Source organism: Mixophyes fleayi, chromosome 6 (assembly GCF_038048845.1).
Source record: "Mixophyes fleayi isolate aMixFle1 chromosome 6, aMixFle1.hap1, whole genome shotgun sequence".
NCBI lineage: Eukaryota > Metazoa > Chordata > Amphibia > Anura > Limnodynastidae > Mixophyes > Mixophyes fleayi.
In genome coordinates, this window is record NC_134407.1 from 173,739,300 (window position 1) to 173,811,388 (window position 72,089).

The 72,089-nt window shown below is 40.8% G+C and overlaps 2 protein-coding genes across 10 annotated transcripts; one reads left to right on the forward strand and one right to left on the reverse strand.

Annotated features, from left to right (window-relative positions):
• Window positions 1-271: 271 nt before the first annotated feature.
• On the reverse strand, window positions 272-37,473 carry GPATCH8 (G-patch domain containing 8). Of its 9 annotated transcripts, XM_075177308.1 has the most exons (11): window positions 37,368-37,386; window positions 26,020-26,094; window positions 24,787-24,824; window positions 22,073-22,090; window positions 19,141-19,213; window positions 11,698-11,742; window positions 8,518-8,585; window positions 7,967-8,053; window positions 7,606-7,749; window positions 6,592-6,722; window positions 272-4,592 (listed from the first exon to the last, which is right to left on the reverse strand). In XM_075177308.1, exons 7-11 carry the CDS (start codon window positions 8,542-8,544, stop codon window positions 1,037-1,039), a joined length of 3,945 nt encoding a protein of 1,314 aa, XP_075033409.1. In that variant the 5' UTR covers window positions 8,545-8,585; window positions 11,698-11,742; window positions 19,141-19,213; window positions 22,073-22,090; window positions 24,787-24,824; window positions 26,020-26,094; window positions 37,368-37,386; the 3' UTR covers window positions 272-1,036. The 9 variants fall into 9 exon arrangements, with proteins under 9 accessions (XP_075033409.1, XP_075033408.1, XP_075033406.1 ...); XM_075177307.1 differs by lacking the exon at window positions 11,698-11,742; XM_075177305.1 differs by lacking the exon at window positions 11,698-11,742 and having other exon boundaries at window positions 19,141-22,090.
• Window positions 37,474-55,830: 18,357 nt separating this feature from the next.
• On the forward strand, window positions 55,831-61,091 carry LOC142095404 (uncharacterized). Its single transcript, XM_075178352.1, has 4 exons — window positions 55,831-55,965; window positions 56,071-56,161; window positions 57,915-59,108; window positions 59,494-61,091. Exons 1-4 carry the CDS (start codon window positions 55,831-55,833, stop codon window positions 59,706-59,708), a joined length of 1,635 nt encoding a protein of 544 aa, XP_075034453.1. The 3' UTR covers window positions 59,709-61,091.
• The last annotated feature ends 10,998 nt before the right edge of the window (window positions 61,092-72,089 follow it).

The window sequence follows — 72,089 nt, forward strand, 5'->3', positions numbered from 1 at the left end:
AAAGATTGGGGAAGAGCAAGCTCCAATAAAATAGTGCAGGTTATGTTTAAACATAAATTTAAATAATATAATTTCAAGGATAGTGGCCCACTATTCACGCACTTGAGAATTAATCAATTTAAGCCAGTAATTAGCCTTCTTGTTTCTACATAACGAATTCCTGAAAAAAAATTACCTGTTAGGAATATCTGAGAACCAGAGTTAGAAAATTCTGGTGTAATCAAGGACATTATATTCCATTATGTTACATACTCATACACAATTCTACAACTATTGTAACACAAACCATTTGTTCTTTTATTACTCCTTATAATATTACATTTTTCTGCAATCCTGCAGGGTTTTATCTTTATTATTTTTTGTACATTTGTATCATACATAGAAACTTCAACAAAAATGAGTCTGATAAAATATACATGCCACAGCAGCAGAAATACATTTTGTTGCAAACTAGCTGAAAACTATAGTTTTGCCCCTCAGATTATTATACAACTACAGCAGGGAAAAAAATATACAGAGTGCAGATGTCTGAATAAACCTCCATTTCGAAATGAGTGGCTTGTCCCACAAGACATCCTCAACATCATACTTGCATTGACATGTTTGTATTGTACGGATGTGGGAAAGGAGCAGACAGTCCATGACCTCTGGTAGTAGTGTGGGGTTGATTTTATAGATATTATAATATGGAATTTGGGGAGGTAAAAGAGTTGAAGCCCACCTTCAGGTATTTTTGCTATACAAATGGAGAGCTTAGTCAATAACGAAAGTCCAGGCGCCCAACAGAAAATGTATAATTTAAACAAAAAAGGAACAGAAAGGGTGGGTAAACAGAGTAAAGATAGGGACTGTCAGAATTATGAAATGACCTATAAATGCTGGCCAAAGTGTCTTCATCCAAAAAATGAGAGGGTGAAGAGGGCTTGACTTTATACTGCTTTCATTGCCCTCACCAGGGTTTGTCCAGGCAGACTTCAATACCTTTCTCTTGTGCCATGATATGGCGGGGTAAAAGTGTATATATCATCTCATCACCTCATGTTCCATGGCTAGGTGGGTGTTGCAGGTCTTGACCTGAGAAGATAGGGTGAAGAAGAGGGTGGAGGTGCAAAGCTGTTGCTGCAGCGCTTGCTTGCCGAGGAGCAAAGAGAGTTGGATAAAGGCCATGAGGGATATGGTGAAGTGTAAGAGGCCCAGCATGGTGGAGAGCGGAGGCTGGGATTATATGTATGGGATGGCTAGATAAGAAAGCAGCAGGGTGGGCTGGTATAAGAGAATGAGTAAGGTGGGATAGGGAGATGGGAGCCAGATGTGGCTGAGGGATGTGGTGCACTTGAGCTAACTGTTGTGGGTGGGGTTGGATACCAATGGCTGCAGCTGCTGCAGCATGCTGGAGGATGGCATGTTGTACAGTAGTTATAGAGGCAGCAGACACAGGGGGTGGTGCTTGCTGAATGTGAATGGGGTGCAGGGCAGGTGTTACAGGCTGCAAAGCTTGTGGGATAGCCCCTGCAGGGAAACTTTTTACCTGCTTGGCTAAAAGCTGTTGCTGTATATGCTGTTGAGCTGCCTGCTGTAGTTTGCTGTACTTCTCCATTTCCTCAGGGGTAAAAGTGATAGGCTGGCTTTCCAGAGGCGCCAGGGAACCTTCATCTTCTTCATCCTCCTCCTCCTCTTCCTCATCTTCTCCTTCTGGGCGGGAAGAATTTGGATCAACTGTGATAGGTGGGTAAGCTGAAGGCTGAAAAAATTCAGCATCAGGTGGTGGAGGCATTAATCTACCTGGGAGCGGTGGAAAGGGAAGACTTCCATTACCCAAAGGAAGCGATGTAGCTCCCTCTTCAAACCCTGGAGAGGGTGGTTCAAAACAAACTGCACCCTCTGGAGCCAGATGTTCTGCAGCAGGTGTAGGTGGTTCAGGTACAGGTGTATTGTCCACCAAGGATGATGCTTTTCCTTCTTTATCTTGCTCCCCTTCTATAGTAACCGATGTTTCCCCTAAGTCATTCTCTCCTCTAGGAGGTGCTGTGCCTTTAGATCCTACTGGCAGCTTGCCTATTATGGGCAACTGAACCGGTTTAATGCCAAGAGCAGGTGGCAACTTTGGGCCAAAGTATCCCTGAGGTGGATCTTTCACTTTTGACTTTGAGCTGCCATCTGCAGTGCCTGCCACCTTTTCCAAGCGTCGTGACTGGATCTTTTCAAGGAGCTGTTTTGCTGTTAAGGAACATCTCCCTGCATCTTTCTCCGTGCTCCTGCGGGGCAAGTTAATGCCACCTGTTCTTCTTGATTCTGATCCCCGACTCCCCTCTCTTCGACTCCCAGAGCGAGTATAATGCGGGGACTGTGAACGGTAAATCTTAGAGCGGTTGAAGTCCCGTCTACCACCTCTACGGCTATCAACACTATCCCGCCCATGTGACCCTTTCCCAGAGTGACTGCGAACGCTTGTGCTCCGGTCCCTACTATAACTACGGCTGCGCTTCCAGCTGTGACCAGTCAAGCTGCGGCTCCTCTTACTTCTACTTCGGCTACTACTACTAGACCTTCCTCTGCCCCGGCTCCTACTTCTCCTTGAGCGACTTCTGCTTCTAGAACGACTACGGCTGTAATCAGAAGAGGAGTATTTATGTCTAGTGGAATGTCTCTTGGAAGCCACAGAATCTGAATCTGAACCTGGTGACCGCCGCTTTGATCGCCTCCTTGATCCACTGCTATAATCACTGTAGTCACTATCTGAATAACTTTGATTTCGACTATATCGACTTCTATCAGTAGATCCTCCTGAACTGGACGAGTAGGACCGCTGCCGCTTTCCAGACCTTGATCGACTTCTGGAGCGGTCACTTGTTGAGTCATACTCATCACTGTATCTAGAGGTGGATTTTTTCCTACTGGCATCATCCTCACTATCATAATCACCACTACTTTGTCTGCTTCTGGCCTTTGTGGGAGTGTTTCTGTGAGAAGAGGATGAAGAGGATGATGGAGCAGCAGGAAGGGGAAGGGATGGTTTAGGATCAGTTTTAGGCTTTTTGCTCTCTGGCTCTTTAGAAGTGGTGTGAAGGTCCTGTTTAGAATTGGCATTCCCCCCACTGTCTTCTTTTGTCAGTGGCTTCCCTGTAGTACAGTCACCACTACGGCTTACCACAGCAGGAGCCATACTTGCATCAGATTCTTCAGCTTTCAACACTGTTTTGGAAGCACCTTTTGACTTCTTGTGCTTATGCTTCTTACGTTTCTTTGTTTTCTGTTCTGCCCCCTCATCTCCTTCTTTGTATTTCCGCTTTCGCTTGCTGTTCTTCTTGTGCTTTTTCTTCTTGTGCTTGTGAGACTTTCCAGTAACCTCTCCTTTGCTCTCTTCAAGGGATTCAGGTTTTACATCAGGAGAAGGTGCAGCAGAAGCTTTTGGTTGGGTCCCACATGTATGCACCACTGGGATAACTTCCTTTTTAACTGTGATATTTGGGTCCTTGCCAAGTTCAGCAGCAGTTACATTATCTTTGCTTGTCCCTGGGTTATTCTTCGGCTTCTCCAATCCCTTGGCTTTTACATCTTTGTTTCGAGAGAGTTTGAAGTCAAAGTATAATGGGTTACAGCTGTAGGAGATGGATGGTTCAGCCTGGGTGAATATCAGGAGCTCAGAGGGCCACTGCAGCGTTGTACTCTCATCCTTGCTCAGGACTGGAAAAAACGGACCAGTTGGGTGCTTTGGCCGATCTGGCTGTTCTTTTCCAGCAATGGTAGCAACCTTGGATGGCTCTTCACTTGAAGTAGGGTTAGGCTTTTCTTTGTCTTTCACATCTTCTTTTTTGTCCATCTTGGGTAAGCTAGGAGAACTATTGCTTTCCATTGGTTGATGTCCAACTGTCTTGCCATCACCACTCGCACTCTTTTCTCCTTTGCTTTCTGTCTGTTTTACAGACTTGGCCTTGCTTTGTTTCTGGTCTTCCTTCAGAGGCACAATCTCAGCCTGTGTTTGCTCTGTGGATCTCATGAAGAGCAGGAACTGGAAATTAGGTTTCACCCTACAATGGGCAGGTGGCATGTAGTGATAATACTCTGGTTCTCCAGGCTGACTACCCCTTTCCTCTTGTTTCATCTTCTTCAGTTTTGATAAGGTGCTTGCAAGGGAGGCACCATCATCTCCTTGGCTTTCCTCCTCTTCCACCTTACTTTCGCTTTCTCTGCTGTTCTCACCCTCTAATGCTTTAAGGGGGCCTATGACATCATCCGGTGCTTTGTCCTCCTCTTTCTCCTCCTCAGGTGACCCCATCTCCTCACCGACATCCTTGAAGACAGCCGCTGATGACTCCAACTTCAATGGTGTCTTTTTAGCGAAAGAAAAGGAAAAGCCTACTTTCTGAAGAGATGACGAGCTAGCTGAGCTTTTAAAGCCAAAAGTAATAGCCGGAGTAGCAGGTTGCATAATAACAGAGTTTGTTTGGGGTGATTTTTCTTCCTGAACATGTTTTGGGCTATCTTGCGCTGTTGAGCTTGTACTAATTGGCGCAGCATCTTCCTCTTCAACTCCTTCCTTGTCCACAGCAACTGTAGTTGGTTTGAACATGGGACCACTGCCAAGAGCACTGCTGAAAAAAAAAAAAAAAGAGAAATAAAAAAAAATGACCTAATTAATAATATAAATACAAACCACAATGGATTCTCTAAATATTGCTGTCAAATAAAGTGAATATAGTCTACAGGCATCAGTAAGCCAGGTATTCAGATTATATTGGCTTATATACCTGTAGATCAATCCTTGGACAAGCAATTTTGATACAAGGAGCACTCAGCACAAAAGGGATTTTAAAATTTACACAGTCCTCAATTAAAGTGCATTGTCAAATCATTGTTAATTTTTATGCAGTGTTATGGCTGAAAAAGTTTTTTTTCAAACATGACATTGTCCAAAGCCAGATCCACCTGACCTTTGTATAAACTTTGGCATAAAGTGGTGTTAAAAAGTGTAAAAACCAAACAAGCTGCTGAATATCAATATGAAAAAAAACCAAGGTATGATGAGTGCTAGTGATGGCAGACTTATATTGATTAGGCTGATAAAATCTTGCGTTTATTAATATGATATTTGACAATACACATGCATACAAATAATCTTATGACCAAATATAACCGTATAAAATTCAGCTCCCATAACAATCTAAAACTTCTAAAAAGACAATACTAATAAAAAGTCTCTCTCTATACATATCTACAAATACATATATACACTCTCTCAAATTAGCAAATATAAATATCTATAATATTACATATAAAATCATACATTCTGTAATAAATACAATACATATAGCATAGTAATGAAATCCATTAATCATCAACTGACAGATAATTGGTCACAAATAATTCAAGTGTCTGTTTTATAAAATATATTCAGAGCATCCACCTTGGTAAAACTCAATTCACCATAAAAAAAAAAAACTTGCTCTGGAGCAAATTAGACAACGTGTATTATATGAATATCATCAAGTTTGTCTATAACAATGTTCACCGCTATAGATGTAGTGGAACCTAGAGGGATTATAAATGGCTCCCTGTATACACTCCTCTAACCAACGGACCCTGGCCCTACCCACAGTAAGATGAAACCATGCACAGAGATAAGCAGTAGGTCTTATCAGCAGGTTTTCTATGAATTTGCCAAAAGCATTCACCACTGCCTCCCTACCACTAGGTATTAACCAAATTGTAAGAATCTTTAAAAGATTTATAAAAAAAAAAAAAAGGACTGGTAGAGAATCCCTTTCCTACATCTGACAAAACAAGAATAATATTGCTTGCGATGAACTTGTTTAGTGATGTGTACAATTCTTAGCATTTCAGCTGTTCTCCCCCTTCTCCTGTTTTGACAACAGAGTAAGAACTGCGCTAAAAGCGAGTGGCTACAGTATGTTTAAAATTTGATAATGTATTCAAAACTTACTACAAACTAGAACAGGTTCTTGTAACTAACTTAAATTACAACTGTGAAGCAAAATATTCAATGCACACCAAACTACTGAGTGAAGCGGCTTCAAAGTAGTTTGCACGAATGTGATACATATGTTTGACAGTGACATGGTTGATATTTAAATGGTCCACATCATAATGTAGACAGGGTTGGAAAGTCAACATTGCAAATGTAAACCGTGTAATTAGGTCGACAATTATATCCCTAACCCAATCATACTGTCTACATTTGAATTATAAACCTAGTACTACTGTCTACATTCTAATTGTTGAACTATTAATACTGTTGACCATGTGAATGGTCAATGAAAACTGTCGATTTCTGAATGTTCACCAAATAAAAGTCTAGCCCTCAACCTTATATCGTTTGACAGCTAGTGATAGTATAGAACGTTTTTAGCATGGCCATGTGCTTTACTTTTTGCAGATGCTATTTCATTTTCAGGTAAATTTGCATTTTAAAAATATAGTGATCCTTTAAAAATCATACAGGTTCAAGTTTTGGTAAGTGCACATGATTCTTTATATATAAAATAAAAGAATTGAACAAAAATTAAAAGCTAGTAAGAAAAAGAAAGCAGAGAATGTGCCTGATGCAAACTACAGCTGCTTATTTCCATTCACCTTTCCAATTGCTTCCGCTGCTCCGCCAGCTCAAGTAGACGTCGCAGAGCCTTCTCCTGCTTGCGCTCATCCTTACGGGAACGAGATGAAATGTTGCGGGCAAACTCTCGCTGCTTGAGATCCTTCAGTCTCTGCAGGTAAATATTTGACATATTGAAACAGCTATAAAGGCCAGCCCTGCCACGGTTACAAGCTAGAGGATTCAACCAACTATAGTAGATGAGTAACATCAAACAAGTTTTTTCTTCTTTATTCATCTTTTCTCCTTCTATCCAAATTTAAAAATGCAGGCAAACAGCACACACTGCCCAGAAAGCATTTCACACCAACCCAAGTCTGACATTGTGGAGGTCCTAGGTCCAGAGTTGTCTTCAATTACTTGTAACTGACATCCTGCATTCAGAGAGTCAATAACTTTTAGCTGGTCCAGGTGTCAATGGTGGTTAGACGGATTGTGGGTAAACAACTCCATTGATATTGCAAATAAAATAATCTTACACATGTAAAGGATGCTGTGTTTTAATACACCTGAGGTACAATGTCACTAGTAACTTCATGGGCTGCATTCTCAGAAATATCGACCGACCCACAAAATGGCTCAGTGATGTCACTGGTTGCCATTGTAGAAGGGTTTAGGTTTAAAAAAAAACAAAAAAAAAAAAAAAAAAAACTATATTATAGCTATACCTCCTTAGAAAAGCCTTAGGGGCCCATTCAATTCGGCCACGTTATTGTAGGAATAACGCGGCCTGTGCACTATTACCGTTACTATAGTAAAAGGCCGAAGAGTTACCGTTACTACGGTAATTTTAATGCTGAGTTTTTGCTTCAAATCCAGGTTTAAATTACCGTATTAATGGTAATACAATTAGCGCCACGTTATTCCTAGATTAACATGGAAGAATTGAATCGGCCCCTTAGGTGTCAAACAAAAACATTACTCTCCCTTTTGAAATGGGCTTCACCAAAACAAAAGGTTTAGACTTTTGAATTAAAATGTGTATCTTTCATCACCTGCTTGTGTGCATGGTCATAGGAGTTAATATGGTTATCAAACTCCTGGTGCTTCTGATACTGTTTGTCGCACAACTCGCAGTAAAAGTTGGCTCGCAGCTCCTCCAGGGCTTTCGCAATGGCCTTCTCCTTGTCCACAAAATCCTGCACAAGTTAAAGAATGTCTACAGTAAAATTTGCGACTGACTTAATATCATGGATGCAAGTTTCCACAAACCCTAGCAATATTTAAGTTCTGTGCACAGCCATCTGTTGACCCCATTAAAAGGCGCTACACATATGATCTGTCTAATATGCCCATACGCCAGAATTCCCAGAACTTAAAATATATATCTTAAATAGGAAAACAATAAATAATCACCTTGTATTTTTGCCTCAGCTCCTCTGTGTCTTCTTTCTCCACCTCCAAAGCGCGTCTACGCTCTGTAGCATCCTCTGCATAGTCCAGCTGAAGAAAATATTGTCAAAAATACGTACATTTTAAAATGGAAAATAACATGCAATGGGCTTAAGAGGGACAGGGGATTGTACCTCAATTGCTCATCACATTGGATTTAAGTGCCTTAGTACAGCGTGATGGTCAAAGCATGATGGGCACATGGGCTAGTTTGGCAAATTGAGCCCTGCTGGTATGATATTCTGACCACTGCAGCTGATATAATATATGCTGGGCACCACAATCTTACATTCAATGTGTGCAACATGTCTGCAACAAATTTATATATTCATTTTTGTTGGGCGAGGGAGAAGTGCGTCTTAAGAAGCTCTACATTTTACAGCAGCAAAACCGCAGATTAGAGACTAGTATAATGTCTTTCAAATGTAAAATTTCATGCCAATATGTACCAGACAGTATTGGCTATTCAATAAAACAGGTTTTGATAACTTTGAAAGGCAAACTAAAATTCTCACCTCCATTTCCATACGTCCCATTCCCATGACATCATATTTGACCACGATCGGGATAGGGTCTGTCCTTCCTGCAGAAGAAACAGACATGGCTGGAGGTTAGTAACAGGAGACTAGGAGTGAGAAATTAAGTTACACAATGGGTTTGAGTGGTTAGAAAATGTTGCCTTGGAGTGCAGAGACCAGAAAGCTACAGTGGACCAAACAGGAGTCATTCTCACAGCTTACCCCTTTCACCAACCATGACAGTCCACAGTTCAAGCTGCGGATGATCTTATTTTCCATGAAGCCCTATTGGCTTAACACTGCTTGATAGCAATTAGAAAATACTCAAAAATAACACCTTAACTATACCCATATTACATTCATAAAGAAGGGGAAGGAGTAACAGATACGGAAGAAAAAAACCTTCAGGGATGGTAAACCCATCTAATCAGCTCACGGCGTGCTCAGTAAGCTGTGAAAAAGACTAGATGCAAATAAAGAATTGACTCAACTAAATCAAACTAGCAGCAGATTGAATTGTATTTGTTTGTTTTTTTGCTTTGAGGAGTTATCCGAAATCCACTCAGAACCAGCCAAAGCAGGATTGGGAATGTAGAAGGGGGGGTGGGATAAAATCTAAGGAGGAGCGGACAGGCAATTCACTCCTGCTGATGTCAGACTAGTGCAGATACCAAATTAGGTTACATCACAATGGGATGTAAGTCCAGGGCACAGGAAGGGAAGGGGGAACTTACCTTTGTGTCACTCACCTTTAGTAAAAAGACAATGTTAATATGAGGTTGCCCAGCTACCAGGTGTGTATGTGGCACACAGCTCTGAACATTATACCATTGTGCTTATTCATTTAGCCAATCGTTAAAGTTCCAGTTCTACTTAGTATCCCATACCAATGATCAACAACTTGGAATCATAATATCCTATGTCTAGAGAGCATCCCCCAACTTCTATGGTGCAGTGTCGCTATAATTTTAAATGTATCCTCACCATGCAGATATGTTAAATGGTAAGACACAAGGGCAACTAGGGTGATTGAATGCAATTAAATTTATAGATTTATCATCAAAAGACATATACTAGGCAGGAAACACCCAGTTTGGGCCTACAAGATTTTGGCCACAAATCCAAACTGTAAAATAGCCATTACTATTGATTACTTTTATTGTGACTGGCTTAAGATCAGCAAATTATTTTCCTTTAAACAGTTGATTGCAGATGATGCACAGTATACACAGTACATTCTGCACAAAAATCAATAGCTATTAAAACAATGATTACTGGCTACAGTGACCATTGACTGATGGTCTTTGTCTCTAGCATTTCAATGAATTAGGAACATGTCTTCTACCATTCAGAACACGGCTGAAGGCAATATCAAACAAATACTATGTCAACAAATTGAATGGCGCTAATATGAGATGGGCAAACTATGTGTACTGCACCATAAAAGCCAACAGAGACTGCTAAACAATGCTGAATTGACTTTGAGAACTTTTAAAAGGACTTTTATCGCCTCACGTTTTCTATAAAAGGTGATCAGGAGTCACATTACTAGAATGACAAGGATCCCCATGAAACTAACAACCAAATCAAGATTAGGATTTCAGGAACTAAGCAGTACTGAGACCTTATTTGAAAAAAATTAAGTGAATAAAATATTTATTTTGCGTTTAACCCCCATAGATGCCCTCCGTAGGGCCGTCATGCAAGCATATGACCAACAGTTGGTATAGGGTATTACATACAAGATTGACACAACATTACAGCATGGTTATGATGTCTGCTCTTTTAAAGCCCAATGGTATGATATTACAATGCAGTGGCCACACAACAACGGAAAGGACTGAAGAGTATATAAAGTCTGAAAATGGTTTCTGGTGTAATACCATTTTTAGATGGAGGTTGCAGGCTTTACTATTATCTCACATCCAATTTCTTGCTAGAATCAATTTCTATAAATATATATATAGCCAAATTTCGGCAATAGGCGCCCAACTACTGGAACGTTACAATTACATTTTAAAAGAGGATGTTCAGTTTCTGTTTATTTTTAATATTAGGGGAGTGTGGGTTAAGTATATTTTGTTAATATGACAACACACACTTAAGTCATCATCACATGTCAGCCTGGAGCAACATGCTCCAGATATCAACCACCACAGGGCTTAACAGTGATCAACAGAAGAACTATTGTTTCTCATGGTTTCAGAAATGTGTGTTCTTTTTATCTATATTTTAGCATATATATATATGCTCTAGTAAGAGAAATGGACAGGGCTTTTCAAACGAGTCGGCACGCTGCAAATTCACTTTATTTAATGAAAAGTCTTATTGTTTATGCATTATTTAAATGTATATTGCATAAGACTAGAAAATGTGTTTTCTTTTGTTATCAATTATAAAGCTGTACCAGATGATCACATATTGTAATCATTTAACTCCATTTTAATTTTTATTTGTACAATTTCGAATACATACCTTGCCAGGGGGCGTTAAGCTGCCATATCTAAAGATCGGAGGATGAGCGGTCATATTAATAAACTTCCCCCACACTCTAATAATATTTAAAAATGAAATAAAGCTGGACATTTCTTTCAAGAGTCACTGTATACGTTCATCTTTATGCAGTTGCTGGCTTGCCATGTAAGCATGCGCAGAAGTGGCTTGTTGCCCCTTATTTTTTGTTAATGGATTCAATTTGCAAGCCTGCTTTCCGAACACCTTAAGTCCTTTTCCTCTTCCGAGCCACAGCCTGCATCCTATCATTACCCAGTTATTGCAAATGCTAGTATTCAATCGTGTGGCACAAACAAAATAATCAAAATTCACATTTGAACAGGGTTAGAAATTTTTCAGATTCATTTGTCATTTTTAATTTTCCAGAGGTCTCCGGCTAATGTTGAGAAAACGGAAGGGAGAAGGGAGGAAGAGGATAGGTCAGGAATGGGGAGGGCAGGCTGCAATTTATTTATTTTAATGAAAACATAAAATAAAAAAACAAAAATGCCCCCTTCAACATGTCCCTTGTAATGGACGAGGATCAGATACGTGTGCATGGAAAGAGACAGTGGAAGAAAGGAGGGTCCAAGCAATATATGAACGCTACGACAGAACAGAAAGAGAGGAAGCCTAACATTGGTGCACTGATGACAGTCAGTCTTAACAGAAAGTTTCAATTACCACGGCTAAGTTTACCATCACCACAACAAGTCCAGGGGTATTATGCTGTAAAAAAGAAACACGGTTGGTTAGGCAGCGATCACGAGGTGAGAGGGTGGAGGTGGCTAGCAGGTATAAAAGGCTTCTTCAGGGAGGGGAAGGGGAGGAAGCAAGAGGTCTCTAGAGCTTGTACTCTCACCAGAGGGGGAAGAAAGCCAGAGAATGTTCAGATGGAAAGATGAGAAATAGAAGTACTATCATGAATTGCTGCACCCAGAGGAAACATTACAAACATACACGGGCTCTCTATAAAGGGTCCAATACTTTCCAACTGGCCACTAACTATTCAAAAATTGCCGTCGCCTATACTATTTCAGAAGTTGGTCACAACTGCTAAAAAGTTACTCAAGGCACCCAAGATTTAGAGGTAATGGATGTATTTCTAAGCTTCAACATGGCCTAGATTTGTCTAACTGGGACCTGGAGAACTGCAAAATGGGTTTCAATAAAAAAAATATTATTCAGAAATTCAAAATGTATACACATTTCAAATAATACCAATAGTTAATATTAATATAATAATAATAGTCTGCCAGCAATATTCTGCAATAAGGCTTTCATGTGCTCCAATCTGGAAAACTCCCCTATTTTCTGTGTTATAATGGTATGATTTACTAGAGAAACTTGCAGCATAAAAACAGTCTTGGTATACCAACTAAAAAAATTAAATAGAAAAAAAAAAAAGGTCAACACCTGACCCTTGAACAGGAAACACCATAAAAAACCCCAAAAAACTGGATTATGTCGGATAAGCAGCAATAAAATGGTGAGCCAGTTAATACTGTCAACATTGAGGACGTGACAGTTAGCAGGATGATATCATTTTATTGTACTGCTCAAGGCAGCATCAACAGGAACAACCACAGGGCTTAAACAACAACTGGCTGCTGTAAGCTAGTATGAGTGTTTCCCAAACCTGGTCCTCAAGGACCCTTAACAACGCATGTTTTCCAACTCTCTGTTGGAGCACAGGTGTATTCATTACTGAGGGGCACATTTTGAAAGATCCACAGATGGTATAATTATTTCACTTGTCACCTGGAAAACCTGCACTGTTAGGGGTCCCTGAGGACTGTGTTCAGGAAACACCGAGCTAGTAGAAGGATTGCTGTTCCTCGGTTTAACATCAACGCAAAGCCCCCCCCCCCCCTTCCCGTGGATTTCCAAAGACACACTGCACTTAATTGCACCTCCCCATTGATTTTAACAGCTTACTACCTTTATAAATAGCACAATCGTCTGCCCTTCAGTGGGAGTGTCCCTCCAATGCCTTCTGTAACCCAGGGAGAGGGCAGTGAAATGTAACGGGGGGGTGGACGAACAAACTTTATATTCATTTTAAATAGTAACTGTAAAGTTCACTTGTCACCTAGTCACAGAGGAGGCAGCCAAATGACACTAGTTGCTATTACACAGATATCGAATCTCGGATCATTCAACAAAATGGCTACCACTAGTGGCAACAGTGTAGGCAATATGTACAATTTAAACATTTACACATAGACCAGAAATATTTCATCATGAAGCATTTGCAAAGCACACCACAAATATGCATATTTACCTAGAGCTTCATCAGAACTAGCCAAGTGACAACTCTTACAATGAGATATATAGTTTAATTTTAATTATAAACTTTAGCCTTAACATGGCAAATGCTCAAGTGTCATCACATTAAATCATCACGTAAAAAACCTTAAACTGACTAAACTGCCGTCACAAGATTACTGGTGGCAAAATCTGAAGTCCAGTAATACAAAGTAATTTAACCCTGGGGTGGACTTAGAAAAGAATGAAGCCTTAAATATCCAGAAGAAGTGTTGAGTTACTTGCAGCTCATGAATATTCCACACAGGTCAGACAGGGCTGCATGAAGGAAGAGATATGTTACAAGGCAATACACACCAAGCTGAAAACTAGTAACTACTGTATTAACATATGCCTTGTCTGCCTACTAGTATAGGGACATCAACGCTCACAATCTAGAAGCTGTAGATAAATCCCAAAGCATAAAGTGATGTGAAAAACAGTTCAGCGCAAGATATATATGGCGAATATTACACTAACCAGGGTGGTCAACATTAGGCAAGGAATCATTTATACACATCTAGGAAATAGAACTTTGTATCGCTTTGCATCAAAAGAACTGAAAATGTTACACAACACTATATTTAAGCTGGAATGACACCAGTCACATGGTATCATACAGGGCTGGACAAATCCTAAGATCCAGACAGACACTGTGCCAAACAAAAAACACAACACAATTAAATTAAAACTATAAAAGGTCTGTTCAGCTGGAGAATTTGACAACCTATGCCATTTATCAGGGTCTGCCTGCCAACACATACAAGCTTATTTAAGAACATGAAGTGTGTACAAATATGGAATACCCTTAGCAAACAAACAATTATAGCTAGCACAGTTTAGAACCCTAATAGACACTTGCACTCTCATAACAACTAATGCCATTTTTTTTACATTTTGGCAACTTGTCAAGATTTCTCATGAAGCTACCTCTAATGTTCGTGGCTCTGTGGCTACCTGTCGTAGAGAGTTATACTATAAGCTCCTCTCTGGCACCGCCTGCATTAATAAACATGATTGTAAAGCTCAACACATCTTATATATAAAAATCATTCATTTGTCTGTCTGGTTATGCATTCGGACATCCCTGCAACGTTTGGAATGAAACCAATGTGAGGTGGTCCAGATTGACCCTGGCCAGGTTTTAGGGTGTTTTAGGTTGGGCAGAACTTTGACCATGAGAGCCTGTTCTGGGCCTTTCACTGGATGGATTTGGATGACATTTATTATAAAAACAAAAACAATATTGGGCAGCCAACTCATGGGTGTGTTGGAAGTGCTCATAAGCTGCTATTTTTAAAAAGGTTGACAGTTCTATCCAACTCACTGATAACTTTATAATTTGAAGATTTATACCTGGGCAACACTGGGTACTTCAGCTAGTTATAGGTGTTCTGTCTGTATAGGTGTCCAATACATCGTCAAGAGTATGTGGACACCCCTTCTAATTAGTGTGTTTCAGCTACACTCACTGCTAACCGGTGTATACAATCAGAAATACAGCCATGCAATCTCCATAGTCAAATACTAGCAGTTGTCTACTGAAGAGCTCCGTGCCTTTCAAAATGACACCATCATAGGATGCCACCATTCCAACAAGTCAGTTTATCCAAAGTTTTGCCCTGCTAGAGGTGCCCAGGTCAACTGTAAGTGTTGTTATTGCAAATGGAAATGAGCAACAACAGCTCAGCTGCAAAGAGGTAGGCCACGTTAGCTCACATAACTGAACTGTAGAGTGCTGAAGTGCATAACAATAGCCTTTTCAATGTAGCAACATTAACTCAGAGTTCCACACTGCCTCTGGTTAGCACATGAACTGTCTGGAACTTCATGGATTGGGATTTCAAAGCCGAGCAGCAGCTCAGATCACCATGCACAATACCAAACGTCAACTGGAGTGGTGTAAAACACATGACCATTGGACTACAGACCTCTGTAGAGTGACTAATCATGCTTCACCACCTGGTAGTCTGAAAAATGCAACAAGAAAGTTTCCTACTAAGATGTGAATAATGGTCTGGGTTTGATTTTCAAGTTTTGCTTGCTTAAATAGAGTAAAGGGAAATTGTAAAACTACAGCATACAATGACATTATAGAGAATTGTGTGCTTCCAAATTTGCAAGAACAGTTTTGGAAAGGCCCTTTCCTGTTTCAACTTGACAATGACCCATGCACAAAGCAAAGTCCTTTAAAAAAAAAAAAATGGCTTTCAGAGGTTAGTGTGGAAGAACTTGACTGGCCTGCACAATGCCGTGACATCAACCCCATCAAACATTTCAGATGAATCTGTGCCCTGCCTCCAGGGCTGGATTAACCCGAGGTCTAACTGGGCCGCAGCCCAAGGGCCTCGGGCATCCAGGGGGCCCCTTGACACTGCTCAGCGGCATTATTGATCGGAGCGGGGGTGGGGCGCCCCCGGCCCAATCAATGCTGCTGAGCCTGTCACTGTAATCCTTTCACAGCGCTCAGTAATCTCCTTACTGAGGAGATCTCGTGAGTCTCAATCTCACGAGATCTCCTCAGTAAGGAGCTTACAGCGCGCCGCGGAAGGACTACAGTGACTGGACACCAGAAAGAGGTAAGCGCTTGGGGTGGGGGGAGGCCCCCTTAATTCAGGTGCCTCCATTCCTATAATCCGGCTCTGCCTGCCTCACTACTGCTTTTGTGAATGGATGGATGCTAACCCCTGCAGCCATGTTCCACAATCTAGTGGAACTCCTTGAGAGAAGAGTGGAGGCTGTTATAACAGCAAAGGGGGGGGGGGGGGGGGCAACTGTGTAGTGTATTTATCTGGAATGCTTAGGATATGAAGTTTTCAAAAGAAAGTTTTGTTGAAAAGTTATCCATAACTCTCCGCACATTTCAGTGACAGAAAACTAAGAGGTGAATATTACCTTCAATGTACCGAGTTCAATTTCTTAAAACCAATCACCACACTAAGGGGTATATTTACTATGCGGCATTTCCCTAGAACCACTGATTCCTGCCATTTAAGTTATTTTCTTCAAATGGCAATTTTATTAAAAACAAAACTCAATGCACTTTGTCTTTAATAAATGTGTTGTTTTAAAAAATGGACTTCAAAGCGCCAGGAATCTGCCACATAGTAAATATACCCTCAAGTGTTTAAAAACTCCACATGTAAAAACTGTTTTTCTGAAATCCGTACATAATAAGTAACACGACTAATGGCTTAATGGCTTTTTCTTTTCAAAATACTGGCTTAAAATGAGAATGTCTATGGGATCGTTGATCTCTATGACAACTGTTCGAACTCGTTCACAGCAAGCTTTGAGTCGATAAGACACACCACGGTAGTGTTTATGTGGTCAGCATTCCAATATTAAACAGACCACAAGAACAATCTTCCAGATTGCAAGGGAAAGGAGAGCTCTGTTCCTTCCAACTAGAACTTGACATCTTTTAAGAACATGAGGGAAGACGTGTCAATCATAACTACCAAGTGCTTCAGTTGATGTTGAGGAACAAATTTTTACTCAGAGTACAGGGTCCACCTTAACAAACCTATCTGACGCTTAAGAAAGATGCATTCTCAGAACAAACCCAAGAGTGTCAAAAATAGACGGCATAAAAAAAACAAACCGCTAGAAATTTAACAATACTTAATGGTCTTCCTACATATTTAGGTTGTGTTATTTTACAGTTTACTATTTTGTTCCTCACTGTAAGCATAGTACACCAAATGTAGTGCTCAAACTACTGAAACCTTTTCCACCTGTAATTTAGTAGCCCTCTAAACACTAATCTGTCATGGTAGGGAGTATGTCAAATTATTAGTGAGTTTGAGAGTAAGAGTAAATAGGGTTTTTAATTTCCTTTCCAATGACTGGAATAACTTTGCTGAATTTCATAGTCCATTCAAGAGTCTACTTTAAGGCAACCACTTAGATCTCCTGTTTACTGCCTGCTCTTCCGTGGCTCAACTACTTATAATTACATACTGACGTGGTTTTTTCTTGCTTAAAGGCTAATTCAACCCAAAAGTCAGTTTTAGGTACAATATCCTACATTAAAACCAATCCCAGAAGACAGGTGCCCTTCTGTACTCTGCTTGCTTTTTTTTTTTTAATCAAGGCAACATTATGGAACACCAATTACATGCCGACAGCAGAATTAGTGTCAGGAAGGCATGAGACATCTAGATACCAGATGGACCGGAAGGAAGCAGAATCCCAGGTAAGTAATCCTCTGGGATGGGTTTCAATTTAGGATTTTGCAACTAAAACGGAATTTTCAGTCATCATTTAAAGTCCTTTTTAGATGTTGCTCCATATCTCTGGAACTTCCCTTGCCTATCATCTTCCCTTGGCAGCTCCAAGCAACACTAGTGGAGCAACGTAAAGAAAACCTATGGACCACGTTGTATACGTATTTAACCCTTGTCGTTCAGGTTGAATATTCACTAAACCATGACCTAATAGTTTGTTTTCTTATCAACCTAAGGCTAGGTACACACTGTAGGTTTTTCAGCCAATCATTGGACCAATCAGCTGACATACGACTGTTTGGTCAGATATCGTGTTAGTGTGTATACTTATACGATGAACGACAGTCATCCGAAAGTATTCCTTGGCATGTTTTATAATCTCGTTACAATCACCTTCCGATCCTGCAGTGTGGAAGCACTCATGTTCACGATCTGCATAGAGATTACAGAGTCATAATTTTTTTAGCCAATACCGGCAATGAACATTTCCCGGTGACTAAATGTAGAGAGTACTGTAGATGGAATAATTTGTTTCTTCTGAGGCTGAATATTTTGTTTCAGAGTCACAGAAGCTAACGAAATTTGTTATGACAAGTGGATAATTACAACAAGGTTAGTCACTGCAACAGGAATTAATGCATATTGTTCTCTAAACGACTATAGGACTAGATGAAGAGCACAGATCTGAAGGTAAATCATGTGTAGTGTGTATGCATGAATTGTCCGACCAGTCGGACCTTCAGCCATAGGTACGATCATTGTAGATAACAGATTAGTCAGAAAATTCTCCAGTGTGTACCCAGCCTAAGAAGGTGAAGTTCCTCAAGGCATGGACCTCTTCCTTATGTGTCTCCAGTATCAGCCAATTCATTTCCTCCTGATATGGTATATTCCCCTCAGTATTGTATTCTTATCTGAAAGATGTGTGTTGTACATTGCAGGCGAATGTCTTCACATTCATATGTCACATATTCGGATTTGAATTAATACAGCTGGTTATAGGACAGACACCTCAGGTTAACCATTAGCCAAGTCATTTTTATAATATCTTCATGTTTCTGAAATTGCCATGTCATACATAGATGAAAAGTGCTTTGATATCATGAGCCAAAAAAAAGTCCAAACTAAAGAGTATACTTTGAAAATGGCTGTTCAACTTGAAACCCGAAGTGAATACTAACTTAAATAATTTTTATTTATTTTAGCATACGTAAGCTAAAATATCCAGAAAACTAGCGATAGACAAAATTCACCCATAGCTAAATATTTTAATTAAAATATCATCAATGTTTGAATTCAAATTCCTCAATGTATTACTGATGGTAACTCTGCCAACCCAGTCAAATCTCCAGCATCGAAGTATAAACGTATAAGGCATACAGGACTATCAAGAATCAATCTCTGTATTAAAAAAAACAGGAGACTTTCCAACACATCACTTGTCCCTTATGAATGGGTCTTCTAGCAGTTACAAAACAGAAAGGGGTAGGGAAAGAGCAAGGGGCGAGGAGAGGAGAGATAGGGAAGCACATGTAGGCTGAATGTTAAACATTTCAGAAGACACTGAAAACAGGATTAGCAATTTACTTACCCTGAAGGGTTTTTCCCAGGCCCTGGCCAAGTTTCCAGCCATGCTTCTGCAGCAAGCGATGTCCTATGTTGTCCTGATGGATAGGGGAGAGAAGGATTGGGGAGAAAAAAAAAAACACGAAAATATTCCAGTAATAAAATCTGCCCCCCCTCCATTTTTTCATTTATTTTTCACCAGTGACTGAATTTTGTGAGAACCGAGTCATGCGTAAAAAATTGTGTATGTATGTGCATATAAAATACATACATATATATATATAAAATATATAAATTAAAAGGAAAAAAATCTAGTGTATGGTGACATAACACTGTGCTCCCTAAACTAAGGACTGAACAAAAAAAGTGGCACTCCTACTGGCTCTCCAGTTCTCTCAGATTGAGTGCAAGTATTCTAGAGAAACAAGTCGTAAAATGCTGTGGTGTGACATACGTGGATATGAGTTCAATATGAAACACAGAGCATAAGACAAACACCTGTCCATCACCTGGACCACAAGGAAGGTGCTGTCCCACAGAGAGCCAAAGAGAATTGCTGAAATTGCATGTGTTTATTATTTTGAAATCTATTAATGAAACGACATTTGTGGTGAATCGTATACATTCATACATACATAAAATAAGAGCAGTGGTAGGCAACCTGTGACCTCTCCAACTGTGGAACTACAAGTGCCAGTATTTACTACCAACCCATCTGCCTACCTCAGCACTACAGGAAGCATTTTAGTAGATAACATTATAAAGTTTCAGCCTAGTCATTAGTGTATCCATTCCTTAATCACCCAGAATATTTTATTTTTTTTAAAAAAAAAAGTTAGCCAAGTCATTTGTTTTTTCCCCTGCATAGTTTACAACTAACTCTCGTTAACTCTGGATAGGACAGCACACTTCATTACCTGGGGAAAATGTCAAATAAACAGATTGTGGGGAAACCAGAAGCCAACAATGTAGCAAGACTGAGAAAGATACCAGTTGGCTTCATACTAACTTTCTCAATTACATTTCTGTTCAACTCAGACGTAACTAAAAGCATGCAGCAAAATGTTATATTTCGGAAGAAACCATTGGTGTTAGTGTTATCCAGACAGAGTAATCATGGGGGAGAAGTAAACAGAAGAGGTACACCTGCAAGTCTGGCTTAATGAAATTGGGATCATGAATGATTGCATAGCATCTAATGCATTGAGTGAGACAGGACTAGAACAGGGTTAACAGCCAAGGATGTTTAAGTGCAAATGATAAAGCAAAACAGAGGCAAGAGGAAAGGGGTCCCAGCAGAGTGTCTCATCTCCCCTTTATGCATTTAGGTTTAATCGCTATACCCCTTGAAGATGAACGACCTTGAAGTGACTTTAAAGGTATAAGGCACGAGGGGCAGTGTTTGCACAAAGGTCATAAAAGGCCTTCTTAAATTTGGCCTTTGTGATATTTAAAAACCAAAAAGAAGTATAGGAACTAGAAAAAAAAGGAGAGGGTCTAAATTACATACCCATTTCCTCTTAATGTATTTCAGTGAATTGGCTAATTTGCTTACCACATAACTACTTAAAGGCTGTATTCAGAAACTGCAGATTGAAATTTGTACTAAATTTCCCAGCAATGATGAAGGGGAGGCACAACAAGGCACCAAGAAGGGAGGGGGGAACAATAGAGAAAGGCAGGGGGTAGGGGAGGGGGAGATGGGTGACTCATACTGCAGGGTGGAACGTTGCAGGACATAGAAGGGAGTCTTGTTCTGCATTCCTATGCACAAAGGCGCACTGCAGACTAGCAGAGAAGGGAGGTTTTGATAAGTGTCCACTAATGACAGCCACGGGATAAGAGCGTAGCTGGGGGTTTGAACCATCTTAATGCTTAAAATGCATCACAACATTTACGGAATTTAAAAAGGGTGATGCAAAATTACATATCATTCAATAGCTTCCATATAACACAGTAAGATGCAACACAGCTGCAGAGATGGAATCATTACACGGTGCCAGAAATTATTCTGAAAAACACCAAGTCTGCCAGCAGACTTAACAAAAACATAATTTAAACAGCATTTAATATGATCAAAAAGTGACTGAACTGGGGAATCCAATGTTACAGCAATGGAGAAAGCCTTTGTAAATAATTATTGCCTTTATAGGGGGATTTGTAATCATTAAGGCTAAATTAACATTTATTCTCTTTGCTTGTTATAGAGCATCAAGTATAAGGTAACTATATGTGCCACCCAGGTGAATAGTCATTATTTAAAAGGGTAGTATACAGCAAAGTATTTTAAAACCGGACTATAAAAATCAACAGAACTGACAGTAATGAGAAAGGTCAGTACTGTTTAAGTGTTTGCACTTTGGTTTTAGCCAACTGGTCTAGGTATTTGTCCAGCCATAGTAGACAAAGGTCCAGTTTTAAGCTGTGAAATTAGTATTTTAATGTGGCACTAAGCAGTTAATATTTAGACATTTTATAAATCAACATAGCTGCACAACAAATATTTTGCTTTAATGTACTTTATTTTCTGACATGCAGACTACATAACTTCAAACTCAGTGCTAACATTCGCAGTCCAAAAAACACAATATAACACGTTGCAGTCTAAATTAGCTTTGGACAAAATAGTCTATGCAGTTGTACTGCAAGCCTTAGGACCATAAGTGTATGGGATGCCAGTTGAACTGCCCTGACCCAAATTCTAAAATTATACAGAAATTAAGCATTTTTGTCACTGGTTACGAGCAAATATCCCAAGTGCAGCCTAGCACATGAACACACAACCCTGACAAAGAAGGAATAGGAATAGCCTGCTCAGAGGAGGGGAGGCACTCTGCTTGGGTAAAGAGGGAAAGGTCACTAGGAATTTTCTACAAGAAAGGTTAAAGAAGACAGACAAAATGGGGGAAGCGTTGCTAGTTTCCAAAAGATAATACAAGTGGAGTGGAAATACGAACCTGGCTTTAAAAACAGGGCTGTCAAAGGAACAATTAAATGTAACACAGTAAGAAACACAGTTTTGTATATTTTTTTATGTATTTTTGTTGCAGTCACCAAGCCACTGCTTGCAAGTTAAGGCTTAATATAGGTTGGAGAAAGCAGGAATATGAAATGAAAAAGGCAGACAAAATAATTAAAAAAAGATTGTAAATTGGAGGGATGAGTTGGGTAGTGGGGGGGGGGGTAACAGAGGAGAGAGGTTGAGGGTAAAGAAACAGGAAGAAATTGAGAAGTTAAAAGAAAAAGGAGTAAGATGGCACAGAGGGGTGATGGATTCACTGGGCAGACATTTGCATCACTTACAGAGCCAGTCAAGAGCAATGCCTGCTGGGTAAAGTCATCCAGCCATTAACATCCCTTGCTAACAGTCAGTACATCTCATCCCACCCCTCCTTTAGTGATGTTGTAAGCAACACAGCTGGAGAGCTTGTGTGAAGTCTGTAACAGTAAACTGAATGTGCAGAGAACAGACAGGGGTGTAGTCCCTGAGATTTGGCCACCAGTGTTCTAGGGTATTGCAGAAATGGCAGAGATGACTTCATTGTAGGATAAAGATGCAGTTGTGTGTTAAGTACATGGAGTAGTAGTAATAACAAAACAAATAGTATAAAGTGTGTATATAGAATGTTGGTGTGTGAGATGGAAAGGACAGCAGGTAAGGAATAATGGAAACTGTGAATAAGTGAAGATGACTAGAGAAATCGGACTGACACAGATTCAACAGAAGAACGGCAGTGAAGGACAGGGGTCCAGTGACAGCTGTGTGGACGTGTCGAGATTTCCAGTGAACAGATGTCATTTCATGCCAACAATATTTTGCACTCTTCACTCTACCCCACCAGCTCTTGAGTGGGTGATAAGATCAGCTTAGCGTGCTCTGTAGTAAGAATTGAATGCTCACGGTGTGAATCTCATGCATATTTCAGGGCTGAGAGTCCCTGCCCAGCCCCTCAAAACAAATCCCTGCAGCTCACTACAAGTTGACACCACCAAGGCCGGACAGAGAGGAAGCAGCTGAGTTAGGCTATGCCAAATGGCACCCAACTTGGTGCCAGTAACCCTTCTCACAACCGGCTGGCTCCCCTAATAGCAAGCACTGGTTAAAACCCCTGGCAGTGGAAGGGTTAAAGCTGGTCAAGTTGAGTGCAGGCGGTCTCAGAGTCCACAGATCCTGCCAGCTGCACTCTGAAGTGTATTGCTGACATCCATTTATTATCTTCAGCTGAACAGACAATTCCACTTTGATGCTATACACGCTTAGTAGCTTAATGCATTTTCAGGCATCCCATTGTGGGGCATTTTACCAGCCCTCTGCACTAATCAAGAACAGACCTCTTTATGATTTTAAAGTACACATAGTAAGCTTATCACACTCCTCAAAGTTTGCCAGGGAAAATGTTTGCCCTGCAGAAACACAATGACTTGCTCTACAAGTCTTTACATCCAGAATTTCATTTACCCAGCTAGGCAAAGTAACTCTCCCAATTATAGTAGGGACTGGCATGATTTTTTCTTGCCTGTATGACTCACAATATGGCACTAAACCTCTTCTGTGTGTTTGAGAGCACAAGACTAGGATCTGTAGACTCCTGGAACAGAACAGCCATAGCCCAACACCGTACTCTTCCCCACAGGTATTGCTGCAGAAGCCGGCATACACTCCCGCAGGAACCTTATCTACCTCATCAACTTAGAGCTGTTGCTAAACACTCTACAACTGCCTCTCCTAAGCTCCTGAAAAAAACCCCAATCTAAATGCCTCTTCATTTTACTGCTGCATAGAACTCCACTAGAAGACATAGGTCTGTAATTTTGGCTTTTCGATCAGTCTGATATATATATATATAATATAAAAAGCCAGGGAAAGATGAGAGCATAAGGTCTTGAGAATATTGCAACTAGAGTGTCCTTTGAGAAGCAGACCTTGCATGTAAAAGTCATAACTAATATTAAAGTGTGAGGCAAGATGCAAACCTTGTTAGCAGGTAGGTGGGAATATTTCTAATACTGTCCAATAAGCACATTTTCATATTTGTTTTGTTTATTTATTCTTTGTACCTCACTAAATACACAGGCTTTGTCTGAGCTATTGATTCCCATTTCTATACAGCACATTCTTGGCTTATTAGACCCTATTCAAAAGCACATAAGGGTGCATGAATGCCATAGAGATATGAGATGTGAGCTATCCAAAATCCTTTCCCTCATTAATTTCTACTAAAATACCTGCTGCCAAATACACAGCAGGGACAGGAAAAATTCGGCATGTCGGAGTAATAATCCGGCAATGGCTGGTATACCGAATGTTGCCCATCCCTGCCTTAGACCTGTGTGTGAAGTGGTGTCCTCCTCTGCAGCATTACCTTGTGCGCACTTTAGCTAGCTACATGCCAGCACATAGCAGAAAAGGGAATATATACACACAAATAAATAGAAGTGGTGTTCACTGGACCAGAACAGAAAGGAGAAGGGCAGGGGAAAGAAGAGGAAAGTCTTCCTATAGTCTTAACCCTTTCACTGTTGGGTGGATGAGCAGAAATACCACTCATTGCCGGGCCCTCCAGCAGTGAATGGTTTAAAGGAAAAATGAGAGGAAAAATGTATAAGTAAAAAAAAAACAAAAAAAAAACTAAAAATGAAAATTAAAAAAGGCAGAGCGTGCAATACAAACCAGGTCATGAGCAGCTTAGCTAATATTGGGATCAACTGCTGTGGAAGAGAAAGGCCAGATAGGGCCAAAGTTGTGTAAAGTTCTGTATACCGTCTACACACAGACACACACACACAGACACACACACACAAACACAACACAGACCTACACTTCAGCAGAGAGATGCACATTGTTCCTTAGTCGGCTTTACAGAGCACAGGGAACCTCTTTGGTGATTATGGTATATGCTGCCCCATCCTCATTCGGGCCTGAAAGTGCATTTTTGATACAGACGGGTTATATGTGAAAACCTGTCCACATGAAAAACACATAAGTGGGAATAATCCCTTGTACAATGCTAGTGTTACAGACAAAGCACAGTGGGGTATCTTTAACAAGTTAGGAATCAGAAATTCAAAAACTCCTCTTAAAATCATAACGTTTGTTTTAAGAGGCACAACATATCTGTATGCCTGTAAAGAAGCTGGAATTTAAGACATTGTTCAAGGGCTTATTCATAAGTCACGGCCCCCTATATAACAGATTAGACTGCATGTTCCAGCTGAGGCTCAATGCGCATTTCACGTAAAGTGGACTTGTCAACTACACAGAGTATGCAGTCATTTTGTGGTCTGAGCCAATATTTGGCCTTCAGTTCACTAGCAACTAGTGACCTAGAGACATAGAACTACAGTCATCAAAGAGGAAGGGACAGCTATGGGGTCCAGTGATGTTTCTCTATCTGCTACACCGGCACCCACTCTGCTCGTTTTTCCCATTTTGCCATGAGGCACGCCAATTGGAGGAGGTTAGACCACTCGTTCCTAGTGAACTGACTTGTTCAACACTGTTTAAGACAATATGCTGATAGGAAGAATACTAGTTAAGCCCACAAAATAGCTGCCTCCACTGCATGTAGGTGATTGGCCCATTTTAAATAAAAAGGTGGATTTTGCCACACTTGGCTAAACATAACCACCTATTATTGCACTATCCTTAATAAAAAATTAGGCCAATTCTAACCTCTCCATCGATTGTCCTTCCATAAGCAATCATGATAATGCAGTGCTCTTTCAATATTTAATGAGCTCAACCAGATTGCAAGGCAAACAAACAAAAAAAAAAAAAAAAAAAACACCAATGATTGCTTTAAGCTGAATTCCTATGTCTTCTACACTCTAGCTACCTTACTGGGCAAAGAAACAAAAAGGGATGTACAGGAATATAAAGCCTGTCCAAAATGCATCATCTTACCGATTCAATGGGCTTGTCCAGAGAGGCCTGTTCGATTTCCAGATGTCCATCCTCATACTGGTCAAAATGGTTACCCTAAAAACAGAAGTTAGAAAGTTAAAAGAAAATCCATACGTGTTATGGCAATCTCCCCAAGTCGACTAAAGGGTGGAGGTATCTTTACAAAATGGTGCAGAGTAGAGGGGAATGCATGTGCTTGGTTGTTTAATGCTACTCCTCTATACGGATTATTAGTAAAACAAGAGGTTTATAGATCCCTGCCTTTTTCCTGTTCTTTCATTATACTACGGACCTAGACATGCCCTTGACTATATAAGACCAACACCTATCAATGGGCCACACAACGTCCCAAACCTATGTATTGTGACATGATTATCAGACAAATAAAAGTGGCAGTATAGCTTTGGGAGGATATGAGGCATTATATGCCACAGAGGCAAGTACAAAGGCTATGTACGCAAGCTAAACGCTGAGCTGGCAGTCATCGTGACCATTTTCAGCATTCAGACTTTAGAAACTTGCAAACACTTTTCTACCGAATGCTAACATCCATACTCGACCACATGGTGACTCGAGGCAGATAAAATAGGAGAAAAAAATAAAGCAAAATGAAATCATTTTGAAATATCATGCCAGATGATTTGAGTTGTACAAATAAAAGGGATAACAAGGTAAATAAACAAACACAATACACTTTTCACATAGGGTGAACAATATCAGTGTTTGACTGTGTTCTGCCACACTGTCACTCAAAATAGGTTGTACAGGCAAATTTGAACATGTAATAAATATGTCTTACATGTTTTGTTTTTTTAAACAGAAGTGTTGTAAACGGGTAAAAAAAACAAATCTGCTATATCATGCAATATTGTGAATACAGCAATTTACTTAAACGTGGGAGGGTTTTTTAGAACAATTATGACATTCAAGTTGCAACATATATATGATTCGGGCAATGATTTTCTACATAAACAAAATTAATCTAACATTTAAAAAAAATGTAAAATATACTGTCTCTGCTATTTCCACATGTATGTCCCAATGCTACCAAAAGCTCAACATGCACCAAATAGATGATCAGCTTCCCTCCTACTACCACCTAATAGTCACCACCTCCACTCAAATCACCCTCAATATTCACCACAATTTCCTCAGTCTCACAAGCTCACTTGCCTTGGTGTCCTCGACTCAGGCCTTCTGCTTTACTTCTCACATCCATACCATTGTTCTCGTACCATCATCTTTGAAATATTGCTAGAAACCCCACTTTTCCTTTCTTACCCAAGAGGCAAACAGAACTCTTACCCATTCTCTTCTACCTCCCCATTCCTCTGTCCCCTATTCAAATTGTACTAAATGCCACAAGACTGGTGATCTCTCTCTCTCTCAACTCCAATTCTGCAATTCTGTGCTCTTGCTCCCCATATCCTCCAGAATCCAATTTATACTCCCATGACCTACATACATCTGAAATCTCATCTCAAAATACTTCCTCACATCCTCTTAGAACCATCTATGCAAGTCCCTCCCTACCATTTTGTTCACATCTGCATTTATTTTGTTTACTTTGTACTTCACTGTTTTACGTATGCACTGCTTTCCCCACTGTCCGGTGCCGCATAACATTGAACTTACAAATTAATGACAACAATAACTCTACCACCATCTGCAGTAGAGGCAATGTGTGACTCACTAGCTACTCTGGGGCTTGGAGATTTCAAACACTTGGGAAAAATCGCATGTTGTTTACACCTGCAGCATATTCGCATTAGCAATTTTTGTTTATGTTTGCATTATTTAACAGATTTTAAGGGTACATCTCTACATAAAGTTAAAGCAGTCAGATTCAATATTGGAGTAGGCATCCTATCAGTTCACTAAGAGCTAGAGATAACACTGCATGAGGCTACCTCTATAGTGTGCAGGTAATTATATTTACTTTAAAAACACCTCAAGTGGGATCACTGAGGACAAGGGAGCTGTGAGGATTCCTTGCATACATATCGTTTGTGTACAGCATATGATCTCAGCCTCCCACTCTGCAATAAAACACAAAAGACGTCTTTTTCCAAAAGACTTTCGGGGACAGCTTCTGAAGATTGCTTCAACATGTTTGCAAATCTGGATTCTCTTTGGATACCAGGAAGAAAAAAAAAACAAAACAAAAAAAAAACCCACAAGAGATATGCTCAAATACTTTCATATCAAAAAAGCTACACTATGTCATTATAGGAACCCCAAGATTTCACTAAATAATGGGCTTTTCATAACATTTATAACTAAAAATAATGTGGTTACAAACTGTATATGATATTAATGTTCTGAGCTGCTAACAGCTCTCAATCTGGAAAGCAGCTAGGTTAGATTTTAAAGAGGTGATGAGGAGCGATTTAAAGGAAGTCACACACACAAATTACAGCAGATACCAACCATTGCCCCCGGCAAGCAGGACAGGTACAGTGGAACCAATTTTTTTTTTTACAGTAGTATTTCTGCACTGGCATCCCGGATACCCCTGTACTTGTCTTATACAGAGTATTATTGTGACTGTGAGGGCTCTTCCGGTATCCACCCCACAGCAGCAGTGAGGTCTGGCAGTGAATCAGAATGTATGAGCAGCACTATGATTCGATGCCAAACTGTCACTGTACTGCAGAGCTTAAGCTTGAATCAAAGACTCATGAATAACCATCTTACAAATGATGAACAGCCAATAACTTGGGAGACATCCCAACTAACAGAATACGGTGTGTCAATTGTTTTAATGCGCATGCCATACTTAGGGTTACTATGGCGGTGGAATGCGTTACAGGGGAGGGATGAGGAAGAAATATGTTACTGCAGAAGTCAGTAAAGGGGATGGGTATTGGGGTGTTACAGAGGTGAGGGGACCATGCCTCTCTACGTGGCGTGGTGGTGCACACAAATCTATTCCTTACAGGTTATTTATAATGATTATTAATAAGTATGTCATGAATGCAGAGATGTTCCTCTTTGCCTGTAGAACATAAAACATATTTTACATTTTTTAGGCAAGGTCAGTAAACACAGCTTTGTTTTATCTCCAGATATGTACGTACAGTGTTCCATCTAACAAAGTTCTGATTTTAAGTGCTCACTGATCTCGCATGTATCTTCTGTTGCATAGCTCCCTTGTTAAACAGTTATTGGTATTACTACACAAAACCATGAATAGCACAAAGACTTCAACAGCCAACAGAGAATCCAACTACAATGATTTGGTGAGATCCAACTGAAGTTAATTGTTTTAACGTGCATGTCCTAGGTAGGGTTGTTCTGTCTGCTGTGACTCGGCAGAATTTCAGCTCTCAGCTCTGATTTGCAATGCCCACGTTCTTTCAGCCACCTACCATCTCAGTTAAAGCAGTAGGCAGAACAACAGAGTTAAAGATACAACGACCTATGCAGGTCTGAACAAGCCATCAGCTCCCAAAATTATGTCAACAAAGATTTAGAAGTAGAAGCTTTGCAAAGGGTGTGTTTAGGGAGAGTGCTCTAGGATGTGACCTGATGTACTTTTTTAATCACTAATACTTCCAGCAGTGATGGTTGGCAGCAATAACCATTGGTTAATTTGCAATAATTGCTGATGCTAACAGAGAATTTGCAATTGTCATCAGGTACAGCTTTAATCCCAGAACAATCAACATAATCACCAGCAAGGACAACAATGCTAGATGTACAGTTACCATGTTAATTTGTCAGGTCTTTCATGTTCAATGCGTTTCCATATGTTGGATAAGGGCTAACATTCCAAACTTTATTCCCTGGTGACCTCAACCGACCCTTTATGCACATACTGTGCATATGACCATTGTTATCCATGTCACTAAGAAAGTCAAAAATCGTCAATTTTCAGGTTATTATAAATTACATATTCCTTCACAGCATAATGATGTTGAATACCTTAACATTACTTTCCTGTATGTAGTACAGTGTTGATTTGAGGCATCCTTGACTTGATAAACTATACAACCTTAGCTCAGCTCAATACTAAGAACTCTGGAGTGTTAGCTTCTAGAATTTGATATATAGTGGAATGTGCTCTTCTTTGAAACCCACATTATATATACTGTACCACAAAACGCACAAGCAAAATAGCTCTATATTGTGCTCATCAGTTCTCCTATTGACTCATTGTTACTTTCTTCAAACGAACCTTGTATAGACGTGGCTGAAAGAGTCCAAAGTACTTGTTCTAAAAAGTCATATGCTTATCAAGGCTTTGTTTTACCGAAATGACTACAAAGTTCCCTTTGACAATTCCCCAATCAAATTATAAATGCATCTGTTGAGATTTACATCAGACAACCAAACGCAAAATAAAAAATGACCTGCTTTTTTTAATTAAAATCAGCAAATAATGCATCACAACTAGGGGTTTCTAAACCATTGCATAAATATCTCCATGTTCCAGATTTGTACTACTTTGTCCATTGGCAAAATGATACTTTTCTCTTGCGGCTATACCTGTCTTTCTACAAATACTGTGAACTGTGAAACCTCTTACTGCATTTCAGCCAAAGAGCTGTCTTGGAAAATGAACAAGTATGCTCCTGTGTTATAGCTGTATTTCAATAATGGAAGTGCAAGTATATACTTCTTTGTCCAGAATCCCAAGTGTTCCATAAGTGCATTAACAGAGCCCAAAACTCCTGTGATTTAACATGTAAAGCCTTTACTATAATTTTGTGTTGTTTTCTAAAAGAAATAGAGTACTAACAGAATTGACCATATGTTGAAAAAAAAAAATACCACTTTAAATACCACTCACAAAGCAGTGATCAAATGAACGCCTGTACAAGTGTCTAACACACCTTACAAAACCCATCCACTCTTTAAAATCATCTGCATGCGAAATTCTACGCATTCTACAAAGCTATGTTAAAGCCATAGTTGGCTAACCTCCCTAATTGCAAAATGTGTGCTACAAAAAAATGGCCACTGCTTTCCAGCAGACAGATGTCGTTATTTGATAACTACAGCCACGTGATGCAGAGTGGTGGTCATTTTCTTGTACCACACCTCCTGGTGCTACAAGAAAATGCTGGCCCCCACTCGCCAGCATTTTCTTCTACCCAGTGTTTCCTCAGTATAACAGTCCAGTAAGAGATTGTTGTACAAAGAATATAAGTAATTTTTGCTGTTTTAAAAAGTGACAAGCGCAGAAGGGAGCAGGGCTACAAACTACCAAAATCCACAGCATTGCATAATGGGGATAGGGTTTGACACGAATCGCATGATTAAACTCTGCCTCTACTATGACCTAAGTGGACTCCATGAAATTCAGGAGCCTCCCCAAAATTCCAGAAGAGTAGGCAAATATGATACAAGTGTGTGTCTGTTTGCAAACATCCATGTCTGTTTCTTACTTTGCTCTATTTTTTCAATTAGGAAGTAGTAGGCTATAAGAAATGTATTAGTTAGTCACATAATAATTTCTAGCTTTATTGACAAATTGAAGTTTATGTGTAGGTAGTTATGAAACTTAGTTTAATGATTGTGTCTATACTGTGATATAAAACTATGGGATATTCTCTAGAATGCTTTGGACTTGGGAATTTACAGATCATTCCCTTCATTTTGAGCACCTAAAACATACCAAAATAATTAAAAAAATTACCCTAATTCATAGACTAATAATCAGAGAAAAGTCTTGCAAGAATTCATCAACCTTTTATATGCAACCTTTTATCTGCATTTATCTGAAAATACCTCACAATTTGACCTCTGCCAAAGAACTTTTTCTTTGAATAGGAACTAATGCAGTACAAAATAACCTTATTGGAAAAGAAAAATCCCTTAAAACGGTTCATTTTAGTTCGCAGAAATTTTTGTTTAGCATAGCCACTGTCACAAAGTATACACTAAAAGTTGTTACTAGTCCAGATTTTCTGTTCTACATTAGTTTAAAGGGCAGCTAAACAAAAATAGTACCTTATATATGGAAGAAATCACCCATCCTGACATTCCAACGCAGCTTTGTTGATAAAACAACATGTAATTGACCATTTTATGCCTACATGAAAAGCCACACCCACTGCTCAATATGCTGTTATAGAACAAAAAGCTTCAATAACAAAAAAGTAATGCTTTGAATGCCACAACTGGCCATGTCCATATGTATGAATCCATTAGTCTGTACACAGCAGCTCACTTATTTCCACTTAGAATGCTGCACTGTCCCAAAGGAGTGCAACACAGAAGGAGCTCCGCCCTCAGACAAAAATGTAAATATGTCAACTGTTAGAAAAATAAAAGTATGTATAACATGCTAGATAGGCTTTAAGGAGGTTCAAATAATTCAATAAATTCAACACATACACGAGTCAGCCACAACATTAAAACCATTAACAAGTGAAGTGAATAACATTCATTAAATTCATTCATTGGCACCTGTCAAGGGGTGGGATATTTTAGGCAGCAAGTGAACTGTCAGTTCTTAAAGTTGATGTGTTGGAAGCATGAAAAATGGGCAAGCGTAAGGATCTGAGCAACTATGACAAGAGCCAAATTGTGATGGTTAGACGACTAGATCAGAACACCTCCAAAATGGCAGATCCTGCAGTGGTTAGTATCTACCAAAGTGGTCCAAGGAAGGACAGCCGGTGAACTGGCAACAGGTTCATGGTCAATGCTGACTATGATAGAAAGCTGCAAACATGCAGTGCATAACGCAGCTTGCTCCATATGGGGCTGCATTGCCGCAGACCGGTCAGAGTGTCCATGCTGACCCGTGTCCACCACAGAAAGCACCTGCATGTGAGCGCAAGAACTTGACCATGGAGCAATGGAAAAAGGTGGCCTGGTGTGATGAATCACGTTTTCTTTGCCATCATGTGAACAGCCGAATGTGTGTGCATAGTTGGGGAAAAGATGGCACCAGGATGCACTATGGGAAGAAGGCAAATCGGTAGAGGCAGCGTGATGTTCTGGGCAATATTCTGCTGGGAAACGTTGAGTCCAGGCATTCATGTGGCTGTTACTTTGACACATTCCACCTAAACAATGTTGCAGGCCAAGTACACCCCTTCATGGCAATAGTATTCCCTAATGGCAGTGGCCTCTTTGAGCAGGATAATGTGTCATGGCATACTGAAAAAATTGTGCAGAAATGGTTTGAGGAACACGAGAGTTCAAGATGTTGACTTGGCCTCCAAATTCCCCAGATCTCAATCAAAAATGAGCATGTGTGGGATGTGCTGTTAAAACAAGCACGAGCCATGGAGGCCCCACCTTGCAACTTACAGAATTTAAAGGATCTGCTGGTAACTTCTTGATGCCAGATACAGCAGGACAACTTCAGAGGTCTTGTGGAGTCCATGCCTCAATGGGTCAGATCTATTTTGACGGAACGAGGGGGACCTACACAATATTATGCAGGTGATTTTAATGTTGTGGCTGATCAGTGTATTTGTGCTAGCTATATCGACAATCTAGCTGTTTTTGTGGAGGAGGCAGATAATGGGTGCTCCTCAACATGCATTTCCAAAATATGTTGCTGTCTGCAACAGCCAACCTGATGCCACATGAAGAATTAGAAGGACAGAGCTCTGTTCAAACAGAGGGCAGTAGAATGTGCAATGAATTGCAGTTTGGTTTTCTGGTCTGTTAAGATTTTGTTACTGTCGTCATACCTAGAATACCAAGTATGCAACACTTACTCCTAAAAAGGTTAGGCTGGCTCTCCAATGTATCTAAAAGGATTACATAATTTAGTCCACATCCAGCTAGAGAATATTGTAGTATGATGGGCATGATCACTAAAATCCCAGTCTCACTTTAAATATATTCTCTATGAATACATATACTAGATTATCTGCTAAAGGTGTAACAAAAACTGCAGTTTAGGGTCAATGGAATGACCAGCAGTAACATTTATACCTTCATGTAACACCACAACCTACAGTATTCATGAACATGACATGCCAAAGCACAAAACTATTACTGGGAAAGGGGACATACTTGTGAACAGCTGAGGACTAACTGCAAGTGCCCCAAATAGCATGCCGGTTAATAGAACACATATGCTCACTTGGCTGCAGGTGCCCCCTTTTGGCTCTGTCACTCTACAAAATTGTCAACAAAGACAGGGCACCTAGTTTGTAGGAGAATCACTTCATTGTAAGAATGTGATAGGCAGCTGTGCAAGCTATTCAACTGATGTAGTGTACCCTTAAAGTAGAAGTGTTAGTAAAAATAAAGCCACTATTCAGTAAACTTTTGATTGTTATGAATCTTCGACTCCTGTCCACCTCCAGAGGGACATAACAAAATGTTTTAAAATATTTACAGCGATTTGTTGCTGGAAATTATTGTGCCACGCTAACCACCTAAAGAGACTATTTCTTTCAACTACATGTTCCTCCCTCATCCTCCCCCATAAGCTCTCTCTGCTCCTCTGAGCACGAGCAAGGGCCAGAGCATGTGAAGTGAAATCGCATGCTTGGAAGAGCAGAGTGTAGCAGATTAACAGACATCAGCAAGCCTCCTCCTGGTCATTGCACCCACGGCTATAGTTCTGCCCCCGAGCATTACCCATCTTTAAATTAACTAGCAGCTCTGTTTTTAAAATAAATAACACTATAATGACCCTTTACCTTTTGGTCACTATGCCTTTTAAGAATCACATTTACTGCCATTTTAAAAAAAAAAGCTTCATGTCCGATATGAGAAACTCACTACTGTGATTAATAAACTCATCAGCACTATGGTCATAGGTCATACAGGCCAAGCTAGAGAAAAATTACATTTCTCTAACAGCCTCCAAATAGAAAATGCTAATTAATGTTCTCCCCAGAAAATTTTGCCAACCGCGTGGCATTAAGAAGCAGCCGAGTAGGGGCAGTGTAATAATTTGTAATGATATTGAAAAATGTTGGAGGTAATTGCCCACACCTGCTAGTAACAGTCAGACTGGTGGTCAGTCATCTAACACACACTGCTGACTGTAGTGCTGACATACTGCCTGTTATAATAGGAGGAACAATGGTTTATTCTATTATAAAACTCTGTTGGGCTCCAAGAGCCGGGTAGCAGGTAAAAACAGCCAGGTGGAGCACCTGGGAAATAGGTGCTGGGGAGAACACTGCTAATGAAAAATACATACTAGATGCAATAGAAATATTTTTATTCTGTATGTTCTATTTAAAAGTGAATTCAAATTTGTCAATGGCCAAGCTTGAAACACGGATATATACGGGATCTGCAGAAACTGCTGGTATGCGAAATATAAAGAAACATCATAATATCTATTACTGAGTTTTGTGGGCTGTACTTATTTTCCAACAGACTAACAAGCACAGCTTTGAAAACACAGACACATGCATTACATATGCAGAAATTTTATTTTTTCTAGTTCACCGACATTTATTACATGCCTAAAAATATTAATAGTGGAATGCATTAGCAAACGTACAGTTATTGGAGTAAATATGGATGCCTGACATACACAGAAGAGAAAAAATGTAAAACCATGTTGTCAGAGACATTTTGTTTATAAAACATGTTTCACAATACAGTAAGCTAATTTACATCGCTCGTTGTACCCCTTGTACTTAGGCTGGGTACACACTACAGGTTTTTCAGCTGACTATTGGGTCAAACGAGCGATAAACGGCCGTTCAGGCCAATATCGCATTCGTTTGTATACTTAAACGATGAACGATAGTGGTTTCAAAGTACAGATCGTCGTTTGATTTGATTGTTCAGCATAAATCTCATTCCAATCCTGCAGTGTGTATGCACTCACGATCAGAATCTCCAGAGATTACAGAGTCATGATCTATTCAGCCAATGGTTATGACAGTTAAAGAGCACAGATACGAAAATAAATCTTTTAAAACATGTATAGTGTTGTACGCATGAATCGACATGCTGATCAGGACTTTTTTTTTTTTCCGGTTAGTACAATCGCTGTAGATAACAAATTGGACGGAAAATTCTGTAGTGTGTACCCAGCCTTAAGAGGGACCAATAAGATAGAAAAACAGAGGGCAAAGATGAGAACAACAAATGTGAGTATGAGCCAGAGTATGTGTATAGTCTGATTACGGTAGCGGTACTGGTATAATCAGAATAGCGTTACATTCCGACTGATAAAGTATTGCAAATGCTAATCAGCATTTGCACTCAAGGACACTCCGCTGATCCCAACGCATTTACTTGCATTGCAATGGCTCTGCAAAGCAAACACTCACAAACGCAAGTATGCTGTACTTCAAATCAATAAAGTCCATTCCCACTTACAAGCTTTTACTAGCGTTAATTTAAAAGCATGTATTTTAAAGCAAATGGGTAAGGGACCTTAAGAAGAAAGGAGTACATGGATATGGAGGCAATTTCTGTTGTAGGTGAGACTTGAACACATAGTTGAGATGGGAGATCTGGTGTAAGGTAGAAGAGTTACAGATGGGTGAATGTGTAAAAAGGAACCAAAAGTACAAGAACTATTGAGAGCACTATGATGTGAACAAGGGTGTTTGTGACTTCTGTAAAAAAGGGACATTACTAATTTATTTTTAATATTAGAGAGGTTGCGTGGGTTTCCTCCGGGTGCTCCGGTTTCCTCCCACACTCCCAAAATATACTGGTAGGTTAATTGACTGCTAACAAATTAACCCTAGTCTGTGTGCGTGTGTGTTAGGGAATTTAGACTGTAAGCCCCAATGGGGTAGGGACTGAAGTGGGTGAGTTCTCTGTACAGCGCTGCGGAATTAGTGGCGCTATATAAATAGATGATGATGATGATGATGTTATGTGTGGAGTGGAGCACACAATTAGGTGGGTGCTAGCATGTGTAATGGATATTAGGCATTAGAGAACACAGGGGAGTGTTCTGGTATGAATTTTGAGGACTAAAGAACATAGATACTGGTGATATTTAGCATTAAAAAGACTGCAGAAAAAGAGTATACGGCTGAGATATATAGTAGTGGTCATTTTAGGATACTACAATGTAAACTATAGAGGATTGGGATATTGATGTATGCACAACGACTGTGATATTGAGGTGCAGGGTACAACAAGGACAGGGAAAAGGCTATTGAACTCCATGGCGCACGGATTGGGGGGGGGGGGGATCTATAAGGGGAGGAGCTGGATGAAAACCTGAACGGACGAGTTCATATAAGGTAGCGCAGACACTGCGCTGTAGGAGGCCGTATACTGAGGGATAGTGATGTTCCTGAGGTCACGGCACATATACAAGTGACGGGAGACGTCCCGATAAATATCATGTCGGATTTTCCAGAGCACCGCTGCGTCACTCCGCAGCGCCTAATGTCACACATTCTCTGACTGGCAGACAACCCCTAAGGCCCCGGTACCTGGAAGTCTCGGTCCTCGTTAAACCTGGAAAATCTATCTGCGGCCATCTTCCTGCGTCTGCGGGAATGAGTATCGCGTAAACGAGGCTCCGCCCACTGGCGGCATTACGCATAAATAACCACGCCCCTACGACGGGAACACGCACTATGTTATGTCTTGTTTTTCTCTCACGTCGTCATACGCTGGATAATGGCGTCTCCTCGTTACTGGCTCTCACAGCAATGTCATATAATCCGAACTCAGCCATTGTGGTGAACTTTTGGTTTCTCTTTATATGTTCAGGGCTTTGTTTATTATTATTTCTCGTAATGGAAGACAGTCATCAAGATACATGTGGCAAATTTTCATACATCTGCCACATAGTCCATCAAAAGCAGTTACATAATTCTGTTATACTCCTTTATGTTAGCATGCTGTTGACGAAATTGGTTTAGTTACTGGAGGCTTCATTCCTATTGAATTGGTATATTTAGGTGTCATATTTAACAATTGCAGCATTTTGAACACAATCTTTTTCATTCCTTATCGCAAGAAAGTGACTATTAAAATGTATCTGAGTGGACATTAACAAAAATGTCAAAGTCTCAGATGGTGGGGCATTGGACAGACATGCTCTTCTATGACAAACATAAAAACAATGCCCTGAATTTGCCAACACATAGCGAAACTAAATTAGGTCTTCATTTTGTATTTGTGACTGATGAAGCGTGTGCATTGCAAGCTAATATTTTAAAATCTTACCCCTAAAATGCAATCACACTTGAAAGGATAATATACAATTATAGTTTATCAAGAGCAAGGCAAGAAGTGGAGAATGCTTTTGATATATTCAGTAACAGATTCATAATTTTTCATACCGCCATTAATCTTCGCCTTTACAAAATATACAAGGTGGTGATGGCATGTTGTGTTCTACACAACAATCTTGGACATAAAAGCCATGATTTCAGACGAAAGTTAGGAAGGTGAGAAGGAGGGGTCAAACATCAATAGTTCTCAGTCTTCCTATGATACAACAGGTGTGACCAAAAATATGTCAAAGCTGCAAGAATATTTCAATGCATTGAGGGGAAACATTAATGACACCGTTGACCACCCCTTCCTGCTACAAACTCTTCTCTCTCTCAGCCTATCTGGTTCTGTCCTCGCCTGGTTCACCTCATACCTTGCGAACCGCTCCTTCTCTGTATCCACGTCTGGCTCTTCCTCCACCCCCTACCCTCTCCCTGTTGGAGTCCCTCAGGGCTCTGTTCTCGGCCCTCTTCTATTTTCACTCTATACCTCCTCCCTTGATGCTCTCATCTCCTCCTTCGGTCTTCAGTATCACCTTTACGCTGACGACATCCAACTCTACATGTCCTCGCCCGATCTCTCCCCCTCCCTTCTCTCTCGTGTATCCGACTGCCTCTCGGCCATCTCCTCCTGGATGTCCTCGCGCTTTCTCAAAATTAACATCTCTAAAACCGAAATAATTGTCTTTCCTCCCCCCAGGCTCCCCTTCCACCATGACCTCTCTATCACCGTCAACAACACCTCCATTTCCTCTGTCACCCAACTTCGCTGCCTGGGCGTTACCTTCGACTCCTCTCTCTCCTTTACCCCCCACATTCAATCCCTTGCCCAAGCCTGCCGCTTTCAACTTTGCAACATTGCCCACATCCGACCTTTCCTCTCAGGATGCAACCAAAACCATCATTCACGCTCTCATTATCTCACGCCTCGACTACTGCAACCTCCTTCTCACCGGCCTCCCCCTATCCCACCTCGTCCCCCTCCGCCCTATTCTGAACGCGGCTGCCAGACTCATCTTCCTCTCTCGCCGCTCCTCCTCCGCTTACCCTCTCTGCCTTGCCCTACACTGGCTCCCCATCCCCTACAGAATCATCTTCAAACTCCTGACCACCACATACAAGGCACTCTCCCAGTCTACTGCCCCCTACATCTCCAACCTCCTCTCCATTCACACTCCTGCCCGCTCCCTGCGCTCGGCCAATGACCGTCGCCTCTCCTCAACTCTGATCACCTCTTCCCACTCCAGAATCCAAGACTTCTCCCGAGCAGCCCCCCTTCACTGGAATGACCTCCCTCGCTCCGTCCATCTCTCTCCCACTCTAAGCTCCTTCAAACGGGCACTAAAAACCCACCTGTTCCTCAAAGCCTACCATCCTTCCTCCTAACCCGCTCTCCCCTCCCTCCTCCCTTCCCCTTTTCTCTCCTTTACATCAACTGGCCCCCTTTGTATCTGAGTTTTGTTCACCCTCCCTTAGGATGTAAGCTCATTTGAGCAGGGCCCTCTTCCCTCCTGTGTCCTTACCTACTCTTCTGCTCCGTCTTTTCTGCATTAGCCTGCTTGGAGCTTCCGAAGTTTTGGTATTTTTGTTTACTGCTCAGTAATACTTTACCCTGTACTGTCTATTGTTTGTGCCATGTGTCACAAATCGGGATCTTAGCCGCACTTACCCCATCCGCCGCTGTCATATCACGGCTACCTGGATCCCTTCTGGTCTTCTGCAACATTCCCATTCTCCACACCTGAGTTTGTAAACAAACACACACTGTTCTGCTGCATGGGCGCAGCCATCTTGGATGCAGTCAGGTGATCATTCCAGACCAACCAGATTCAGCAGCTCTGATCACATGAACTGATCAGCCAATAGTTGTTTGGGACACCCTATTTAAACCTGCTGCTGTGATCTGTTCATTGCCATTACAAGTGCAGTGTTCCTGTCAGAATTACAAAGTGCACTGTTCCTGTCAACATTTCCAGACTGCTCATTCCCCTGCTATTTTCTACAATCAGCAAAAACATGAGCAGGAAGATCATCCAGCTTGCTAGGTTCTGTTTCAGTCCTGCTCCAGCTAGTCCCAAGGGTCCCGAATTGGATCAAGAAATACAGACGACCGTGACACATTGTATGGCGCTGCGGAACTCTTGTGGCGCCTAACAAATAAAGGATAATAATAATGATGAGAAAAAAAAAATTTGAATGGAGGTTGTAGGGACCATGCGAAAGCAAGCTGCTCGGCCTAGCTACTTCACCGCCCACCAGCTATGGAGAGGCCCCTAATCCCACTGAAAGAAGGACGTGGGCATTAAACACAACTGCTCTTATAAGAGCAATCATATAAAGAGCATGCCGATTATTATCAATAGAGTAACCCACAGACACACAAGGACATTCACAACTTCATCCACTTATACCGTTTACACAGTAAAAGACATAATTTTGAACACATTTACTACACAGCATCCCGCTCATCTACATTTATCCCCCAGACCCATAATACCATACTACTAATTCTTTTAAATAGATACAATCATAAAACTAGGAGCTACAAACATAGAGCTATAGACATTGCTACTAACACCTAATAATAATTTTCAGGGCTATAAACATAGAGCTATAAACATTTAGTGGCATCCAATACTACACTCAATATACACCGCATTAGGGTTATAGACAAAGCAAAAGAGCTATAACATTTAAAAAGTGCAAAAAAAGCTATAATCACCTGCTGTAATCACCAGCCCTCAAGTATATTGTCTGTACCGCTACTATTGCAAATCTTCACCCCTCCCCATCTCTATCTCCCCCTCCCACATCCCTCTTATCACCACTTACAGGCACCTCAGGTTGCGCCACCGCAGATCCAAAAAAAGAAAAAAAAATTGATTTGTATCACATGTATGAGAAAATACTGCTGGAAGGCACCGGGTTCATCAAATGTTCTGCGAAAAGAAGCAATGAAGGAGGCAAAGTCTTGAAGCAATGGGTAGTTTCATTCCCATAGAAGGGAGGCCAGACTAGAGTTTGGTCTGAGAGCAGAAACATAATATAAGCAACCTTTGCTCTCTCAGTAGGGAAATTATAAGGAAGCAATTCAAATTGGATGGAAAATTGATGCCAAAAGCCTCGACAGGTGTTAGGATCTCCATCATACTTAGTGGGAGTGGGAAGCCACAAATTGGAGGAAGATATTAAAGCAGTTACTGCAGCAGGAGGTTCAGCTACAGCCAGATGAGTTGGAGGATTACCCAGAATATTTTAGACAGTGTTTAGCCAGGTAGACAGTGTCACGATATGCCTCCTGCAGCTCAGGTCTGCCAAGTTCTATGTTGGACTTTTGCATTTATATATCCATCTTGCAGTGCCACTCTTCCCTTAAAGGGGCCACTGTGGTACTTGGACTGCTCACCTACCTGCCAGGGCTAAATTTGTTACTCCAGGATGCTTAGCACCTGTCCCTGGTGTCACGAATCCAGGTCTTAGTCCTGTTTACACCACTCGGCGGTACCATATCACCGTACATCACCCTCCTGGTCGAATGCAGCATTCTGTCCTGGGACAAGCGTGACTTTTGTCTGCAGTACTGGAGGCTGCCATCTTGGGTGAGACATTTGCTAAACATCCTGCTGAGTCTGAACACCTGATCTCATCCACCAATTAGTTTCCTCTGCAGACTATAAGAGTCTCCTCCTACACTCAGCAAATTACCAGTGCAACACTTTCCTAGTTCCTGATCACCACAGTTGCTGTTTGTTTTGCGGCTTCATTCTGCCTGCTGTATACAGATCTCAACCCTTCATGTGAATTCAGCTTCATCCTGGTTGCTGCTTCAATCCTCCTGCTGTATGCAGATTCCATCATTTACCCTCTGAGGGAATTCCGCCTCATCCTGCTGCTGTGTTATGGACTTCTCTGTGTGAGTTCAACTTCATCTTGCTGGCTGTTATATGAACTGCAAACTATTAACCTTCTGTGTGAGTTCAACTTCATCTTGCTGGCTGTTATATGAACTGCAAACTATTAACCCTCTGTGTGAATTCAGCTGCTTCATCTTGTTGCTGTTATATGAACTGCAAACCATTAACCCTCTGTGTGAATTCAGCTGCTTCATCTTGTTGCTGTTATATGAACTGCAAACCATTAACCCTCTGTGTGAATTCAGCTGCTTCATCTTGTTGCTGTTATATGAACTGCAAACCATTAACCCTTGTGTGAATTCAGCTTCATCCTGTTGCTGTTATATGAACTGCAAGCCATTAATCCTTGTGTGGATTCACATTCAGTCTACCTGCTTGTGTACAAATTCCAGCTGTTATCTTCTGTGTGGTTCCTCCTCCTAACATCCAGTATACAGGATTAGATCAAGCTCTATGAGCAAGGCATTCATCCGGTATGAAAGTAATTCTATCGTTTTCAAATAATCATTGCATAGGCGATTGTATTGTGTTTCCAACGCACAAAGTGATTTATTTTAGAAGATGTAAATAGTTAACAATTCAATACATTATTATATTAAGGTACAGTACAGCCAATACCAAAAGATACATACATACCCCTGCACTAACCACGGGCACCAGTGTACAGTAATTCACCCTTGAATACTGTGTTCAGAGTAGACTGAGGCTAGTGGAGGTGCAGCTATGATTATATATACAGTCAGTGTTACAGAGTGAACAATAGAGATGACGTGGCTTGCTTCGATAGGTCCAGACATCAGATGGGTCCAGGGTAAACAGGTCATAGGCTGGTTCAATCTAAGGAATCCAAAGGTGGGGGTCATCTCTCCAGGGGATGAGCTCTGTTCTTCCCGCCTGACTCTCCAGTTACAATTAGTCTATTAGCATTTTATGGTCAGTATCATATTAAAGGTTTATTCCCTAACATCAATAACTAGAGTATGCAATGTGCGATCTCTTCACCGAATGCACCGGACAGCTGCTGGTGAAAAGGGGTTTAATATTATACTAGACATGACACCTTTCTTATAACCTGAACCTTAAATAACACTGAAGTGTACATATAATCATATTATATAAACTAATAAACTAAATACTATCTGCTCATAAATTACAGTGTAACGGAACCAATATGAATATGAATTATATAAATAACAATGATGTAATGCGAGTGTGTACGTGCGTATTTTACTGTGCGATCGCACCATGCCACGCGTTACGTGACGTACGGATCTGTGTTACGTGGCGTACGGATCGCAATCGCACGGCAAAACAATATTAACCAATATACTTTCGTTCATCCAATTATACGACTTCGACACCGGCCTCCCAGTTTCCATTACACTCCTGCCACAGCTAGTTCCAGGGGTCCCGAGACGGATCCCAGAAACCCTATTGCCGTGACACCTGACCTATAAAAGCCTGCGTGTCCCAGCAGCCTTTGCTAATTCATCTGTTGCCTTTACTGCTGCTGGTTTTCCTGTTTGATTTCCTGGTTTTGACCTCTGCATGACTTCTTGTTTTGCACCTCATCTTAAGACCCAGACCCAGCCTTGTTGTGACTTTTCTTCTGCCTTCTCCCTGGTATCATGGTGGAATGCGTGGCTTTTAACCTCTTGCTTGCTTGACCCTCTTAACCTCTTGCTTGCTTTATGGTGTCTGCATTCCATTGGACCACTGGTAATCCTGCACCTACACTCAGTGGCATATTCAGCTCCTGTGTCTGCATTCCATTGCACCCTGTGTGTCATCTCCACTGTCTAGTGATAACACCTCCGCACACCACTACACTTTCTCAACTTGCACGGTACAGTTAACAAAAAGCACAGTAGAGAAGCTCAATGGTGGAGGCCAGGTCTGCTCACCAGATCCTGCTAAGTGCTGGAGGATCAGCGCATGACAAAATGGTACATAAACTCGCCTTATATTGTGGGCAGCATGGTGGCTTAGTGGTTAACACTTCTTCACAATACTGGGGTCATGAGTTTGATTCCTGGCCTTATCTGTGTGGAGTTTGTATATTCTCCCCGTGTTTGCGTGAGTTTCTTCCAGACAATGCTCTTTTAACTGAAGCAGACCTGATGTTATCACTTTCCTATTTTTTTAGAGAAATTGAATGCTTCGCTCTTTATGTAGTATATAAAATGAACCCCCTGATAAACAAGATCCTAGACTATTACATTGCAAAAGAGACAAGAGTTTCCCTGGAACAAAATGTTCCTTTTAACTGGCTCCCACGTAAAATATAATAATCAGACATTACCATATGCTTTTCCAGACTAACCTGCCACAATTACTCCTCTGGATAGGCCATATTAATACCAAGAAAATGAACGTGCTCCCCTGATGTTTAAGTTCATTTTAAGCTTTGTCAATCCATGTTCTTCCATGTGCATTAACATTCTTACAACACTGTGCCTTGCAATTTATATGACCAATTAAATTCCCCAAGATCAAGCTTTGTGTATTGCTAACACCAGCATGAGGTTGTGATATGGGATTATCGATTACTACCTCACAGAGCAGCTTCGTCAATGCATACTATGGGGTGGACCAAAATCTGGTAAAGTATGGACATTGATGGAAGCAGAGAGTCTTGATGACATCTGTCTCCTTCTTTGCGGAATAACAAACAGCCATCTGAGCATATTCAGTTTGTTCTATGTCTCTTCCTCAAAAACTGGATTTAGAAAGACTACTGGGAATGCTTTGTCCTCATTCAGATGAAAAGGTGGTAAAAGTTTAGGTAAAAAGTCATCTATGCTTGGAGTCCTTGGGCTGAGTTGTATGGTACCTCTTCCCCTTTACTCTATCGCTCTAATGTTCTTTCTCTCTCTCTCATTTTCTCTTTGTTCTGTTTGATAGTTGTTAGCTATTTTTGGAGTTATTATTTTCATACTCTTTATGTTGAACATTCTTGTTGTGATTTACTGACTGTTCTTGTGATATATGCCATAATTTACATTTTTATCCCATTATACCACCCTCCCCCCTTTTTTTTTATTTCTGTACCCCCCATGTTTCTCAGTTGAATGCTGACCTGGCACTTCTGTGTATTTGCAAACCTTGAATCCAGATCTGGCTATACTGTGAATCTGCAAACCTTAAATCCTATTACCGGTGTGCTACGTATATTTGCTTCTCTAACAAGAAAGACTCTATCTTGTGTACATGCATACTTGTAACCAGTTGACTGTCCTATGTTATCTATTACATTGCTATCCATGGGAATCTAGACATTATGATATTTATGTGCAATCCTGCATTCTGGTACCTGGTATCAGTGTGTAACCTGTATTTGGTTATATTGCAATAAGGACTTCATCCTGTGCATGAAAACTTGTAATTGGTGGACTGTCCTGTGTTATCTGTTACATTGCCCATGGGAAACCAGACACTATACTAATTATACGCGATCCTCATATCTGTTACCGGTGTGCTTATGTTTCTTTTTAGCAATAAGCACTCCATCCTGTCCAAGCAAACTTGTAATCAGTGGACTTGTGTGTGGTATCCATTACCTTTGCTATTGTAGGAATGTTATTTATTCGTAATCCTGACTCCCGATACCTGTATGTGTGTGCTTCCTATATTCTCCCCCCTAACAATAAGGTCTCCATAATCTTCTCAATCGTTATTGCAAACACACAAAGTTAATCACATTTTAATCACTGTTTGACATGTGATATTCTTCATAACACTTCAGCTTCATTATAATCCTACAATGATTTATTAATCTCTTTCATTGATGTTCCTTCATTAAAAGCCTTTTCTACATCCTTAAGCCCTAACTGAGATGTCTATTCTGATCAAGTTTGTACTTCCATTATCCTGGCCATCTTTCTTTACTCATTTTTTTAAAACTGTAATTTTATTTTAATTTACAAATACATGAACAAAAACACAGGCATTTGTATACAACCATTGTAAAATTTGGGTGTCCGACAATAGTGAATAATAAACAAAATTTATGAGGGGGACTAGATAATAAGCATATTAAGTGGTAGGAGCTTAAGCTTCTTTTACTTATATAAAGATTATAGATGCAGAATGTTTTTGTTTTACTTTCATTGGAGATAAGGAAGGCAGGGGGGAGATAGTGGGGAGAGGACAAGGGACAGGATAAAGAGGTGGAGCTAGAACCCTGTACTGGTGCTTTAAGTCATGCCTGGGATTGGGGAATTGTGATATTGAAACCAAGGGTCCCAAATCTTATGGTATTGTAGCAGTGAATTATTAAGTAAACCTGTTATGTATTCCATAGAGGAAATTTGCCAAACAGGATTTAGTAAAGCAGATATAGAAGGTGGAAAAAGTTTTTTCCATTCTTTAGCTATTAGTAGTTTGGAAACGATACAAATATGCTTTATGAATCGGTTCGTGAGTTTTCTCAGGGTTTTCTTTTAACTCTGTGTTCATGCTGTGTTTGTATGTACAGAGGTGAGGTTGTCCTGTGAATGTCAGTCATTTTATCACAGGAAATAGCAATTGTTTCAGGAACTATCTTTCCTAGAAAACATATTCTTCTTGAGAGTTAACCTTTTGTAAACTTTTCATCCTCAAATGCAATAATCATTATGTGGAAGGATATACAGTATAAAACGGTCTGTTATATATAGTGTTACACAATGTCTTAGTAAAGTTACACATGCCTAGTATTTCCATCTGTTTAAGACAAGTTTCAGCTTGGATAACGTTTAAACAGTAACCCATAGGAATTTTTCCAACCAATACTTTCTTATGTCTATTAACACCCCTCAGCCTTTTAGCATAAATGTACTTTAACATTCTTAATGGATCTTTCTTCAACACTTGTGGAGCGGGCTATTGTCTGATCTTTCCATTTTACTTTCCAATACTTAAGTTTCTTTGTGTGCGTAAAATTCAGACACAGCAGAGATCTGTCTATCGAGTATTTGACGAAGTGTGAGACTAGGGGATCTTGTAATCTTATACCCCCTTTCTATTGGTCTCCCCCCTGATTCGAGAACCTGAGAGATATTTAGTGGAAAGGGTACTAGTCCTACATTATTTTGTCCCTGAGGCACGTGAGAACACACCCAGCATTCAGTTTGGTTTAAGACCAATGAATGAACCCGCCCAGGTTCAAATTACTATTGGACTGATATTGCTGGATGTATTTCTCTTTGATTATGGGGTCACAGTGCTTACACATTCCATATTCCTCAGACGGTAGCCCCTCACACTGTCTCCGAGCTCCAAGGTTAGCTGATCTTTTCTTTACCCCTGAATTTAATATTGTGTTCGGTTAAACTGATGGTGCTAACATATTCTCCTTCATCTCCACAATATCAGCACCATGACCCAAACTCAATCTCCATCACCTGATCACACTTGCAAAAAATAGATTGTCCTGTAAAAAATAAGGAAGTAAAGCAATAGAAAAAGAAAAACAGAAAAACTGTCACTTCATGATGGAAGAGTAGACCTTACAGAATCCTTGTCTCCGATGTCACAGACTGCAATTTTAAATCTCACAGAACAGATTCACGAGTGATGGGGTTGTAGTGTCAACCTCAGCCTTGTCTTGAACCTTCTCTGGATGGTTGACTTTTCTGTAGTGGATGTAATGGATCCAAGTGTCTCTTTCTGCTCTTTTCAAGGATGTGGCACTGGTCATCAACACTTGGTACATGCCTTCCCACCTATCTGTTAAACAACCTGAGTGTAGGAAATTGCAGATCATAACATATTCCCCAGGTTCAATATCACGATAGTTAGTGTCTGGTATATCAGGAGACAGTATTTTGAAATTCCTTTGCTATTGGTAGGAACACCAGGTAACTGCTGTTCTCTTTTATGCTGCTGCAGTGTTGTTTTCAGCCTGCGTGTGATCACCTGAACTCCTCTCACCTGCAGCTGTATATGACACCTGCCCTGATTGGCTACTACTGGTTTAAATACCAGTCAGCTTCACTCTGCCTTTACCGGTTATAGCGTTCATATGCTTGCTTCTCCGTGCTCCTGGTTCTTTGATTTGTCTGCCAGTTTCCTGATTGATACCTGTTGTGACCTCTGCCTGGATACCGACCTTGCCTGTTTGCTTGTGACCTTGACCTCTACCTGAATACCGACCTTGCTTGTTTGCTCGTGGCCCTGACTTCTACTTGGATTTGGATTCTGCCTTTTCATCTGAGAGATCTCCTCCCATCCGCAGGATCGTTGTGCCAGCTATCCGCTCCATCAGGCTCACCTGTTTCTGCAGTGTTTCACAGTACGGATTTACTGCTCCATCTTGCTCCGTCAATTTCCCTGACACTGTGCTGCTCTCTAGCTCCATCTCACTCAGGCCACAGCTGGTGGTACACCATCCTCTACTCCACACTGCCAGTGTAATACTGGTGGAGGTTGGTACTGCATCCTGTTACTACTCAGTGTTCCTGCTTAATCTGGTCCAGGAGTATCTCTGCTCAGCATCCCACTGTCAAGTCCTCTGTGGTGCCTACCTACCGGAGTTGAGATATCAGTACTCGAGAATAAGTCCTGGGGACAACCGAGTACCGGCGAACATAACCGGTTCTATGTAAAAGGGGGTTACTATAGGTGAAGCTCTCGTCAACAACAGGTTCTGATAACTCAACTCATAGGGTGATTCATGACAGCTGTCTAAACTGTTTGCTCCTCTTTATAAGATATTGAACAGTCACTTCATCGTTACATTTTAAATCATCTTGGTGATCTACCATCAAGTGAGTTTGCAAGTCAAAAAGTATCTCAAAAGGTGACCGGTTAAGAGGTGGTCTAGGAGTGGTTCTAATCCTGTGGAGTAGTAGTGGCAATGTTTTTAGACAGGGTCATTCAGTTTCAGCCATCACTCTCCTCAATTTGTTCTTGATAGTACCATTTACCTGCTCTTCTTTCCCACCAGCTTGTGACTTATATAGAGTTGTAACTTATTATTAATTCCCATGATATTGCAGTTAAGCTGAAGACATCCCCAGTAAAATGTGTAGTCCAATCACTTTCAATGATTTTGGGGATACCAAACGTACAAACAAATTCCTGAACGATTTTCTTAGCAGGGAATAAAGCAGTACTAGAACCAGCTGGATAAGCCTCTACCCAATTAGAGAAAACATTGATACTATCAGGATTTCCCAGGTATGACCACGGAGAGAGCGTAAGTGGTTAAAGTGGCTTTATTAAGAAACACAAATAACAGTCCACCACGGATTGTGGCACAGATATACAGAAATGAAAAGACAGAGCAACAGTTCAATGGGAACAACAATATAGAAGACTTAACTGATCCGTTAGATGGTATTCACTGCAGCAGGTGTAGAGAGAGCAACAATAGCAGATCTTGGAATAGCGGAGCACTGCAACCACAGGTAAGTCTCACAAAGGGAGTCCAGTCCTGATGAGAGACCTGAACTCAGAGAACTTGGTAATGCAGACAGGAGCTGAGCACTAGGTAATGCTGACAGGAGCTGAGCACTAGGTAATGCAGACAGGAGCTGAGCACTTGATAGTGCAGACAGGAGCTGAGCACTTGATAGTGCAGACAGGAGCTGAGCACTGGGAATGCTCACAGGAACAAAGCACTTGGAAATGCTCACAGGAGTGGCCTGATGATTTGGCCCAGACCGTTTGAAGCAGGCAGGTTTGTATAGGCCTCATGTAGGTGATACAACTCCCAGTGATCAAGGAAAATAATCAAAGTAGCACAGTGGCCCCTTTGGTGGGCAGTGGTACTACAAGTAGAATACATAACAAATCCAATAAAGTCACTGCAGACAGTAGATGCAGAATGCAAGTCGTGACAGATACATCCTAATACATTCTTGAGATTCCTGCAGGGGGGGGTAATTGGATGAAATTGATTTGTATGACCTGGAAAGGTCCATCTGTAGGAGGAATATGGTATGGCACTGTCAGTGTCATTCTTCTTGTATTCTTTCTCAGAGAAATAAGACAAGACATTGCTTTCTTACCAGCCTGTGAAGAGATTCCCAGTGCACACCAATATGCTCTTACCAATTTGCACATACCCTCCTTAACCAGGTGAAGGCCATGTGCCACCTCTGCTAAGCTTGTAAGATATGCTTTAGGAGCTACCTTGTCCATCCTTCCAAAGTCCAGAGCACTCTTGACAACATCCCTTTAACTTTAGACAGCTTTCTTCTGTAGGGTGCACAAATTCTGCATTTCCATTAATTTCTGTACACTGAGAGCTTCAAAAATCACTAATTTGGTTACATTTGTTTTTATGAGTGAACTTGCTGCTCTCTTGGCAACCTCATCTGCTCTATCATTAACAAGTGATATGGGGTACCTGTCGTGTGTGTGCTTTACACTTGACAACGGCTACTTTCTTAGGTAGTTGTATCGCTGTCAGAAGTCCTTTTTTTGTGTTGTGAATGTGCTACTGGTATACCTGCTACTGCCATAGAGCCCCAGTCTCATGCACTATCCCTGAGATGTACCTAAAATCAGTGTATATATTACTCTGATTTATCCTCTGCCTATGTCATCTACAACAGCATAACCGGTACATTATAGTCCTTTGTTCGTCTGTCTATGACAACTTCCATCCGTGTAATAAGTTAAATCTTACAGGAGGAGGGGGAGAATGCTTAGTTTGGGCAGAATTAGGAGTTTTGTGTTAATAGCTATTTTCATTGGTATATTGCTAAACCGCTGTGAGGTAAGAGTGATTATAGCTCTGGTATAGCTTTGCCAGGTGTAGCATATATTAAAGTGATTGTAGCTCAGGATGTTTTAAGCTCTTGGTGTTAATGGCTTAGTTTTTTGGCAGTGATTATAGCTCTGGTGTAACCGCTCTTTTCAGTGGTTTACATACACCACAATCAGCCACACAAACACACACCACTCACAGACACTAGTTCCTCACCACTCCCACCACTCACCCACATATAATCAGATTGACATACGTTTCCATGATGGTAGTCAGGAAAAGGAACTGTTCCGTCGATCTGGATTTCGCTTGGCTCGTCAGTTCCCACCTGTAGTGGAACCTATTCAATTGGGGAGAGCACGTCTCTCCGGAGGAATGAGAGAGGCGATTCAAGAACCACTTATGCCTGTACTGCGGAGAGCCTGGTTATATGCTTGTTAACTGTCCTAAGACATCCGGGAAACGGCAAGGTCTAACCAGTTCTGGAGAAGCTCCATCAGGGCCCTTCTTCAATATGCAGACAAACAGCTTTATTTACCTGCCCTCATTGATTCTGGGGTGGCCGGGAACTTCATAAGTGCCGCTACGGTCATAAAGTTGTCCTTATTCACACTTCCCCAGGACCATCCCATCGCCATTACTGCCATTGATGGTAGTAGGATTGTAGGGAGATCTATTAAGAGACGCACGTAATCCCTGAGGCTATAAATCTGCTGGTGCTGGGCCTCCTGTCACCGGACCGTAAGTGCCTCTGTGCTGGTGCGTGGTTCTCTCTCCTTCCTGCCGGCGCCTGTCCTGAGCCGCGGCCGTCCGCCATCTTGATGGACTGCGCATGCGCAGCATCCATGAACTCTTATGACCTTGCTTTTAACCTAATTGGTGGATCAATCACCTCTCCCTATTTAAGGCACCTGTGGCCATGGTATCGTTGCCTGATCTTGAGTCTCATTCCCTGTGAGTCTCTGAAGGTGTCTCCTGTGTCCTGCTCGTATCTTCAGTTTCCTGCTGGATTACCTGCTCTGCTCACCTGCGGTTCCCATACCCGCTACAGTCTCTCCGCTCTCCTGCTGTGCCTGCATATCCTCGTTGGACAAGCTTCTCTACTCAGCAGCGGTATGCATACTTGTTACTGACTATCAGCTGTTATCCTGCATATCCGCTTTGGACAAGCTTCTCTACTCAGCAGCGGTATACATACCCGCTATAGACTATTAGCTGTGACGCTGCATATCTGTTTGGGACTAGCTCCTCTGCTCTCCAATTGTATTTATACAGTTATAGACTCTTATCACTCCTCCACTTATCCACACCTGGACAAGTCCTCACCTCATCACAGCAGTGGTACAACTTGCTATACGCAGACCACTGACTCTCCTGCTACCTACCTACACCTGGACAAGTCTTCCCTTCACAGCAGTGGTACAACTTGCTATCCGCAGACCACTGACTCTCCCGTTACCTTCCTTCACCTGTTCACGTCCACTCTACTCTCCTACCAGTACAGCTGCAAGTCGCTGACTCTCCTACCAGTATAGCTGCAAGTCACTGACTCTCATCTATTCCATTGGCATTCTCTCTCCATCTGCTGTTATATACGTTCCTACTATTCACCCTACTGCCAGAGGACCGCAGTGTAAACCCCGCCCCTCTGGTAAGCATTATCAACTGGTGAATCCTGGGCAGAACTCCTAGTGCCTGTGACACCTCCGCTGGCTTAGGTTTCACTCTCCGAGTCTGGACAGGCGCAGGTCTCAAATACTATCTTGGGGGCCTACCTGTCACTCTCGATGCCTTTGTTAGAGTGGAATTGTATGATTATTGATTTAATATCTATCATGTGCTAAGCTTTAGATGCTAATATGTTATGCTATGACTTTAAAAAATTAAGCAGATATTATTTTTAGTTTAAAAAGACAAATTATTCAAGGTTGGCCACGCAGCGCCATGTTCCCATCAACGAAAACATTCCAAGAACATGTAGTAAAGTTCTTGATAAGATAAAACCCAAGGACTCAAAGATGGGGGCAGCACAAGGATATTGGCGAAAAGCCTGGAAAGAGATAACACACAAAGAAGAAAGAGTTGTTTGATCTTTGATGTAAAACTGAAATATATATATTGTTAATTGATTTTCTCTCATTATTTTACTGTCTTATAATTGGTTGTTCAGAATCTATACCCCTAGACTTACATGTATAAAAATAAGCGCTGAAGTGGTCTCAAATTGGAACAGAATAAAGCTGCTCAGCATTATATCATACAGGTGTTGAGTATTTTCTGTTCACCAGTCGACTGAAAACAAAGAAAGATCTGACTGACATTGAAGGTGCTTGATAGAAGTATCGGTGAACCCCGATACCCCAACATTTCTGGGGGCTACGTCTGGGATGCTCCAATATCTCCACACCTGACGCTAAACGCCACTGATGTCCAGAGAACTGCTGAACTAAATCCGGTGAGTAAGAAAAGTGTAGATTTCTACCTTCTTACTCAGTTCAGTATTTCTTTGTATGTCTAAGGAAAGTCAGTTGAGGTGATTAGAGGGTATTCTATGAACCCAATGTACAGTCAGAGGAAAGGATAATGAAATGATAAATGTATGGATACTGTAGATTATGATGGATGTAGACAATTTTAGTTAGAAGATAATAAGAGAGGTGTATGTAAGAATTGTACCTGCTGCATTGTTCTGAGAAAATATTCAGGTTGCAAGGGACCTATACTAGAGTGTGTTACAACTACAAATGCATATTACGGTTTTGTAAGTAATGAAAAAGAACTATATTTTACGTTAGGGTGCATTTGAATGAAGAAATACTACATATTGGCCACAAAATCATATGTTACCAGATTATAAACCTATATGTCCATACACTGACTTGAGGGGAAGAATCGGATCAGCCATAAATGCCAGCCAATAAACCTTACATCTGGTGTTCCTATGGCAGACTAGGAGGTAAAGGATTAAAGATACTTATAGTCTGTACAAAGGGGAAAATTGTATTACCTTATTTCACTTATAAGACATTGTATTCCAGATACTGACAGTACTGTGACCAGTAACCCAGTAAATGGGGGCACAGAACAGTAAGATGCCTACTATAGGCAAGCCTATGGATATAATGAAAAAGAGAGAAGGTAGTAAAGCTCTTTAAAGAATTCATAAAGTACTCAAGAGAGCAGGATTTCCCCCAGAAGGGACATTAGACTTACAGAAATGGTATGGGTTTTATTTGAATAATAAAGAATGGATAAAAAGGCTTGGCTATGAAGATCAGGTCAATGTGTGGATATGCTAAATGTATGTTTGATCCTGCGCAGCTGAATGAGTGAAATGTGCCCCTCCCTTATTCTGTGTAAAAGATTTCAGTGTGTTGAGATAAGAAGCACTCTGTTTTTTGTTATCTGACAATGTATGTAATGCTGATAAAATATGTCCGGAGTGCTGAGTGATAATAACATGTTGAGGCTAACTTGTATTTAGTCTAATGCTGGGACTTGTAGTTCCACAGCAGTAGGCTGGAAGGTATCAGCTGATTTTTCTTTCTCTGTATGTGAGTTTTGTCTCCGTCTTACTTCGTGTGAGGGAGATCTGTGTTTGTCTGTCTTGTCTGTTTATTTTTTTTACAAGAGACATGTTTCAAGGTTAAAGAAGTTGTACATTTTGTAAATAATATAATGCCTGCCTGCTTAATTCTAAGCTTTTAAAGAGATGCATAACAAGTGTTGAAATGTTTTGGTCCGTCATTACAGGATTCAGTGGACGGACAAGTTGGCTGGGGTCCAACAACCCGTTTCTGTATTTGAACAAAATAATTTTGTTTCTGAAATTTGAGAAAAATAGCTTTCTCTTTAATGAAGTTGAGAATTGTGGGAGTGAGCTTTACATGAAGATATATATTACAAGCTGTTTTTATCTGTGTGAAAATGTCGCTGATGAATGTTCTCAAAAATCAGGAGGGTTTGTTATGCCCATAAAGAAATGTTACGAGATAAAATGTCGTCTGTGAGCGAGAATTGTGAATATATATTTGTACTTTAAACATGGAAATCACAGAATCTGGAAATTTGTGTGAATATTTGGTTTAAAAAGAGATGATGAGAAAGGAGTGGCTTTGAACACTCGCCCAGGTCTCGTCACTTTGACATTCCCTGTTTGTGAGATTAGGGACTGCCCCTTTGAGGAAATCAGTTTTTCATTGCATGGAACGCATAGCGTCACAGTTAAGCTACAAAGAGAAACTTTTAAACAAGTGTCGTATTAGCAGCTGTTCAATGTGAATTAATAACAGTTACTGTAATTCCTAGTGAATAAATGTTAATCTCTATGCAAAAGTTTTTTTTCACAGAAGCTCTCCAGCTACAAAGCACCCTTTCAATCCAGATTGAATTTATCCAACTTCCAATGAATAGAAGTTTGCAATGTTTTGATCCACAGCTACAACAAACATAAGTAAAAACTAATCAAGAATTTAAAAACCGTAGACTCTGCTGAGTAATGATTACCTTGTTTTGGAAAGAGATATTAGAGTTTATGTGCTATTCGCATAGCAAATGCATGAACCAGATGGTTTTTCTGTATGTGCAGAAAGCAAAAGGTTTTTATTTTTATCCTCATAACAATTTTGAGTCAATCAGTGTTGTAAACGCATTCACTGCCCTTATTTACTGTGCTATAATAGTAATATACTGCAAGTCCTTCTTTGTATTGTGTGTATGGTAATGCATTGATGGGAATTCAATATTTGTACGAAAATGAAAAAGATTCAAGACTTTATGAGCTATTATCTGTGTTTTTGCATTAGCATTTCTGGGTGATAGTAAGATATTTACACTCTCTGCTGAGCAAAACCAAATGTTTAACCAATTTTAAGCTAAAGCAACTTCAGCACCAGCACTGGCTTTGCCAGATTGTGACAGAGCTACTCAAGCACACAAAGTTTAAGGCTTCACTCACAATAATGCCCAACATCGCAGACTGTTTAAGACCAGATTCCTTAATGACCTTTCTGAAACATATCATCAACAATTGTTCCTTATAAGACCAGAAGCAGCAACAATGGAAATGCAATCCATGCTCCAAGTTCTGGAAGATATAGAAGACCGGGAAAAGGAGAAGCAAAGGAAAGCCAAAGACAAATCTCAAACTCAGAAAATTACCATTCATGTGGTCCAAGAGAATCAAGACTGGAAGGTTCGTACAGACACAAGAGGTGCACCAAAGCAACAAATAAAGGAAAAAGAAAACATGACTCTGGAAGAAATGAAAAAGAAAGGCGTTTGTTTCTTTTGCAAACAGAGAGGGCACATGAAAAGAGATTGTAACCAAACTCTGAAAGATGACTTAACTAAAGGCCTAATGAATATCATATTACCCAATGGTCAAGAACGTGAGTGTCTAATTGATACTGGAGCAAGCCGCACTGTATTAAGAAAACAGGAGGTACCTCAACAACTATTAACAGAAATTAATTTACTTGCTACAGGCCTAGCAGGAAAATAAGTAAAATTAACAGAAAGTAAACCAGTCACACTTTTAGTAGGTGAAGAGACAATTGAAGTACCAATACAATTTCTCACTTCCTCATCTTGTCCCTATAATCTGTTGGGAGCAGATGTACTTTCAAAGATACAAGCCAGTATCAAATACACCCCAACTGGAGTAAAACTCACAAGTCAACTCCCATCTCCAGTCCAAGAAGAGCTTACAGCAGCAATCTACATGCTGGAGCAGATTAGCACATGTCACAAGGATAAGACTGTTAATCTACCAGATTGGCTGAATATAGTACCAGACAAGTTATCGTCCAAAGGAAAACAGGATGTGGGTACACCTAAAGTAAGTCCTGTAAAACTGACACTAAAGCCAGGAACATATCCTGTCTCAATTAAACAGTACCCTCTTGCAGCAGCTCAAACCAAAGCAATCTCAGAACAAATACAAGAATATCTACAAATAGGGGTGTTAAGAAAATGTCGCTCTCCTTATTCTACACCCCTATTCCCAGTAAAGAAACAAGATGTTGGACAAGGGGGTGCAATACTGGATGGTTTATGACCTAAGAGAGGTCAACAAAAGACTTCTGATCAACACTCCCATTGTGCCCAACCCCCACACTTTGCTTAATCAGATACCGCCAAATGCAAAATGGTTTTCAGTAATTGACTTGGCAAATGCTTTCTTCTCAGTCCCAATCACAGAAGATAGTCAATTTCTTCTAGCCTTCACCCATGATGGAAACCAATATTGTTGGACAAGACTCTCTCAAGGAGGAGCCACCAGCCTATCAGAATTTTCAGAAGCAATGGCACTAATTCTCCAAGGATGGAGGCCTATCAATCCAACTACTCAACTCATTCAATATGTAGATGATCTCATGGTGGCTACGGAAGCTGAAGAAGAATGCAAAGCAGAAACACTGTCATTACTTTGTTTTCTGGCCGAACAAGACTGCAGAATATCACAAAGCAAGTTGCAACTAGTACAGGAAAAAGTAATATTCTTAGGACATTGTATCTCTGCAGGAACCAGACATCTTACAACTGAAAGAGTTAAAGTTATACGAGACATGAAGACACCAAAAACAGTCAAAGAAATCAGAGCCTTCTTGGGACTCCTTGGATATTGCAGAGAGTGGATTCCTTCAGCTTCAATTCTTATGCAACCACTGTATGAATGCTTGAGGAAACAACAGGGAACAGAACCACTCAATATAACTGAAATAGAGAATGCAGTGCAAGCCCTGAAACACGCCATCTCTACTGCACCAGCACTTGGACTACCAGACTACCTGAAACCTTTCACATTGTTCTGCCATGAGCAGTCAGGACATGCTCTAGGAGTCCTCACACAGAAACATGGAACGAAGCAAAGGCCACTGGCCTATTATTCTGCACAACTCGATCCAGTTATAAGAGGTTCTCCATCATGTATACAAGCAGTAGCAGCAGCAATACTGAAAGAAAAGGTAGCAGATATGGTATTGGACCATGCACTTATTATTCAAGTTCCACATGCAGTCACAGAAATTCTTAATCAAGCAAAAACAAGACATTTGTCTGCAGCTAGACTAACTAAATATGAGGTAGCCTTGCTCAGCGCCTCACATGTAACAATTACCAGATGCACAATCCTTAATCCAGCAACCCTGCTCCCCATTGATGATTCAGAAGAGGGGAGTGAGGGGAGTCGCAAAGAAGATGAATCATCAGACAGGGGACATGAGGACCTGAGTGAAGTGTCTGAAGAAGAAACTGAAGAAATACACACACAAAAATTTTCACATGATTGTTTGGAACTTATGAAATTAGAGACTTCAGCTTTACATAATGTCACTGACACACCACTTTCAGATGCAACCCTAACTCTTTATGTAGATGGATCTAGATACTATGTGGATGGAGTTCCATATACAGGTTATGCCATCACAACTGAGGAAGAGGTGCTTGATTTAGGAACACTGTCTAATGGAGCATCAGCACAAGAAGCAGAATTGATAGCTCTAACTAAAGCTTGTGTATATGCAGAAGGACAAAAAGCCAATGTATATACAGATTCACATTATGCCTGGGGAGTGGCGCATGACTTCGGTCCCATTTGGAAAAGCAGAGATTTCCAAGGATCAAATGGAAAACCCATCAAACATGCAAACTTGATTAATGAACTGTTTAGAGCATTGGAACTCCCTAAACAAGTGGGAATTATAAAGGTTCAAGCTCACACTAGAGAACAAACTCCAGAAGCAAGAGGAAATAACTTTGCAGATCAAGCAGCAAAAAAGGCAGCCCTCCAACCAAAGAATACTACATTTCTTGTAGACTCAACAGAAGAGGACACAGACAAACTTCAATTCTCAGACCTACAAAGCTTTAAAGACTTTCAGAAACAAGCAACAAAGGAAGAAAAGAATAAGTGGGAAAAAGAAGGTGCACAGCTTGATGAGCAAGGAATATGGTCAAAAGAAAATAAATGGTGCCTACCAAGAGCCTTATACCCAGTAATGACTCAGATTGCACATGGACAAGTACATCATTTCAAAGAGGCAATGACTAATAGGGTATGGAAAAATTGGATTGCCCCTGGATTCAACTCTGCGGACACAAACTATGTGGCAGCTTGCTGGATATGTGGAATACACAATCCAGGGCAAAGAGTAAAGACCCCAAAGGCTTTCTATCCCTTTCAGAGACTTCAGATCGACTATATACAACTTCCTAAATGTGGTACCTACGAGTATGTGTTAGAAGGAAAAGCTACTGCCAAAAATACAGCAAAGAAATTAATCTCAGAAGTCATCTATAGATATGGGATACCTGAAGTTATTGAATCAGATAGAGGTACAACCTTTACAGAAGAGATAATGAAGCATGTAATGAAGAACTTGGGAGTATCACAAGCTTTTCACACTCCTTATAGGCCACCAGCAGGTGGGAGGGTAGAAAGGCTTAATGGTGACATTAAATTGAAACTACAGAAAATGATGCAAGAAACCAAAAAGACTTGGTTAGAATATTTACCAATAGTTCTGTTTAACATTAGAACTACACTTATGAAGAGACACAGGTTTAGCACCAAATGAGATACTGTTTGGCACAGCACACAGAACAGGCTGTTATTTTCCATAGCAACTACAGCATGTTTATGGTGATTTGTTGAATTATGTTGCTTTATTACAGAAACAACTAACTGAAATACATGGTCAAATGTTCTCCTCCATTCCAGACCCTAATTTTGATACAGGTACCCATAAACTGCTATCTGGGGACTGGGTGGTCATAAGAAAGCACATCAGGAGACGTCTTGAACCCAGATATAAGGGTCCTTATCAAGTCCTGTTGATGACTCCCATGGCAGTGAAAGTACAGGAAAAAGACACCTGGATTCACGCATCACACTGCAAAGTCTTCAAATCAGGGGAGTCTTGTTCTGATAAATAGAAATGACTGTCTTATGGTATTGATATGTCTTACCAGAATATTTCTGCCTGAAGTAGGGGTCAAGGCCTCCCTAACCCAGTATGAAACAGACAGATAAGTGACAAATTGCCTATGTCACTGTGAGAAACAGAAGGGGAAGGAGTGCTCAACAATTTGCACTCATAGGAGAATAAACTTTGAAAATGCCTTTGTGAATACATAACCTCATTGGCAAAGTTGTCAGCAATGATTCATTTTGAATATTGGGAATATTGCCATTAGTAGCAAAGGGTTTGGCAATCCAGCTCATTGTATATGTGGTAGAGAAAATTGTTATATGGCTGATTAAGAAATCACTGACACTTGATTGTTGTTCCTGCAGGAAAAATAATGAGCTTCCAGAACCAGTAATGATCACAGAAATTTCTACAAGTTTAATGTCTGAGACAAACAGTGAACATTATGAACAATGGTCAACAATCAAACCAAAAACCTGCACAGTCTGCAACAAGAGATTGACAGTGACCATCGAGAAACCAGAATGAAAATTGATGTCCTATTCATTAGTGGGACATATTTGTTAATGAATCTTATTCCATATAGAAAGCAATGAATATCTTGATTCATCCATTGATACTGATTCTTCTTGTACTAACTATAATGATTATATGGAACTGCTACTTAAAATGTAATACAAGAAAGCTTTTGAATAGATATCAGCAAAGTATTCCCCTCTATGCACCTAGATAAAACATTAATTAGGGAAAGAAAGGTTATGGTGATAAAGTACCAGAGATATGTGCTTAATGAATTCTTGTTCTAATCATATGGGGTCCTTATGATACCATATGTTTAAATGTAGGTACTAACTGTCTTCTGCTGAGTATCGCCATGACTGATAGGTAGAGGTTAATAGTTGATATTTAATCAAAGAGGGGAATGTTAGAGTGGAATTGTATGATTATTGATTTAATATCTATCATGTGCTAAGCTTTAGATGCTAATATGTTATGCTATGACTTTAAAAAATTAAGCAGATATTATTTTTAGTTTAAAAAGACAAATTATTCAAGGTTGGCCACGCAGCGCCATGTTCCCATCAACGAAAACATTCCAAGAACATGTAGTAAAGTTCTTGATAAGATAAAACCCAAGGACTCAAAGATGGGGGCAGCACAAGGATATTGGCGAAAAGCCTGGAAAGAGATAACACACAAAGAAGAAAGAGTTGTTTGATCTTTGATGTAAAACTGAAATATATATATTGTTAATTGATTTTCTCTCATTATTTTACTGTCTTATAATTGGTTGTTCAGAATCTATACCCCTAGACTTACATGTATAAAAATAAGCGCTGAAGTGGTCTCAAATTGGAACAGAATAAAGCTGCTCAGCATTATATCATACAGGTGTTGAGTATTTTCTGTTCACCAGTCGACTGAAAACAAAGAAAGATCTGACTGACATTGAAGGTGCTTGATAGAAGTATCGGTGAACCCCGATACCCCAACACCTTCAAGGAGAAGTTTTACCCCAGGAGAAAACTTCTTCCACTTCTAAGGTGTCTTCCAGTATTCCTCCTCAATATAGCTAATGTTTTCTGCGAACAGGAGGCCTCCAAGTTACCACCACACAGACCTTGGGATTGCAGCATCAAACTTTGCCAGACAAGACGTCACCCCATGTTCGAGTCTAAGCATTATCTCTACCTGAATTCCATTCTATGTTTGCGTATATTGAGGATAATTTGGCATGAGGCTTGATCAGGAAGTCTTCCTCGCTGGCTGGTGCTGGGTTCTTTTTCATTAAAAAGAAAGACACCGGTCTTCTCCCATGTATCGACTACCGAGGGCTTAGCACTATTCTGGTAAATAATCAATACCCGTTACCTTTAATCTCTGAGTTATTTGACACAATCTGAGGAGCTTCTATGTTTTCCAAGTTGGATCTCAGAGGAGCATACAATTTAATCTGAATAAAGCAAGGATGTGCGTGAACGTCGGCCTTTAATACTCATGACGGTCTTTTCAAGTATTTAGTTATGCCATTTGGGCTATACAATGCTCCCGCTGTTTTTCAAAATTTCATTAGCGAAATTTTCAGAGACATTCTTCATCAATTTGTGGTTATATATTTGGATGACATTCTCATATTCTCTCCTGATATCATTTCCCATCGAGAACATGTATCCTTCATCCTTGGCCGCCTTCGTCAACACCGACTATATTTCAAACTGGAGAAATGCGTTTTTGAGAAAGAACAGCTTCCCTTTCTGGGTTATGTGGTATAAGGCTCTGGTCTTCAAATGGACCCAGAGAAGCTCAAGGCAATATTAGATTGGCCCCACCCAACCTGTAGGGCTCAAGGCGGTTCAACGGTTTCTGGGATTTGCTAATTCTTATCGGCAGTTCTCCGTGGTTGCATCCGTTACCGCATTAACCAAAAAATCCACCAATTCCATAAACTGACCTGAAGCTTTAGAGGCCTTTATGGTACTCAAGAAAGCATTCACCTCGGCACTTATATTACGCTAACCTGATTCCACCCTTCCTTTCTTTTTCAAAGTACATGCTTCTTCCATCGTTGTTTGAGCCATACTATCTCAGAAAAAACCCTCTGGGAAACTTTGTCCATGTGGCTTTTCTCGGAAATTATCTGCCGCTGAGAGGAATTATGGCATCGGAGATAGGGAACTTCTTGAGATTAAATTAGTCCTAGAAGAGTGGAGACATCATCTAGAGGGGTCCCTATTTCCTGTAAACATTTATACGTGAACTCTCGACAGGCCAGGTGGTCCTTATTCTTTTCCCGCTTTGATATGATAATCACATTCAGGCCTGGTACCAAAAAGAAAAAAGCAGACGCGCTCTCTCTCGCTCTTTCGATTCTGCTGATTCTGAAGACCTATTATTGGTCCAGAATGCATCGTGGCTACTACTCCTATTCATCTAAAAATTCCCAGTGGGAAAACCCTGGTTCCTTCCCATGTGCATCCTAAACTCCTCAGATCAGCTCATGCTTCCCGTTTTGCCGGTCATTACGGTAACAAGAAGATCAAGGAACTAATTTCCCGAAGTTACTGGTGGCCTTCCTTACACTCTGTTCTGTGCACAGATGGAACATGACGAGACCAAGTCCTTCGACAATCTCCTTATGGATTTCTGCATCCACATCCCATTCCTGATCGTCCTTGGAGTCCTCTCTCTATGGATTTCATAACCGATGTGCCCTGTTCCAAATGGCACTCTGTGGTGTGGGTTATCACTGACCACTTTTCTGGTGCAGCTCATTTTGTTCCTTTCAAAGGTCTACCCTTGGCTTCCACCCTTGCTCAGTTATTCATAAAAGAGATCTTTCGTTTCCACGGTTGTCCAGACTTGATAGTCTCTGACCGTGGGGCTCAGCTTGTGGAAAATTTTTGGAGAGCCTTGTGTCATGTATGTGAGAGCAAGTTGAATTTCTCATCTGTTTACCATCCCCAGACCAACGTTCTGACTGAAAGAACCAATCAAGAGCTGGAGAAATTCTTCAGATGCTATGGCTCTGCCAAGCACGATAACTAGATCGATCTATTACCTTGGGCAGAATTCGCCCATATTAACCATTGTCACGGCTCAACTTCAGTCTCTTTTCTTTGCCCTTCAAGGATTCCACCCCAAGCTTCCTCAGTTCTTGAATCCACCACCCTCCGAAGTTCCTGCCGTAGATTCTCTTTTAAAGATTTTTTCTTCTCTGTGGGCCCAAATAAAGCAGAAATTGTTTCATACCTCTACTTTAAGCAAGAAGTCTTTTGATAAGAAGAGACGGCCTGCTCTCATCCTTTCTCCAGGTGATAAAGTGTGGTTATCCACTCACAACCTTCGCCTCCATGTTCCTGGACAAGGCTGGGACCAAAGTAAAGAAGAGGCCTCGCAAGTAGGAAGGTAAATTGTCTGCTGTAATTGACTCTGGGACATTTTATGAGTCTCATAACATTGCGTCGGGCTCGCTTTTCTTGGTCCTAAAATTGTTCCTTGAGAAAGACCAACTCACTACGAGGGGCAGTTAAGTCCTAGTCAGTTTGAGACTGGAATGCACAAAGTTCATCAGCCGTTCTTTACACAGACTCTGTGCATGAACCCAGAGCATCAATTCTGAGCATAGTTTCATGACCAAGGCTGTTTGGATGGTAGTCTTTACTTGTGTCATGAGTTCAGCCATGGTGGACTGTGTAGAGTCAGGATCCAAGTCACGGCCTAGGGATGTCGGGGTTGAGGTGGGCAAAGGGCCCGCTTTGCTGCTTCTGGAGTACATGCTGGGCATCTGTGATTGCGATTGCTTTTTCTGTTTTTAAGCCATGGGAGCTCCAGTGAGCAGCAGGAGCCAAGAGTGAACAAAGAAAGAGTCAATAGAAATGGAAAAAAGGAGTACTTTCAGGGGGATTAGAGCTCAACCTGCTCCTGCGAGACAATGAGGATTAAAGCATGGGAGATAGGGCTAGGGTGTGAGGGAAGTCTTCAGATCGTGGTGTCGAGGAGTCATGGTGTGAATAGTGGAGTCAGTATAAGACTGCAACATTGAGTGGTGGCCAGAAGGAGGGCCACGGAAATAAATCAGCAAAACCAGAAGTCCGTCGGCTACGGAACAGTCGTTTATTGCGGCAACATGTGATACAATCAGGTCCGAACACGGCAAGTCCAGAGGTGTTTGTTGGGCCACTCAGGAGGTGGAATGAAGCCAGTGAGAGTGCGACGGACCGGGTGAAACAGGGGGAGCTAAGCACCATTAGAGATCATCCGCGGTGGTCCAAGTGTGGTGCGACACGAGTATGAGGGGACCAGCCCCAGGGATATCGCAGGGGATAAACTGCGCTCACAGAAACAGCTCTGTACCACGCCGTTCAGGGCTTAACAGGTCTCCACGGATGTCTGGACAGGTACTCAGCCAATGAGTGAGGTGAGTTAGATGAAAAAGAACCTCAGCAGATGGGTAATGAGAGTTTCTTTGTGTGGAGCTCCCAGAGAGGGTGATTGTCCAAAAATGGCCCCCAAGCCTCATCTCCTGCAATATCTGTATTTAGTTCTCCTTATCGGCCAATCACGTGTTATAGACCGTTCGGCCCGATATCGCATTAGTGTGTACGCTCCAACGATGAACGTTTATCGTTCCCAAACACATTGTATCATTTGATTTTAGAAACAGACTAAAAATCTAATTCAATGATGGAACAATGTCATTCCAATTCTGCAGTGTGTATGCACTCACGACCAGATCTCTATCGAGTATACAGAGTCACAATATTTTCAGCCGATGTTTATGACAGACGAAGAGCACAGATCTGAAGATAAATCTTGTAAAATGTGTATAGTATGTACACATGAATCAGCATGCTGATCAGGACTTTCAGTAATTGGCAATATCATTAACGATTTTACCATCAGAAGAAATGTTCTGTAGTGTGTATCCAGCCTAAGACTGACTTCCCAGGGACTCACAGTGCTGTTCTTCAATGACCACTAGGTGGCAGCAATATCCGAGATAATATCGGTTCAATTAGTAAACAGTTTAGCTTGTGTTGAATAGTACCAAATGGCTATTAATGTTCTTATTGGACAAGCTTAGAAGCAGGGATTGATTCAGAGGAAATGTGCCTCACACTCAAGCCAGATAGGTAAGAAGGAAGGCAAAATAATAGTAAATTCCAAAGGTTAACACCGAAGCATAACCCAGAAGACATTTTGGGTCTGTACACAGATGATTAATAAACACAGGCAAAAGTTCCACGTGTATTATAGTTATGTAGTCCCAAGTATTAAGTCAGGGTCGATACACGGCTAAGCAGTAATATAGGCAAAAGTTACAAGGGTTAATACAGTTGTGTGGTCCAAGAGTCAAGCCAGGGTCAATTCACAAGTAGGCATTCAGGAGCAAATATATATAGCGAGGAAACATGGAGCCGGTAATTGGAGACACAATTTACTAGCAACTTGTTAAATGCACTGTATAATGCCTTCGGAGATCTTGTGAAGGTGAATACAAAAGTCAGCGTATGTGCAGAGCAGAGGAAGTCCAAACGGCTTTATGGCAGAAGTCAGCACTGCGATAATCTCTGGAAATGACAGCGGAGCTCTGTGGAACCGTTCAGCATGCTTGAATTGGAGAGGGGAATGCAGCTTATCGACCACACAAAAAACAAGGCTGGTTTAGGTTCTACTGAACTATCATCTTTGTTCAACTGCTGGAGCTACTGATCTCAACTGTCATTGTTGTTTCAACATCTGTTCATCTGCCCACCGAGCTCAGTTGTGATTGCTGTTAAATTCTCTGTTTGGCTGCTGGACCCTCTGCACCCAACTGTCAGCATCCTCCTGGACCTTGTTGTGTCAGAACTGCAGAAACTGCATACTCTATTAGCACCAGCCAGAAAGCAGCAAAGTATCATTCACCTCATTCATTACACAGCACAATTTGTATCAATTGTTCATTCTCACTCTCTCATTACTTAACCTACATAATTCTACATTCTATTCATCAACATCTCTCATATATCTCCATCATGTACCTACTATATTTACACTCTCTCTTTCTCCTATTCAATTACACCACACTTCTCTGCATCATCCTATTTCTCCCTGCCCTATTATTATTTCCTCTTCACTACTTCCCTCCTCGATAATCTCCACACATGAACTATTTTGTTTCCTGCACCCAGAACACTCACCAGCCTTTATAAACATATATAAACCTCACACCCATAAATCATCCTTGCATGTCTTCTTTCTCACCCTGCCCCTTCTCATGGCTGCTGGTGGCATCTCACCTAAACCTGGGCTCTGTAAAATCCACACTATTTGTTCACACTCTTCACCCCACCCCAAAATGTATCATCCACCCAGTACTTACAGTCCCACCAACCTTATCCATATATCCCCACTACCCTTTCTTCATTTTCCCTGTGCATTATGAAACGCCAGATCTGTTTCTAACAAATTTGCATCCATTCATGTTGATCTATTAATTTCTAAATCCCTCAACCTCCCTGCCATTATAAAAACCTGTTATACCTCATCTGACACTGCATCCCTTGCAGCTCTCTCCTATGAGGAACTCTCCCTCAGCCATACCCCCAAATGCGTAAACAGACAAGGTGGTGGATTAGGCATTCTACTTTCACCAAGCTGCACCTTCCAAGTCATACCATCTGAACCCTCCCTCCCTTTGTATTTCTTTTAAGTAGATACTTTTGGTCTATTTCATCCTCTCCACCTTTGTGTTGCTGTCACTTGCAACCTGGCTTACTTGTTTCCTATCCTTTGACCTGCCTACTCTCATACTAGGCAATTTCAACATTCCCTTTGATAACCTAATGTCTCTTTGGCCATTAAACTGCTTTCCCTTTCTTCTTCGTTTGGTCTCTCCCAGTAGACCTCATCTCTCACCCACTGTAATGGACACTCCCTTGACCTTGTCTGCTGCTCCATCTCTAGTTTTTCCAACTTAGACATTCTACTCTCTGACCACAGCCTCCTTTCCTTCAGCCTCAACTTACCTCATGCCTTCCCCCCTGCACCCAAAACCATACTACACAACAACACCTTAGTATACTCAACCCAACCCACTTCTCATTTTCACTAAAACAACAACTTTTTCCTATGACTGCATTGTCCTAGGCTGCCTCTTTCTACAACAAAGTACTGACTTCAACCCTAGACAATGTAGCTCCAGCTATTGTCTCCAACAATTCAAATTCCAACCATGGCACACTAAAAAGACCCTATACCTTCAAAATTGCTCCCGCACTGCAGAGCGCCACTGGAGGAACTCTGGTTCCTATCCCAATTTCCTTTACTATATATTCATCCTTTTATATTACAGCATTGCCTTTCAATTGCCAAACAAACTTCAAATCTCTAATATCTGTTATGGCCACCTGTGCGTCATAAACTTGTAGAACTAGCGGAAAAGGTCTTCACCTATGGCAACCGCCTTTCCCGTAGAGACTGGTTATGCTCACAGGTACTCGGATGCCCCCAGGTCTTATACTCCAGTGTAGTACAAGTTTATGGTGACACAGCAGCATACAGGAGTGGGAGGTAATAACACGGAGTTAGGGACAGGCCAGTGGCCTGCAGCCTGGAACTGAGTTGATAATGTCTGGCTGGCCTAAACTGAGAACAGGTGGGAAGGTCAGATACAAGCAGGGTCAGGGCCACAAGCATTGATTCAGGTCAGGGCAACAAGCAGGTATCAAGATCCAGGAGACAGGAAGAGCTCATACACAGAAATCAATCCAAAAGGCTTTCACCAAATACAGCTCATTAGCAGGTCAGCAAACTGGAAACAGGACACTCTAACCAGTGGGGAGGCTAAGCCCTCCCTGCCTTAAATACAGAGACTGTCCAATGGCGCTGACTAATTAAATAAGCCCCTAACTAGTTGCTCACACGCCCGGCTGCCCTCAATGCCGGGACACGGCGCTACAGACCAGAGCGTTACCACAGGTGGTGGTAAGCGATTTCATTGAACTTGTGATTTCCACTGCTGTTTTATTTCAAGTGCTGTTTGTTTAAAGTGTGGAGTTAGATCCAGTAAGGAGTTGAATCCAGAAAGGGGTTTAATCTGGTAAGTGGCTAGCAAAGTTTAGTACTCTCGAGTTTACTGTAGGCTATAAGAAGTTAGGTTAACCATAATAAGATGAGTGGTAGCAGGCTTGATGATCTCACTCATTGCATATTTTGTCTTATATATGCACAGCTCACCATAAATGCACTAGCTGAGCAGGGTGGAGCAGAGACAGAGGAGGATGCACAGGTGGGCAGCTGGATAACAGTTACTAGGGGTAGCAGAGGGAGGAAAAGGAAGTCCAGTTCTGAGCTAAGCAATCCCAGCAGGTTTTCCAGATTGGATGAAGATACTGTAGAAGGCAGTTCAGAATTGGTGGAGTTGGATGAGACTGCTTCCTCTAGCAACCAGGGGTACGGTATCTCCAGCATAGAGAGGACCAAATTTACTCAGGGACCCAGGCAGATTGTGGTGGTAGGGGATTCAGTTATTAGGAAGGTAGATAGGGCAATCTGTTACCTGGACTGTGCATGCCGAACAGTGTGTTGTCTCCCAGGTGCTCGGGCTCGGCATTGAGAGTAGTAAGGAGGAATTTAACAAGACTCAAGGGGGTGGAGAGGGGGGAAAAAGAAGCATAGCCGATAAGGAGAGGCCCTTTTTAAAGCATAAAGAAATATCTAAGGGAGGCAATAGACTTAAGTATATGCTTGCAAATGCAAGAAGCCTGACAGGTAAAATGGGGGAGTTAGAACTAGTAGTAATGAATGAGCAGTATGATATTATAGGTATTACGGAGACCTGGTGGGATGATGCACATGACTGGGCAGTCAACCTGGAAGGCTATTCTCTCTTCAGGAGGGATAGGGTAAATAAAAGGGTAGGAGGAGTATGTCTTTATATTAAGCAAGAGTTAAAACCAAGTATTTATTTACGAGAATATTGGTGATAATATAGAGGCATTGTGGGTGGACATATCCAGCAGAGGAAAAAGTTCAGAGAAGTTGCTGATGAGATTGAATCTCTGAAAATTAAGAATAGCGGTCTACCGCCAGATATTAGTATGATTGAGGAAGCCCAACTTCTACAGCAAATTTAAAAGGCTACACAACTAGGTCAAATTTTAATTATAGGGGTTTTTTAATTATCAGGACTTTGATTGGAGTACTGAGACTTGCGGTACAGCTAGGGGAAATAGGTTTCTGAGCACGCTAAAAGACCATTACATATCCCAATTAGTAGAGGAACCAACTAGGAACCGGACTATACTGGACCTAGTAATAACAAATAATATAGATGTAATATCAAATTATCAAGTAAGGGAACACTTGGGAAACAGTGATCATAACATTGTTTCATTTGAAATTAGTTTCCAGAAGCAACGGTATAAGGGATCAGCTAGGACTTTAAACTTTAGAAAGGCAAATTTTAATATGCTATAGGAGTCTATAAAGTGCATAGACTGGGACAAAGTTTTTGAAGGAAAAAATACAGAAGAAAAGTGGGCTGTCTTTAAAATGTTGTTGGAAACATACACGTATAAGTTCATTCCTATGGGAAATAAATGTAAAAGAATTAAGTCTAAACCAATGTGGCTAAATAAAAAGGTAAGGGAAGAAATGCAAAGGAAGAAGCGTGCATTTAAATTGTTTAAGTCTGAAGGGTCAGAGTAGTCCTTCCGGTACAAGGAATGTAATAAAACATGCAAAAAAGAAATTAGATTGGCTAAATTAGAAAATGAAAAGCAAGTTGCAAAAGAAAGTAAGACAACCCCCAAAAAGTTTTTTAAGTATATAAATGGCAAAAGGATTAAAAAAGATAATATAGGAGCCCTAAGAAGTGAGATGGGTGAATTGATAAATTATACTAAGGAAAAAGCAAAGGTATTAAACACTTTCTTTTCTTCAGTATTTACTAGAGAGGAACAAATGGTAGAAGTAATACATAAAAATGGAAATGAAACCATGCCATTAATTAATCCTTGGTGGTCAGAGGAAGAAGTCCAAAGGCGACTGAAGAATATTAAGATAACTACAGCTCCAGGTCCAGATGGCATACACCCAAGGATCCTTATGGAGTTAAACTCGGAAATAGCTAGACCGCTATTCTTAATTTTCAGAGATTCAATCTCATCAGGCTCAGTAAAAAGGGATTGGCGAATAGCAGATGTGGTGCCGTTGTTTAAAAAGGGGACGAGATCACAACCAGGGAATTATAGACCTGTAAGCCTGACATCAATAGTGGGGAAACTACTGGAAGGTATTTTAAGGGATAGTATTCAGGATTATTTGGTATGTAATAAAATTATTAGTGGGAATCAACATGGATTTGTGAGGGATAGGTCATGTCAAACTAATCTAATTAGTTTCTATGAGGAAGTTAGTGGGAACTTAGACCAGGGCAGCACAGTAGATGTGCAATGGCCTTTGATACAGTGCCACACAAAAGGTTGATTTACAAAATAAGGGAACTGGGTCTAGGAATCAACATTTGTACTTGGATCAAAAACTGGTTAGAGAATAGGGAACAGAGAGTTGTGATAAATGGAACATTTTCTAATTGGTCAAAAGTTTTAAGTGGAGTACCTCAAGGTTCCGTGCTGGGGCAACTCCATTTTAATATATTTATTAATGACCTTGGTGGTGGTTTAGAGAGTAAAGTTTCTATTTTTGCAGATGACGCTAAACTCTGTAAGGTAATAAAATCAGAGCAAGATGTAGCTTCTCTACAGAGGGACTTAAATAAAATGGAGGATTGGGCGGCCAAATGGAATATGAGGTTTAACATAGATAAATGTAAGGTTATGCATTTAGGGATCAAAAACAAGAACGCAATCTATAAATTAAATGGAATTAATTTAGGAGAATCTATAATGGAAAAGGATTTGGGAGTGCTCATAGACAGTAGACTTAGCAATAGTGCTCAATATCAAGCAGCAGCTGCAAGGGCAAACAAAGTAATGGCATGCATAAAAAGGGGCATAGATGCAAGGGAAAACAGTGTAATTTTGCCACTGTATAAATCGTTTGTAAGACCTCATCTTGAATATGCAGTACAGTTCTGGGCACCACTCTATAAAAAAGATAATTTGGAACTAGAAAGGGTTCAGAGAAGTGCGACAAAATTGATAAAGGGTATGGAGTCATTAAGTTATAAGGAAAGGTTAGCCAGTTTAGGCATGTTTACTTTAGAAAAGAGGTGTCTAAGGGGAGATATAATTACTATGTACAAATACATTAGGGGTCAATACAGAGAACTTTCATAGGAACTTTTTACCCCAAGGACTATACAGAGGACACGCGGTCACCCCCTAAGGTTGGAGGAGAGGAAATTTCACAACCAGCAAAGGAAGGGATTCTTTACAGTAAGGGCAGTCAATATATGGAATTCATTGCCAGGGAAGGTTGTGATGGCAGATTCAATAGATATGTTTAAGAAAGGGTTATACAAATTTTTAGCGGAAAAGTGTATCCAGGGATACAACCGTTAATTAAAATGAAGGATAGTAGTGGATATAGGGTAAAAATAGGACTGCAATATTGAGTCTGGGAGGATTTTCACAATTGAAACAGATTGACAGTTGCTTACTCTGGATCAATTTCAAATATAAGTGCAGGATCACAGGAGATTCAAAATAGGTTGTACTGGACGGACTGGTGTCTCTTTTTTTTCAACCTCATCAACTATGTTACTATGTTTCCTTGCAGCTGAAAGTTCATTCCGTTGAATTTTTCGAATAAATCTGTCAGATAGGCAATTTTTGTTTTGGAGTTTACCAAATTTGCTCTTAAATCTTGATCTTTTGTTGCAAGAAATTCCAACACAGAATCAAAGAGCGCGTAAAATCTTTTTAGGCAAGACCCT

Excerpts from the sequence above, each read along its gene's own strand:
- GPATCH8 (XM_075177303.1), bottom strand. The coding sequence starts at position 37,415 with ATGGCCGCAGATAGATTTTCCAGGTTTAACGAGGACCGAGACTTCCAG. Across the intron at positions 19,214-26,019 it reads TGGACAAGCCCATTGAATCG|GACAACATAGGACATCGCTT; the intron begins GTAAGATGATGC and ends CCTATCCATCAG. Across the intron at positions 8,586-19,140 it reads CCTGGGAAAAACCCTTCAGG|GAAGGACAGACCCTATCCCG; the intron begins GTAAGTAAATTG and ends TTTCTTCTGCAG.
- LOC142095404 (XM_075178352.1), top strand. The coding sequence starts at position 55,831 with ATGGAAATGCAATCCATGCTCCAAGTTCTGGAAGATATAGAAGACCGG. Across the intron at positions 56,162-57,914 it reads ATTACCCAATGGTCAAGAAC|CAACCCTGCTCCCCATTGAT; the intron begins GTGAGTGTCTAA and ends TCCTTAATCCAG. Across the intron at positions 59,109-59,493 it reads AGTTATTGAATCAGATAGAG|ACCCTAATTTTGATACAGGT; the intron begins GTACAACCTTTA and ends CCTCCATTCCAG.